Source organism: Apus apus, chromosome 2, assembly GCF_020740795.1.
Source record: "Apus apus isolate bApuApu2 chromosome 2, bApuApu2.pri.cur, whole genome shotgun sequence".
Lineage (NCBI taxonomy): Eukaryota > Metazoa > Chordata > Aves > Apodiformes > Apodidae > Apus > Apus apus.
In genome coordinates this window covers 107,975,442-108,046,812 of record NC_067283.1, presented here as the reverse complement: position 1 = coordinate 108,046,812, position 71,371 = coordinate 107,975,442, and the positions used below count along the sequence as shown (strand labels likewise).

Below are 71,371 nucleotides of genomic sequence, written 5' to 3'. Positions count from 1 at the left end.
TGGAAGCGGCAGTGGGATTTTTCAAAGCACGAAAGTAGCTTAGCAACACATATTTATTTCCTGTTTTAGAAAAGGTGCTATGGAGGCATGAATTCCTAGGAGATGAATCATGTATAAAAGATATGCATTGTTTAGCTTTGAAATTGCACTCAGAATACCAGTGAGATAATTCAGCATATGCTCTCCTCCATTCATAAAGACTTTGTATGCTGATTGCCCAGCACGTGTGTATCCAAACACAGTATGGACTTGGAAAATCCTTGTGAAAGAGCATTTAATGTCTTTCCCATCACTTTTCCATTAGTGGCTAAATAAGTAGCAGGTGTAAATACATCTTAAAGAAAAGTAAGACCTGTCTGAGAGATTATACTGGTACATGTGAAAAATGAACTTAGAAAGTTCCTCTGTGTTCCTAGCTGAATAAGTATTAATGTAATAACTTATTACAGGAGTGCAAAATCTAAAGAAAATGCTTGTTGCCATGTTGTTTCTGTTTGGCAAAGTGTAAAGCTCAATGAGTGAGGAATTATGTTTCAGTGAAATAAAAAGAAAATCAAACTTTACTAAAACAATTGCCAGTTTTTGCTTTGCCTGAAAACCATTCTACTTTCACAGTGACCTTCAATTTTCAAAGCTGGCAATGCTGCTTCTGAAAAAAATCAAGTGTGAGTGGGCATGGTTTTACAGATTGCATTGATGACATTTATTGTTCAGCTAGAAGTCTGAGATCTTTAATGGTCTTGAGCAAGCTAAACTCTATAGCTCTGCCCATAACCATACAAATATTGTTCCGCCTGTGTTGAAAGATATTTATTGACGCTCAGCAATTTACATGAGGTCATCAACCTTTCAAACAGGTCTCTAGTTGAAAATTTTATTGCCATGTTACATTGCTTGACTAAAAATAATTAACTTTCTACAACATTATTTAATGACACTGCCAAATTATGTGAAACAGAAATGTGAGCCGTCAGAAAACCCTACCTCCTGCTCACTGAGCTTTTTTTAAAAACAAAACAAAACAATACAACAGGCAAGCAAAAAAAAAGCACCATTTTTTTTTTAATCCATGAAGGTATAAAAATATCCTAGTTCTGTTCCTCGGGGATTTGTATGGTCCAGTAACCTCAGTATCCACACTGCCTCCTAATCTTTTATATATTTGTCCCCACAACACCTTTGTGAGAGAGTGAAAGGACTATTTTTCTTTCAATTGATGGATATCTAAGCAATGGAATAAATAGGAATGGACAAGGTATGGTCATGGACTGAGTCTTGAGATGCTGCAGGCAGTATCAGTATAGATAAGCAGGAAAATGTCCTTGGGGCTAAATGCCTGGGTGTGTAACAAGTTTTTTCTCCCCGTGGGCTATACTCAAAGCAGCTCTTGGTAATTACTCATTGCTAAGAGGCTTGCTTGCCCTGTTGTGAAGATTATTTTTAAAATGTGTCTATCTGCCCCTGCAGCTCTCTGTACCTGGAGGTGCCTGGGCACACCCTTAGTCCTCTCACATTTGCTGTCTATAGCATCACCATGGGAAAACTGCTGGAGCTTTGCTGAAAGAACCAAGTGCTCCTTATGGATAAATTCTGAAGAAAGGAGGCACAGCCAAGTAATAAGACTACACTCAGGAATTTTAGCAGTTGATAAAGAATAAACAATGTAGCTTACAGCTGAGTGAGGGTGTGGAATAATGCTCATTTCAAGATCTCCCAGATGGCTCAGCTTCATTAGCTGTCTTGAAATACATGAGAAAATGGGATCTCTTCAGGTTCTCCCATTCTGCATAGTTTACTTTGATAAACCTGTACTTTAAATGAAAATAGTGATTTATCTTGTCTTTCATATTTACCTTCTCACTCACAAAATTAATAGCCTGGGCTTGGTAACAAAGATTTATCCCTCCCCAACACTTTCAGTCTCCCTGTGCCCAGCAGAAGGTGGGAGATGGTTCAACCCAGGAAGAACCTCAATCAACAGCTCAGGAAAGAGGACTGACTGCTTCTCTTGTGTCTTTCCTTGCCTCAGGGCCCACACCAGCCAACTGTGTGTCCGTGACTCTGTATCCAGTCCGAGAGCTCAGCAGCCATTTAAAAAAACAATTGCCAGGGTTTCTGGCTTGCTCAGTTTTCTGCAAGTTACCATGCACACAATTTCACAGCTGATTCCAACACAAGCCACTAATTATGGTAATAAGAAGCAAGATGAACAGGACAGATTAGATCTATGACAATATGAGATTAAATTCTGCTTTCACTTGTATCAGCCTTATTCAAGAATCCTCAGAATTGGTGCCCATGTACTACTGATTTACATCTTTACCAATTTGTTGTCAATACAAATGTATACACCAAGAAATCAAATACCTATGCATGTATATAATAGACCTTGTTATTTTCAAAAACAGAGTTTGCCTTGCTCTTGAAGAAAATGGGAACTGATTGCTCAGTTTGCACGTGTCCCAGAAGCATGTCCCTTCGCTTGGGAGGCATTCCTCATTCTGGCCACTTCCCACTCTGCCTCTGCTGATCACCTGGAGAGCTCTTGCAAAGCAAAAGTTACTCTTTTTGGCTGAGTTTAAAGGGAAACAAACTCAAATGGAGGCTTTGCACATGTTCACAGGAGATGGACTGCATTGGTCTGCCTGTAAAGCATAATCTGAGTGAAGGAGAAGGCAGCATGAGTGCATTGTAGTAGGTGTTAGAACTGACTTTTGGGTATTCTGGAGACACTCTGTGCCTCCTTACCTTGCCTGCCTGTGCCAGGAGTCCTTTGTCTGTGACTAGACACCCTCTACTGAATAAGAATTGCAGAGACCCCAAAGAATGTGTGTCTCATTACTGACATGGGAAACGGAAACAAGAACAACTGCATGTTAACTTCAGGGCTGGTGGGATTTTGCCTGAACATTACAGGGACAGAAGTCACAGAGGTAAAAACATGCAACATGTATAACATGTTGATGGCAGTATTTCACACATTCAGGTGATGGGATTGCATTTTGAAGGAGATGGCTAGTTTTACAGACTTCAAAGATGTTGATAGCTGTGCAAATGGAGTCAAGGACATACCCACTCAGGTGTTAGGAAAGCCCTGCAGAGTGCCTAATACCTATGTACATTGTAAGAGAGTCACATCCTAGACTCACAGGGCTGCCCAAGCTGGAAGGGAGCCCTGGAGGCTGCCTGGCCCACCCTCCTGCCCAAAGCAGGGCTACTGAAGCATGGAGCTGTAGGTAAGCATGAAGATTTGACAGACCAGTACCTTATTCCACTGGGGGTCCTAGAGTATTAATAGAAGTGGCAACTACAGCATGATAATAAATTTTATTATTTGAGTAATTTAAATTATTCTAAATCCATTAAAGTTGGGAATTACTGAGCTTTATCAGGCTGAAAAGTAAATGGAACAGTAAGCCTAGCTGTTGCATGAAGAGGTATTCTGTACAGTAGGGTTGCAAATACTGTATGCCTCTCCACACCAGCATCCTGCCCAGGTCTGAATCTCCACTGCCTCTGAAAAAAAACATGAAAGATTAAAATCCCCAAGAAAGTGCCCAGTGTAACTGTTGCAGCAGTCTGCATGGCAACGAGTGGCAGCAATTGCTTTCAGATAACTGGCTGTCTCATCTAAATGTAAGACAGAGCACCATCAAGCTGCTTTAACATTCAAGACCATGTATTACTTGAAAGACTGTCACAGAAAAAAGTGAGGCTCCTGCAGTGAAAGTTTTTATTAATTCAAATGTATTTAACTTAGAGGAAGAAAAGCTAGAAATTGTACAACTTTTTTTTTTCTTAATTTTTACCACTTATTTGATATGGTATATGCACAGATTTGTAATACTGAATCCAAGAGCACATTGTGTCATTTGTGCCCAGGATATGAATCCTGTGAAGTCCTATGCTGAATACAGACTAGGTAAAATTTTTGCAGCTCAAGAAAAAAAAAAACAAACAACTGTGAGGCTGATTGCTTAGAAGACTAAATGTTTTGTTCCCCTTCCTTCAGCACACGCTGATCTAGCCAAGAATATTAACCCAAGTAACAAAAGGTAAGGCTGAAGGGGAAGTGCAAGATGAGGTTTAACATCCTCCGGGCCTGAACCTAAAGCACTTTCTGCAGCTGAAGCTGCTATTGTTGCTAAAGAGCCTGTTGTCAGTTCAGGGACACGGGAGCAAGCCTGCCTATATTGCTTGAAATGCAAGGAGAATAAATTACTGGAGCTGCAGTGTGAAAACAGTGTTTTGTCACCTGAGAAGAAGCAGAAAACAGTCTCACACACATATTTATGAAGGTCTGTATTTTCCTAGATTTTAAGGATTTGCTCCTTAACAGTAAGTGTCCTCTGAAAGCCCAGAAAGTGTCTGAAGTTCATTCAGTCAGGCCATTAGGCAGCTGTGCTCTCTGGAGGAGAGTGAAGGAGCAGAGTGGCCACCCTCCCTGGCTTGGGGTGCCTGGGGCAGCTGAGCCTTGGCAGACATCAGAGCAAAGAGATTGTCTCAGTTGCACACTCCTCCATCCCCCCGGCACAAGTGCATCTTTCCATTTCCCATGGCTAACCTCAGAGCCTTTGCTCAGGCCCAGTTACAGCTTCATCAGCATTAGTCAAAGTACCAAACCAGTCATTAGCTGAAGTTGTTGCCCCGTGTAATTGCCCTGGCATTGGACCACATGGGTGTTTGTCCTGGGGTGCACCCATGGTGGGCAGGCAGGGGCCTGCTGGCACCCTGGCTGCCATGCTAAATGCTTCTGGGGCTGCTTATGGACCTGCTGCAATAGGAAGAATGGTGACTCGTGGAAAGAACAGCTGGCCCTCTGCTCAGAAAGGCATGGTGGTTACCGCACATGAACCTAGTACCTGTACTTTTTGTTTTTCTGCTCCCCCTGCCCATGCATCGAATAAGTGATTTAAGGCTCAGAGAGCATTTCCCACAAAGGCAGAGGGCAGTGGGTTAGTGGCTTCCTTCCTTCCCAGGCCACAGGGCTCCCTCAGCCATGACGTAGCAGGGGACAATGACAGAAGGAAGCGGATAACACAACACACCAGCGTCCTGCACACCCTGGGGGGTGGGGGCAGAGGAAGAGTTAGAAGTTGTGAGCTGTGAGTATCCGGGTTGGAGGATAAAAGCCAGGTGATACTGATCTCCAGATGGGGCCCAAGCTCTACCCCAGCACCACTGCCAGGTCTATGGGAACTGCTCAGCAGCTGAAACCTTCTTGGGACTGTGAGGCAGTGCCTGCTGTCCTGCCGTCCTGCTGTCCTGCTTCTGACCCAAGCCATGGGGACAGGCCATTTGGGCTGGGCAAAACAGCATGGAGAGTCCAGCCTAGGCTTTAGCATACCCCTGGATGCAGTGAGGCCTTCAATGTTGGGGCTGGAACAACTTCAGCAGAAGACAGAGGGAGAAATTTTGACACTAACATATTAGCCAAAAGATGCTCCCCCCAAAAAAAACCCCTCCAGGATTCTGGTCCTATCCACATCGTTTTTCACTCTATCTATGGTTATATACTTATTATCTATCTTAAAAACAAGTAGCATTGCCAGGCCAATGTATCATTTATTATCTTCTGTATGTAACCTTGCTTCTTTCTTCAGCCTTACTGTTAAATGAACAAGGAAGCAGCAACAGTCACTGGTTTTGGTGGGAAGCCTAGAGGTTCCCAATATTACATCTCATATTTTAAGTAATACAGAGAACAGGACAGAACATAATACCCATGAAAACTGCAGTGAAAATTACAACCAAAGTATTATTCCAGTATCAAATTACATTGAAGTCAGAAGGAAATGAGATAACATCTGGGTCAGGTGAATTCATCTGCAAGACTCTCATTCACTCTGCTGGCAGGTCTTTCCCAAAAAACATATCAGATGAGCTGAAGGTACATGTTAAAAGAAAGGATAAGGAAGAAAAGGAAGTGAGTAAAAGTGGTAGCAAATAAGCAAAAAAAGGAAAGCTGATAAGGTCTTGTGATTCACAGAGCCTTCCACCAGGCCACAGCTTGGTATGAGAGAGACCAAGAATACTTTCTTTTTTTTCTTTTTTTTCTTTTTTTTCTTTTTTTTCTTTTTTTTTAATTCATGTGGCTCAAAGATGAAACACTGGGAACATCTGTGCTCTGCTCTTCCCTATTTAAATCACTTCAGGACAAATACAGTCCTCTTGTAAGTGGGTGTAACTCTTTTAAAGCTAGTAGAGTTGCACCTGCTTACACTAAGGCGAAATTTGGCTCAGTTTGGATCCAAATTAACTCAACATTTGGAAATAAAAATGAGAAGCTTAGCCTATTCCAACATTTCATCTGGAATCTCATAACACCTGAGATTAGTTTATCTGGTAGATTTACAGCTTGAAAAACATTTCCTTCTGCTATCAACTCAGTCCAAAAATCTCCCTATTCCCTTCATCCTTCCTCCCTCCTCTCCCCAGGCAGAAGAATCAATCCTGCCCTGGCCCATGTTTGCCTGCTGCAACCAGTGGGGAGCACAGCTAACAACAGCACATCCTTTTTGATCTCCAAAGGGCTCCACAGAAGACAGATAGATTGTTCCTGTTGGTAAGGCTGGCCCTCCTGCACTCGTCCGCCAGCTTCTCCTCAGACCATAAGGATATAAGTGTCTGAGGATGAGGGACACTTCCTGCACTGGCACTGCCAGGGGCCAGGACAGCAACATCTGGCATCACCAGGAAGGAGGAAGTCTGGTTTCCGCCCTTAATTGCTTAAAGAACTGGTACAGAGGCTCTTGTGGGGTAGAGAATAATTTCTCTTTTTTTTTTCTGTGTGTATTTTTAAAAATTATTATGATTATTTTTGCAGCTTTGTAAATCAACCACATTTCTTTAGGAGTCATAAGGGACAAGTAGTTAAGCCTGGAAACTGGCAAGCATTTAGATGGGTGCCTCTCAAAGAAATTAAAACACAAGGAAATGTTGAAGATCCTCCACACCAAACCCACCCATTCAGAAAAAGCCTGAGTAAATAGATAGCCCATGCAATGTGTTGGGAAAGTCAACAAACTCAGGTTCTCTCACACAAAGAGGGAAGTGAATTCCTGAATCAAGGATTCTTCTGAGGAGACCCTGGGAAGTACAGAATTGCAGCCTGTTAATGCAGTTTCTTCCTTAGCCCTCCAAAAAGAGTAGTCCAAGAAAGCACCCTGGACCCTAAGAATATCTAGCTCAACAGAGCAGAACTGCTTGCATTACTCTTGGAAACAAACTGGAGGACAGATTTGTCTTTGCATTAGACGTTTGTTATGTTTGAGCATTGTTACATGTGCATAGGTTTGCACATGATATCCCAGCCTTCAGGGAGCACTCCGTCAAGATCTAGGAAGGGCTGTAAACCCACCAGTAACATTTGCAAAATTGGTAGGTGGCAGGAAACGCTCCTTGGAGAAGAGGAAAAACACATATGGCTCAGCTTGGAAGGTTGGAAGAGACCTCTGGAGGCCACCTGGTCCAAATCCCCTGCTCAAGCAGGGCCACCCCTAGAGCAGGCTTCCCAGGACCATGCCTGGACTTTTGGTATCTCCAAGATAGGGGGCTCTGCAACCTCTCTGGGCAACCTGTACCGATGCTTAGTCAATACTGCCCTAGTAGAACCACACAGCCCAGCATCTCTCCATCTTTCAGTCACAGGATTGCCATTTCAGCCTCATCTCTGCCTGGCAAAGGAACTAAGCTGCTGCCCTGCCTGTGTGGGACAACAGGTGGGTCGCCTGAAAGGTCAGCAAGGTGATGATGTCAACACAGGGCACACTGTCCCACTGCTTCCTTTTTCAGCTTCACATTCACATGAATAGGCAGGTTATACCCATCCAGAGCCCAACCCAAATCACACAACTGAAATATTAATAATTCAAATTTTCTCCAAGTGGCAAGAAAGAGGCAACTTGAATGGAGCTTCATCCAGCTTTTATTAATAAACATGCACCTGTCACCTCAGGCTTCAGAGCAGCATCTCCTACTGGGTAGATGCTGGTAGATGTTTGAGAATAGGCATTCCCATCACACCATCATCTCTTACAGGAGGAAAACAAGTGCATGCTACAACAACACTCCTCATCTACCCCTAATCTCCAGCCAAATGCAAGTTGGTCAAATTATCTACCTTGTCTTATCTTGTACGCTGCTTATGTCACTCTCCGTTTTTCTCACAAAGACTGTTTCATTAAGCCTTTTTTATCAAGTTGCAGACAGAAGCTTGATGATACTGTCCGTGTCAAGATAAGATGGAACACATTATTTGTAAAATGGTGAGGGTTGGCTTTTCTGAAAGGAACTGTCAACAGTTGCCACAAAAGCTGTTTGCAAGAAATTGCTGTTTGCCTCTAACGATATAATCGGCAACGAAGAACCTACCTTCAAGCCACAAGTAGCAATCAGCTCACCTTCCATTCCTTCTTGAGTTTTCCTATTTAAAGCACACTGGATTATTTTCTAGCAGCCTGCAAATAACAGAGCTTGGATCAACAATGAGCTAATGAAGAGCAGAAGGAAACAGGGGACCACACCACCCAGTCAAGTGCAGCAAGAACCAAGAAACCTTTTATTAAAGCAGATGTAAATCCTGTTTATTGAAAATCAGTGGGAATTTTGCCATTCACTTCAAACTGCTATCATCTGATCCACGAAAATTTGAATATAAACACCAAAAATATAGCACTGACACTTTGGACACCAAGAAGAACAAGATAAATTAGTCGTTCAGCAGAAATGAGATAATAAATTTTTTTGGCTCTGTTTGGAACATTTTGGGGCTGAGAACTTTTGTAAGTATACTTAACAGTTGTATTTTACTTCACACAGGAAACAAGCTAGTTTTTAATTTAGCCTTCAAATTCTCAGAAGTGATTTTTGCACTCAGTAAGTCTGCATTAAGAAGGGATGAAAAGTCAAGTCTGCTGTGGTGTGCCTTGAACAGAAGATTAGCAAGGATCAGCAAAAAGGCTTTTAAAGAACATCATCAGATTGTTAGTTCCATGATAATTCATAACTGGGAGCTAACTCATGCCATCAAAAAAGACAAGAAGTACTTCATATTTCAAATTACTGTAGTATCTCTGACTTTTCTCCCTGGTCACATGGACTGCTGGCAAGATCCAGCCAGTGAAACTTGTAACAGTGATGACTTGTGTCACACTTCTTTACCAATATGTAAAATCTAGAAAAGAATTTGTTCAACTTGGCTTCTGGTGACGCTTGTGTCCATCATGTAATCTAACTTGAATTTAGAGGGGGTTTTTTAGTATTTCATCAAGGTGAGAAATAGATCCACCAAATTTCTCCTGTCATTGGAGTCCAGGTTCCATTAAAACCACATATTTTTAAGTCTGGAATTTACCCAGAAATCAGGAGTATTTTTGTCTTTCTTGCAGACATCTGTGGGATAAGCCTGTCAATCTGTGCAGATGCTTGTGATTCCACATGCTTGTAAAAATTCTCATAGCAGTTCTCATAGCTGCCTGTGGTAGTTACTTGCTTTGTTTTGACTTTCTCGATTACTTATTTCCTTTTGTCTCCCAGTCAGAGAAAAATGAAATTGCTGATAAACAGGACTACTGTGTGATATGGAGTATTTGGAATTGTGAACAAAAAAAGCTGAAGAGGAGAAGAAGGGGGAAAGAGCGGAGGGTATTTTAACATATCTCTCCGACCTGAAGCAGTAATAACTGTGAAGTCTGTATGATCGTGGGTGATGTTTTTATATACGTATCATATTTTAGATTAGTTTGGGAGAGAAACACATAAAATTGATTGACTGGTGATGTGGCAGTAATTATGCAAATAGAGCAACTTGACCATAAAACATTTGAAAGGGGAGAAGGTAGCTCAGAAGCAAGTAAGCATTAAAAATGTGGTTATTGTAACCATCCTAATGCCCTGACATCTCTCCTGCCAAAGCATGAAAGGAATGAATGTTGTGTAACAAAATTAAAACTTTATAAATTGTCAGATGAAGGTCATAAATAACTTGTCCATATAACAAGCATGTCTTTAATTGTTGGCTGTGTGTTTCTTACCATTCTGTTCAGTCTTGGGCAAAGTTCAGTTTTATGAGACCAACCTTGTGCAGCAAACACACCTTTGCTCTGCTGCTTTACTGCAGTGTTAATGGTTCATTTGCCTTTGGGGGCAGGGGAAGGTAAGTGCTGCTGTTCCAAACTACCTTGGCTGCTCAGATGAGAACCAGGAGGTAATATTAGTTCATGAAATCATTCCATGAATTATTCTCAGCTGCTGTGGTAGCAACTAACAGCAGAGTGTGTCTCCCATGCCCACGCCAGTCCCTGTATTTTGGCAGCTACATGAATCATAAGTCATGCAAAATGGTGGATGCTTGTGAAGGGGAAAAGGAATGATGCACATTTTCATCCTGATCCCAAACAAAGCCAGAATAAGAGTACTGTCCATTTTTTTCTTCCTTGCCACCCTCTTCCTTGTGTCCAAGATGTTTTGACCCCCCCCCCCCCCAGGCCAGGTATGTCTCTATATATGAAATGGTTTAGTGGTGGATTTGGCAGCACTAGGTTAATGGTTGGACTTGATGATCTTAAAGGTCTTTTCTAACCAAAACGATGCTGTGATTTTACATGTCATCATGACCCCAGATGAGCTCCACCCTGGTCTGTGGTGCACGCAGCAAAACCTCGTGGCCCTTCCGGCCTTCCTCAGCATTAGCCATGTGCCAGTTGCACTTTCTGTGGGGTGGAAGCTTTAGCCAGCAGCCACCCCTCCAGCAAGTCCCTGGCTGAGTCATACAAATACCTGCAGTCAAACTCTTCCTCCATTTCTATGGGCTTATTTGTGTTTGCCTCAGTCCAACAGGTCAGGCAGCTGGTCAGAGCTTGAGGCACCTCTACCCTTTAGCAAAGAACCCAGACAATCTTTGAGAGGAAACCAGCAGGCAGGGGTGGAATAACGCTCACCTTGAGCACAGATTTGGGCTTCATTTGGCCTTAATTTTGTCTAAATTTGGGTTGTGAGTGAAGAACTCTCCAATACCTGGGAAATGAAAGATGTCAGTCCAGAGGCAGCCATAGCATTAATTTTAGCAAAGCAAAAATTGCCCACAAGGACACACTTGTGAGCAATAACTAACCAAGGAGACCTACAAGCGTGCAACACAAGTCGAATGGGGGTGTTTTTCTTGTGGCAGGTGCTAGATCTGTGCTGTTTCTTGTCAAAGGACCCTGTGAATGCACACAGTTTACATGGGCTGAGAGGGGAACGGTACAAGCCCTGGACAAGAGATCCATTGCAAGATACTATGTAAATAAACTGCCATGCCTAGGAAAGTCCAAAATGTTCTGAGCTGAAAATGGTCAGAGTGATCAAGGGAGCTAAAGGAAAACATTATATATACTTGCCCTGTTCTCACGCTCCCCAAAAGTGTAGCCAGTTCTTTGTAACCAGTTTTAGAGAGAGTATTGGGTTAGAAGGATCCTTGGTCTGAACCAGTATGTTTGAGTGAATATTTTCCCTACAATTAGACTGCTAGATAATTTTTGCCATCTAAGTAGGACATAATAGATAAAATGAAATGAAATTGAATGAAATAAAATGAAATTAAATGAAAGGAAAAAATAAAATAAAATGAAATAAAATAGGAATTAGATCTTGAACCTCTCTTGAACAGAAGGTCACTCCCACTCCCATTATTTCACAATGAGCTATGGAGACCAGCTGAAATCAAGACTGAAAAGGTGAAGGTGAGTAATCTCATAATCATGCTAGAAATAGACATGAGTGTATAGTCTAATAGTCAACATGAAATCAACAGATGTTGATTTCTCCCATGTATGGAAACAGTGATTTTCATACTGTATGACAAGATCAGTAGGTCATCAAGCAGAAAACATCATGTCATGACATGTGAAAGTCTGTCTGCTCTGGGAAATTGGGAGCTCCTTCTTGTATGGCTTTCATGATGACTGTACACATACTTTTTTATTATTATTTGGTTATTGTGCAGGTTTCTGGAGCCCTTCTCAGGCATGAAGTCTCTCAGCCAGATAGACAGCCACAATGGTTAAAACTTCCATGGCTCCAGTACAGTACCTTAGTGCTAGCTGGTGAGAGGGGTAGGACTTGATAAGGCCATGCTTTTTAGCCCTGATGTCATCTGCATTTTGTCCAGTGTCCAGCTGGACTAACACAGATTAGCTAGAGATAGGAAAGATGATTTATTCTCTAACACCAACAGTCCTTCAACACAGGACACATCAGACACCAAAGAAAAGGCAACATATCAGCTCATGTCCTGCAGCTAGTCCAAACACAGAATCATAATTCCTGCTGGGGTCACTTAGCACTTAAAGGTAACTAGTAGGCAAGTGAGAAAAAAAAAAAAAAAAAAAAGTCCATCTCTGATTTAAAAGCAGTGCTTGAACCTGGTGCAGCAGAAACAATAGGCTGTTTCCCAAGTGGAGATCGAGTATGTTTATTTTGCTGAAATATATGGGTTTGTGACAATCAAAAGCAGATGTTCATTAACAGGCAGAGACGTAGGTAGGTTTCCAAGGCATAAAGCATGAGGAGGGCAAAGAGGCAAAACATTCAGTCTCTTGCCCTGCACCTGAATCTGCCCAGCCCCTTAAATCAGTTTTCAACAATGCTTTTTGGTTTTCATATAGGAGATGCTGCTCCTTCTAGCCTTACAGAACAAGCACTTCAGAGATAATTTTGATTCCTATTTCAGGATATTTCCCCTTTGTTTGCCTTTAACTTGACCTGGGATCTGGAACTAGATTCAAAATCTGATGTCTGAAGAGGTGCAGAGCTGAGGGACTTCTTTTATAAACCCTCTGCAACCTTCAGTCTGGAGCTGAGTTCCTTCAGAGCCTGCATGTTCTCAGATCCCATGTTCAGTACAGAGGGATCCCTGTGGACGTGTTACTCCTTATATAGCTCTTCTGTGTCTCCTAACAGTTTGAAGCTCCCTTGCTGGAGGTGAGTGATGTTGCACCTGACCAGGGCAAACTTACTTCAAGCAGGAACTGTCAGCAGAATCAGTGCAAGGTCAGCCGCCCTGGTTGTTCCTTTCAGGAAACTACTCCTCCAGACACCCTTATGCTAAACAAACCCCCTTAAATACATGTGCTGCAGCATTCCTGCATTCGCTGGCGTCATGAAGGCTGGCAAAAAATGCCATGGCAGCAAAGTTAGCAGGCTGCCAGACCAAATCAAGCCCCATTTTCCCTTGTACAAGGACAACTCCAAGATAACTTAACAGTTGGCTGAGTTTTTCTTTCCAAACAGCACAGCGGAGTATCAGCAAAAGAAAGTCTCAGGAGTGTTTCTGCCAGGGAAATTGAGTGATGGGACCTGTAACTGGATTCAACACCCTGGCAAAGGAATTATTTTTATCAGCCAACCCTGACCCTGCCTATAAGACCATGGTTTTTAATTTTTGTCTATAAGTGTATCTGAACTGCAGTTCCAAACCAAACTGAAGTCCACACGTTTCAGACCAGTCACTTGAGTGCTTTAAAAATGAAAAGCAGACAAAAGAAACAAGGTGCATTTTGACTGATGAAAATTCCCCAAATGGCACTCTGCGTTCACTTTCCTTCATCAAAAAGCCTGAGACGTCTCTGTCTACCCACCCATGTGGTTTATGTTCCCAGAACACATGTGCTCTCAGACCAAGATGGTTGGTGGTCCACTAGGCTATGTGGTCTACACATTATCCTCAGTGGAAAGGCTCATGAACCCACCTTGTAAAACAGCTCTGAAGGAGAGGGGACCCAGCTCGTCAGATGCTGCCTTGCAGGGATAATGGCCACAGTAGCAGAATCCTAGTCCTAACTCCTGCAAAAAAACCGTCCAGCTATGCAATTATACAACATATGGTACCTCTGACATAGAAGGTAATAACATTAGCTATCTGAAGTTGTAATAACTAATTAAAGGTTCAAGGCTGAGTCCTTGTTCTCATCAGCAGAGACTTCTGGGTCCCTGCTACCCTGAGAGGGAGGTGGTAGAAAGGAGCTTGAGGACGGCCTAGAGAAGGACTTCAGGGACACTTGTGGGCAAAGGAGCTCCTCACAGTTCCCCTACATATAGTGCAGAGAAGTATTTTGGCAAGGTCAGAAGAGCAATGGGCATGTAGGTGTGTTTGTCCACACCTGGCACAGATCTGGAGGCCATGTGAGTGGTAAATAGGTCTTTTGTCCACATCCACAAGAGGTCCAGGAGCTGAAGTCTGAGCTGCAGAGATGTCTCTGCATCCCCTGTCTCTGCTCTACTTCCATTGCCTAATCCCTGAGCTGCAGACCATGGAAAGGGGATAACAAAGTTAAAACAGGTATTTGACAGCACAAACCTTATTTCACCGTGTTATGAAAAGTCACACAGGGCAGTCTTTATTTTCCAGGCTCAGCATTCAGAGCAAACACGCTGCTGTAATCTTTAGCAAATACATTTTTGCTTGCACAATAAATCTGTTCAGAAATCACACATTTCCATTCAAACTAGTCACTAAAGAGTCACGTGTTGGGGCCTATCTCTGCTTTGTGCTGACACTGCATAGGCAAAGAATCACGTGCTTGCATGAAAAAATATCCGAAGTCTTAAGGCAGGACTTGGCTCCGGGTCATGTAAGACTCATCCACATTTCATATTGTGTTTCCTCTTCTTTCTTCACCAACGAGTCTTGAAGTATGTCATCTCAGTGCAAGCAGACCAACACACACCACAGATACACACCAAGTGGCTGTATCTATGCTGGGAAATAAATTGGGCCACAGAACAAAGGAGGAGTATTGCAAAGCACAGCCTATGTCCCTCCAGCTAAACTCTCTTACTCTCCAAAGCAGGGGTGCAGTGATCCAAACCAGGAGCCATCCCTGTTCCAGCTGCTCTTCCCTAACCATTGGCAGCAGCTGGGAAAGTGCTAGGTGGTCCTGATCAAAACCATGCCAAAAAGTCACCAGTATGAGCTGTCACACACCATTGCCCATGTCTTGGAGCTGATGGGATACTGCCAGAGTCCACCGGCTGGGACATCACCTGGGACCTGGTAGATACTCAGTAAATGCCTTCTCTATTAATTACTCCTGTGAAATTTTGGGAAAACTATAGAGGCTTTCTCACCCCTGTTGATCCATAAAATAGGGACAATAAGCTCCATCATATATGTCAGCAGTGGAGGGAAGGCAGAGAATTTTCCAACTTGGATAGTACTGGGAAAGGACATTGAGTACCCTGGCTGTACAACTGGGTTTATCCCATTATGTTTGATAATTCTCATTCAAACAGAGACTAAATACTGATGTAAGTAGGTCTGATTCATAATCAGAACAGAATTTTGGCTACTGCTTTAAATTACAAGTGAATCCAGTCATCTGCATTGAAAACTCAGTTTTGGGTCCAGTCTTGTTCAATATCTTTATTAATGACCTAGATGAGGGGGCTGTGTGCTTCCTAAGTAAGTTTGCAGATGACACTAAGCTGGGAGGAAGTGTTGATCTGCTTGAGGGTAGGAAGGCTCTGCAGAGACCTGGACAGACTGGATCAATGGGCTGAGGCCAGTTGTATGAGGTTTAACAAGGCCAAGTGCTGGGTCCTGCACTTCGGTCACAACAACCCCATGCAAAGCTACAGGCTTGGGGATGAGTCATTGGAAAGCTCCATGCTGGAAAAGGACCTGGGGGTGCTGGCTGACAGCTGACTTACATGAGCTAGCAGTGTGCCCAGGTGGCCAAGAAGGCCAACAGCATCCTGGCCTGCATCAGGAATAGTGTGGCCAGCCAGAATAGAGAGGTGATTGTGCCCCTGCACTTGGTATTGGTGAGGCCACACTTCAAGTACTGTGTCCAGCTCTGGGCCCCTCACTACAAGAAGGATGTAGAGTTGCTGGAACATGTCCAGAGGAGAGCTACCAAGCTAGTGACAGGTCTGGAGAATAAGTCCTAAGAGGAGAGGCTGAGGGAACTGGGATTGTTTAGTTTTAAGAAGAGGAGGCTGAGGGGAGACCTCATTGCTCTTACAACTACCTGAAAGGAGGCTGTAGGGAGGTAGGAGTTGGCCTCTTCTCCCAAGTGAATAATGACAGGACAAGATTAAATGGTCTGAAGCTGCACCAGGGGAGGTTTAGACTGGATATTAGAAATAATTTCTTTACCGAAAGAGTGGTTGGACAGTGGAACAGGCTGCCCAGGGAGGTGGTGGCGTCACCATCCCTGGAACTGCTTAGAAGACATACAGATGTCGTGCTTAGGGACATGATTTAAGCACTGAATGGGTAAATTAGGTTATGATAGAGGAATACGTTATGGTTGGACTTGATGATCTTCAAGGTCCCTTCCAACAAGGGTGATTCTATGATTCTATGAAACAGGCATATTTGAGATAAACAGCAAAATATACCTTTATATTATTAAAAATACTTTGCCATATTTTGAAATGATGTTTTGCATTTTATTTCCTATTAGTATATATCTTTTTTTTCATTAATTTATGTGAGTGAAAGATGAATATCCATTCTATTTTTATTACCTACTTATTGCTGTTATATCTGGAATGATACCACTACCTGAACTTCAGTAAAGAGAAGCTACCACTTCCTTATATTGAGGAAACTAATAAATGGGGTGACAAAAAATAATCAGGAAGTATTTTTATTCAGTCCTGTGGATTTAAAGATTTTTCCAATTCCTGAATTGTCCAGAAAAATATATCAGGCAACTCTGTAGCTGGGGAAAACAACAACAACAACAACATATCATTCACAGCATGAAACAGAGGAGAAAGGGAGAAAAAGAGAAAAAGCAAAGGAGAGGAAGAAGGAAGGAGGGAAAGTGAGCAAAAAGGAGCAACCACCTGAGCAGATGTTCCCTTGCTCACTCACTCACCCACCCATGTGCCACTACAGCATTTGCAAGCCTGCAGCTCTGCTGGATACAAAGCAGCACTCATTCAGACTTCACTGCTGAAGATCCTCCACATTTTGCAGCTCATATGTTGAGCTACATAGAGATAATATGCTTGAAATGCATAGTTTAGCTGCAGTTCTTCTGACCTACCTGGCCTTCCTTTTATACTTACATTAGAACCCTGTTTAGAACCTGAAAAGTATAAACTATCTATGTTTTCCAGCCAGGGGCTGTATTTCTGCCTTCAGGTGTAAGTGTGAGGGACGTGTGATGGAAAGCTGTTGTTTTCTGAAGAGTTCACCACCCCCAGCAGGGCGTTACCTCTGGGTCATGTAGGTTATAGGGGTGTAGGCTCTGCTTTGAAACTCATGCATGAGATCGTTCTGCAAAACAGGCTGCTGCTCAGCAGAGAGGTTTTTGCAAAGACTGGTGGATGAAAGACTGTCAAATGCATATACTTCATGGTCATGGGAAGCCATAAATGCAAGACTACATCCTCTGCTGCTGTGGGATCAAAAAGCTGCAGTGATGCTGGTGGATGGAGAACACTTGACACCAGGTGAGGGTCAGCTGCAAAATGTCTGTTTTTCCATGTGGAAGAGTTAACTGCAAAGATGGTTAAAGAACAATATTCCATGACGTCAGTGGTGTTTATGACATGCCCTTTAATTACCCTTACCAGTAAATCCGCCCGTGCACTTTAGTACCGCAGAGTAGGGCATACTTCAAAGAAAATAATAGCTCTGTTGATTATCTAATGAATATACTATCAGAGAACTCAAGGAGCCTTTTCAGTATTGCTCACTTTAAATAATAATGCTAATTAAAAACATACTGCATGCCTTGGGTTAACTGCACAACTTCTGAAACCATGAAACTCTCACATTCATTCTTTCAATTATCTGTTCTGTATAAACAGAAGGATGCTGTCCTGTCCCCTGGCTACATCTTTAACTCAGAGGAGCACAGTAGTACACACAGAACAAAGGAGTGAATCCAGTGTTATCTTTGGCTGGAAGGTGAACCTCCCTTTTCCATAGGGCTGGGGAAGCCCTCTCCACACCTGCTCTCTCCAAGCCTGCTGCCTGAGACACAGTCTTGATGTTCATGTGAGATGTTGTTCTACAGCTGAGGGTGACAGTGTAGAAATAGAGTTGGCAGCTTCCTCTTTCCCCATTCACCTTCTGATACGGCTGAAGACAGCACATCAAGGGTTTAAGGGAGCTCAAATAGTCACTACTGTCTCTCCTCAAAGCTTTTTCCTCATCTGTTTCCACGGTGGAGTTCCCTTCTCTGCTCAGAGCAATTTTACCTAAAAGATCCATTTAATCTGGACTCTTTTTCCTCTACACACCCCTAAGCTCACATAGACTTTATAGGCCAGGATCTGCCCTTCCAGAGGACTCCTTGGGACCAGCTGTCTTTGGGACAGCATGCAGCCACAGTGGCTGTGTGTGCCTGTAAGGATTCTCTGATGCAAGCAGAACAAATGTAGACCATGCCAAAATTGCTAAAAATTACTGCAACAAGAAGTCTGGCAAATTAGAAATTTCCCTTAGCTCCACTAAGAAGTTTGCCATAGGAAAACATACAGTGCAAGATATAAAAAGAATTCTAGTGCATTTTCTTAACCAAGGAAGTTCTGCAAAACATTTGTAATCCTATAAAAGGAGACTGATTGTGATGATTTATATATTTTTTTCAAAAACAAGTACTTGCAACTCATGAAATGAGAACAAACAGAATCAATTCAAAAACCTCTGTTGAAAAGAGTTAATCTTCTCAGCACGCTACAGCTTCTGGTTCATCCTGCTTTTCTCCTGTGCTGCACCTGTCCTTAACCTTAAGCCTTCCCCCTAAAAATTTATATCCCCTCTGCCTTCTGTTGCAATGCTTTTTATTAGCAGAGCTCCACCCAGCTGTTAGTACCCTGCTTCCCTCCCACCCATACTGAGTAGGTAGCACACAATCCTTTCTTTTTTATTTTTTTTTAACCACAAGGAATATTCAATCTTCTTTAAATAGGGTGTTTTTTCTCAAGGCAGAATTTCTGGGCTCAAAGTGCAAGCTCCCTCAGCAGCATCCCAGGTGGGCGCTGCCCTCCTGCACTACCACTTAGGTGGTGGAGGTGGGAGCTTGATGCCCAATACCCCACCAGCAAGGGGCTGATGTGCTCTCCCCCAGGTACAGGTGGCAGCCTGGCTGTCTGACAGCCAAGATTGACTGATAGCTCTGGCACCTGGCAAGCCTCTGAACCACAGACTACCCTGCTCAAACTGCTTGGGAAAGCTAGCTGAATCCTGTCCTGAATTCCTCTGGCTTTTACGAGGCTGCTCCCAATGGCTGGGGCTTGATCTAGGTGGCTGCCTTGTGGTAGTCTCATTAATTACAAAGGTGTCAAACACATACTCCTTGCCTTTCTACCAAACACAGCTTTTACATCTAACCAGACAGCTTGCTGCTTCCCATATGCTTGCCTGCTTTTTAGCCAGCCGTAATTTAGGGCTGGGCTCATCTCTTTAAAAGGTCCTTATAAATCAGAGTTCACCTCTGCCACTGAGCTGCAAGGAGTTTTGCTCCTGGCTGCAAGGGAAGTAAGAATCTCTCTCTGGTAGAGAGATGGAAGATCTTAGTGTAAATCTGCATGGAGAGAGAGGAAAGGTTAACATTTCTCAGAACTATGTATGGCTGAAACCTCAGAGTTAACGTTTCACTCACATAAGTTTCCTCATCAAGAGTGAAGCATCTTGACCAGCTTTTAGGTTGCCTGGAGTAGGGAAATCAGCATGTACATCACTATCATAGTGCCTTGGTACATAACAGGTGTGAAATATGAGTTTCTTTCAGCTTTTCCCTGTGTTTTTGATACATGGCTCATTTCAGAAGTGCTAATCCTTTGCTTTAGATAAGAAAGGGTTTCACAGTGTGACAGGTTTGACCCTGTCACACAATCCTGAAGCAAGCATTCCAGCTCACACCCGTGGGTACTTGCACAAGGGAGAACTGCACACACCACTAAAGGCAGTGGGATCAGGACTGGTTTACTCTGGAGAAGAGGTATGGCACACAGCTGCAGTGCCTGTCCACATCTCCCCTGATGAACCCAGCCACATAGAATTTGTAAGATATGGTCTTGTTTACAAAGCCCAAGTCTGCTGGGATCTGTGCTTGAAGTTTCTTATTTTTGCTGAAAACTGATCATGGAGACTTAGAAAGGCAAGCTGTTTTACCTGAATTTCCTGCTTATACAAAGCTTTCATTTAATCCCAGGAATTTTATCACTACTCTGAGTAAAGCATAAGAGTGGGTCATAAATAGGGAGCTCTAACTTTAAAGACACCACTGGCCTTCTTCTGCCTAGTCTGCAGTTAATCCTAACAATACTTTGAGAGAAGTTGCCTTTCTTAATTTTCTGAGAGTTGTCAAATTGCACAGAGTATGTTTTTCTCCATGTCTTTTCTGAGTGTAGCCACAGTGCTTCCATAAACCTTGAAGCAATCACTTGGTAGTTGCAATGAATAAGCATTTTGTCATTTAAACTTTTAAGCAACACAATTTTTTTCCCCGTTAGATAAAATAGCAATGGTATTTTCCAGGCTCTCACCTTGATCTGAAAACAAAACAAAACAAAAAAGCAAGTTACTGGAAACTACATCATCTTGTTGTGTGGAAGGGAGTATTGTTGCCTTTGGGAGCCTGTTCCAGGCCAAAATGTTTAAAATAAAATAAAATTAAATTAACATTGTGACATACTGAATTTATTCTGTGAAGAACAGAGGGTATGGCTCATTTCTTGTCCAGACTATGGAAACACCAAGAGGTGCCCATACCCTGTGCTGGGACAGGTGGGCCTGCCCAGACCTCACAGGTTCTGCTCCTCAGCTCTGTCACTGATCCAGAGATGGTCCTTCAATCAACCCAGTGCTTCTTTTTTTTAATATATTTTTATTCAGGCAAAATTAAACAACTGTGGGTTATGGTAGAAGGAGAGAAGAGTAAAATAACTGTTCTTTAAAACTGAAGGCACATGTACACACACACACACAGCAAGAAGGGCACAAAAAGTGCCAAGACAAAAGCTTTTTTGTTGTTGTTGTTATTTATTCCCGTGAAAAGAACAAGCAGGGTTTGGATCACGGTCAAGATCACAGTTGGTTGCAGTGCAGAATCCTGCCATTGCCCTCCCTTTTTTATAAACACCACGTTTACAAGATGCTCCACATGCCTCCGTGCGTTCTTCAGGCTGTCATCTTGACAGGTCATAGACTGAAGACCTGCAGACTGCAGGTCCTTCCTGTTTCTCCAAGAGCAGCAAGATGCTTAGCAGGCCCTGCCGATGCACCATGCCCTGAGACAGATTTTCAAGTTTTGTTTGTTCAACTTTGAAACACGGCCTTTTCTTCTGTGGAACTCAGGATGTATTTTGACAGGAAGCAATAAAGATGTAGGGCAGTTTTGGAGAGCAAGTAGGGCATTTTAGGTAGGCAAAAAATAATTACTTCTGTTGAAACTGGGTCAAGACACCACAGTGTTTACCACCACTCTCAAGAAGAGTGCTGTGGGGCTTTTAATAATGACAAAAATTCAAGATCTCAGCATTGGGTCTTATCCCAAGAAGTAACATGGTTTCAGGCCAAATGGAAACTCATCCAGCCTATAAATCATGATGGAGCAAATGTAACCCGCAGTCCTGATCCCAGTCACTTTTGGTTGGCTAAAGCCAGCTTTGTTGTGAAGGCAGCAAGAAACTGAGCACTCATCTTCTTCCCTTGCCATTGCTCCCATAGTTAATTATGCTCATTGTTTTGGCTGAAGCTAACTTCTCATTTGTAATAATCTGGCATCAGCATCATCTCTCAGCTACTAGATCTTGTTATGTCTTTCTCACTACACTAGTCACCTGAGTCTTTGGGTACTCTAAGCAGACTGTGGTCTTTAAATTTGTCAAGGCCAGATGTTTTCCCCAGGTCTTAAATCGCTGCTTGTTATTTCTCTACCCTCACCTGTTTTTCAACATCCTTTTCAGGTGTGGATATCAGCTCTGGATGTAGCATCCCAAAGTAAAATTACCTACTTAGTCCTACTCAGTATTTTCCTATATATTTGCTGAAGTAGTACCTTTGCAATTTTCCGATGACTCTTGTTTCAGTGCTTGTCCACCCAGACACCTAAATCCTGTTCCACTCCCTTATATATTATATCTAATTCCATCAGTTATCTTTAAAGAAAGACAGCAAGAAACAATTCCAAAACACATTTAAAGCACATAATGAGGACCTCAGGCCTTTTGCAACATGTAGAGCAGATGGCACTTGAAACTGCTCCTCAAGCCCTCAGCTTCCTTCTCCTTGCCCCACTGCAATAACCCTTGCCCTATATTTTAATACTGAATTCAGTGCGTTTGACAGAACCCTGGAATGTCCAATGTATACAGATTTAGGAACTGGAGGATCTGTGAGGAATGAAGTTCAGGACAGCTGGATAAGGAAGATGTGGAGCTGCAAGCACACAGGAAGAGTTGAAGTCCTCCTGGGGTTTCTGCAGCCTGCACTCAGCTGAGGCTCATGGTAACAGGGACAGGGTGTAATCCCTTCTTCTCTTGGAAAGGAGCAGAAGTGATATTATTTTTATCCATGAAGAGACAGTAAATTACCCCAAGTTCTTATAGCAAATGTTACAGGGCTGGCACATAGCTCTGCCTAGTTTAGCAGCAAGAAAACCAAAACAAATCAACTACTTCAGCTCCTCACTTCTCACTTCACACCGAGATCCTTGCCTTCTGGTCATCCACATCTGAACAAAGCCCACTTGTGCTTCTGGAAACAGCCAGGCACCTCTCTTCCCCTTTAGGCAACCTGTCCAAGGCTGGTTCTCTTACCCAGGTCACCAACACAAGCCCAGCAGCTGTTGCACCCTCACACATCTCCACAGCACTCATGTACCACACCATTATACACCCTCAATGCCTTGCTGAAAAATACTGCTCTGGACCATGGTAGAGGTCTCAACTTATTTCAAGCACTTTGAACAGAAAACTGTAATTACAGGTGAGGGTGAGGACCACTGCCAAGACAAAACCTAGGACCTAAGGAAGACTGGAGCCCAGGGTAACAAATCTGGCCAGGAGGAGTCTGCTCTTGAGGGGCTACCCAAGCCCATGTGACCTCTCTTCTTCTAGTATTGCTTGGTGGAGGAGCCTGAAGCAGATGCCTTGAGTCACTGGCTATTTAATTCCATTTGTTTCCAGAAAAAAGGTGCTAAGGTGACAAGTAACCATATGCTTCAAACCACACCTCCCCCTGCTCAAAATGTCAACTCTGAAGCTTCATTCTGGTTCTTTATCAGCCCATCTCAGGGGCTGTCACTGAGAAACAGGGATAAGTGAAGAAAGTGTTTGGCCAAGCCATCCATCAGTATCAGTGCTATTGATGATGTATGAGCCAGAGCAAAGTCCAGCTTGCACAGCCAGAGCTGTACTGACTCAGCAGGACTGAAAGACAAAATTTAAAAAAAAAATAAAAAAAATAAAAAAATTGAACCTTTATTTTGTCAAGTGGCAGCTGCTGCAGCAATCCATACACTTGGAGAGCAGTTTTGGTGAGCCAGGAGGTACTGTTCTTACTCTTCCTGGCTTTGAGCTCCTCAGCATCTATACAGTAAACCAACATGGTGCTGCACTCCCCCTGCCTCTTGCAGAGGGATAAAAATCTGATTTAGTCTGGCTTCTGGTCCAAGGAGGCAAAGTATTTAATTCTTGATGTTTTTGCTGATAAGTAATAATGGGAAACCTGGGAAATCCTTCACTAGGAAATATTATTTCTATTTCCTCCCCCCCTTTTTTTTTTCTTGGTAGTATCTAAAAGAGCATTTTCAGCCTCAGATCCAAGGGAAGTCTTTTCACACAAGGCATCTTTCTATTTATGTCCCTGCAACACTTGTTATCTGCAGGAGCAACCCTGGGTTAAGGTGGTGCTGAAAGGGGAGCAGGATCTCCTGGGAGCCCTCGTACATTGTGCCACAGGATTTCAAGGTAACATGGCCTTCCACAGCCTGCCAGCAAGAGCATCAGCAGCCACCTGACATTTTCTGATGGACCAGCAGCCCAAAACTGGGACACACTGGTCTAAACCTCGTTTTATAACTTCAAGAGACACAGCTCTGACATACCTTGCAGTGAGTTCTGAGCTAGGCTTTTCAGAAGCAGCACATCAAGCTTCACCCCTGGCAAGAAAAAAAAAAAAGGGGGGGGGGGGAAAGGATGCCAACCCCAGCAGAACACTCTTCAAAGCGAGCTAGCAACAACTGTTTTTTATCCATTTAAATGTCAACACTGGAAAATCACAAGAAGAGCATTTTAGCCAACAAATGTTTCAAAAAGGAATATATTTACCCTCTCCTCCACACCTTTTGCTTTTTAAACTCAGTTTTTCTCTACACGACTCACTTTGGGCTTAGATAGGCATTAATTTTTTGAAATCATGAAATCTAAGCCCATGTGGCCCAAGGCTAGCAGGACTGGGGTACCTGACCACATCTCCCCCCATGGAACAAGGACATGAATTGTCCCAGCAACCAGCCTGGCATGATGCCCCCCCCCCAAGACGAGTGGCAAGTCCCCACTTCTGACTGGCCAGAGCAGCCCAAACGCCAGGCTAAGCTTGGCCTTACCCCTTTTTGCTACAAGCTTTATTTCTCTGAAGGCTGTGCTGCAGCCTTTGGTCCTTACTACACCCCCAGGGACAAGGATACAACCTCGACTGCCTGAGCTGGAAAAATCAAGCGACAGATTCTCAGCTGGTGCATAATCAGCAAGCCTTCACTGGAGGCCAAGGTCTGATCCCAGTTCACCCTGAATGAGATTCTGGCTTAGAGAGGCAACGAAACACATTGCAGCCAGTCTGTGCGTGGACAGCAGCGCAGGGCATGGATGTTGGGCATCCCAGCTTCCTAGTTCAACAGCACTGCTGACACAGCTGGAAATCAAACGTGGTGTTGTCTTGCTCCAATCAGTCGAGCAATGCAGAGGACCAGTACTCAGAGCCAAACAAAGGTTTTCCACTCCACTCAGTAGCTAAAATTCACTGTCTTCTCTTCTCAGCAGCAACGCCTTCAGTTTTTGCTCCCCTACTTTTTCGGGGGCCGGGGGATGCCAGCAGGCACACGTTGGCTCTGCCACCCAGTTAACTTTACCCAGTTACATCTACAGAGGGTGACAAGCAGATATTTTCATACACAGGGAACCTGGGTGAGACCCTTTTGCTACGGTGTGAAGGCCAAGCCGAACCATGACAGTCCTCTCAGGCATGGGATTGGTTCCACAGTGTGGGGCCTGTGTTTTTAGGAGCAAGGCCCTGGTTTTATGTATCATCAGAAGGTGCAGCGAGGAAGAAGAGCCATACGCAATGTAGACTGAACTAGACAGAGCAGGCACTTTAGCTGGAGACCTTTCTTGCAGCCATCAGACACACCACCTGTGTCAGGTACATTTCCATAGCTTTTAATGTAGCTTAACAATTGCATTGGAGACAAAGGAGAAGGCACAGTGTACAGGAAAAAAAAAAAAAAAAGTCCCAAAATGATACCCTTTTATTTGTAAAGCTCTGATGAAACAACTTTTCAAATGACATCCCACTTAAAAGCCAATGGAAACCAACCTAACTATGTGTCAGTCACACTATACAGATTGCATCCTACATTTTCAAGATGCCTAAATATCTTATGGAGTATTTACATATGTATCAGTTAGGTAGTAAAGTTTCATTGAGATTTGTTTCTTTCCAGCACATACTTATTCAATGGCAAAAAAAACCAAAACACCCTGGGGATGCATTTGCATTTTTGTACAACACTTCCGAGCAAACTGCTAGGACAATTTCCTGAGAGAAGGCTTGTTCTTTCAAACTCTTGCTGTAACAACCGGAAACACAGAAAGTGGATGGGATTTTGTTGCGCTAAAAAGCCTAAGGATGCCTAGTTAAGTTTTTCTTTTAAATTATTTACGTACCATTAAGTTAAAATGTTTACATTCATTCATTCGTATAAAAACCGTTGTTAAATCTTATGCAAATGATTTAACACTGATTGCTGCAACGCAAATTGCACTTCTTTAAAAAAATTATTGTGTATATGGAAGAAAAATATCTGATTGCTACCCTGTTTACAAATTTCGACTGACTCTATACAGTTCAGCCAGAAAATAGGAACTTTCATAAACCTCAGTCACAGTGTACTTTAAAAGTTATATCGCAGTCTTGCAAAGTGAGTAAATATTTTAAACCAAAAAAAAAAGCAACCCAAAATCTCCTTAACCAGCTGGACCTTGTGAGACTTGTACCAAATGTTGTGATTTCTTCCAGGGACATAGCTGGGCTCTGAAGACCAGAGCAAGATACTCTGAAGATGGAGGGTGCAGGAGGAGAGGAACAACGGTGTGAAGACATCAAATGTTTGGTGCGAGGCATCCACACCGACTCAAGCAGTAGGCACTTCTGATGCTCGTTCAAAAGGATCTTACTGTCTCTAGTAATTAAAGCTGTTGGTACTCCCTCTGTGGCATTGACGACTTCCACCAAATTCTCAGGGTGAGAAGGTGATGAGAGAGTGAAAATAACTATACAATCTGAACGGCAGCGCTGCTGGGGTAAGTCGAGGATTTATTTCTGGAATCTATCAATAGGTCTAGGCTTATCTCTTCTTCTTCTTCTTCTTCTTCTTCTTTTTCTTCAATTTTCTTTCTTTTTTTTTTCTTTGTTTTTTTTTTTCCTTTTTTTTTCTTTTTCTTTTTTTTTTGAGAGTGTCAGGCTGCATTCGCTATCCCCAGTGGGCATTTGTTTTCCTTATATTTTTCTTGCATAGATGAGGAACTGGATGCTTTGGCAGAGCCTCTTTCAGAGGCTGAAAAACACCTCTGCCACCAAGGCACGGAAACAATTTCAGAGGGATGGTCTTTGCCAGCACTCTCGCTGCCGCCGCGACTGCTCCGCAGAAGAAACCGTGCACGGATGTCTAGGGGCTGCAGCCCAGCGCCGGGATCCAGCTTCCCTCAGGCCAGGTCATGCCAGAGCCAGGGCACACCAGGGATCCTGTCTCACGGACGCCGTCACTTCGGCCGTGGAGGTCAGGCTGACTCCTGTGTACAGCCCATCTTGACCTGAATACTTAAGGTTGCTGCTTTCAGGACTGGTGCTTTCCCCTGGGCCAGACATCACCGATGAGCTCGCCTGGAGAGGGAGGGAAGAGCAAAGAGATATTACACTGAGCAGGTGAGCTTTGCACGCACCAGGGTGTGAGTGGGAGCTTGGCAGGCTCAGGGAACAGCTGCTATCCTAGGATTTCTGTGGAAAAGCAAGGCTCGCCCTCTGCTTGGCCCTGTGCCTCAGAACCCTGAAACTGAAAAAAATGTCTCAGGGTCAGCCCGCTCATTCAGTCCAGCTGATGGGAGTGATCTGAGTTTGGAGATCAGCACATGGCTATCTTCATGGCAAGGTAGAAAAGGAAGTGTGTGATGTGCAGCAAAAAAATGGAAATCAAACCATGATGAGGAAGGTAACGCGTATGTGTCCCGCTGCCCCCTACTGAAGGGACACAAAAGCCAACACCAAAAATGTGATCCAGAATTTGTGGCACCTACAGTTTTGCTTTCCTGGTGGGAGAAACCAAGCACGTGCCAATTCTCCAGCAGCAGATGCGGAACACGTCCTGGAAATCAGCCTTCTTTGGGTCCCTCGGGACCCAAAAGGTTTCCCTTGAAATGCCTAGAATCATTCCTCACCCTTCGAAACTAGCCACAGCCACTTCATCCCTGTTGGACAGGCCACTACGGCAGAAGCTCTTTCAATCTCCGGTGGAGAAACACTCTGCCTCTGAACCAAGAGCTTTTTTGTTCTGCCACCTACCCACACAAGACAACATGCAAGGGAGCCCTGATAGGCACAAAGAGGAACCTCTGAACTGCACTGGAACCAGTCCATTTATTTGAACAGAGAAACAGAGAGTTACAAAGACAAAGGAACAATCATTTTTTCCATGAGCCTGAGCAGATCTGCTAAAGAGGAAAAATTTGCAGTGCCAGACAGAGAAGGGGCAACAATTTCACCTGATAAAGGAAATGTTTAAGAGCTGACTTCATGCAAAATTAACTCTTGGATATGTCAACTTTAAAACCTTAATTTACTTGTTAATGGATAGTCTTCGGACAAGATTCCTTAACAAGAAAAAGAAAAACAAAACAAAACCTACCCTAAACTGCGGCTGCAGAGGCTTCCTGCCTGCTGTTTAAGTGAAAAGTATACATATTTAATCATTTTACAAGAGTAGAGCTCTTGGCTCTCCTGGAGCCATGCCAAGCTAGCAGTCCTGACATAGGAAAAGTGAGGCTTCACTTACTCAAAGGCAATTTCCAAACGGTTCTGTGCACTGTAATCCTTAACCCAAAGAAAACTTCACCTTCTGAAGGAGGTACTCCTTGCCAGTCATCACTTTTGTCTGAAATAACCCAGACTCCAATATTTTCCTTAGCTTTTATTAAAATGGTTAATTGCCACTATCCTTCCACCCAGCCATCAACTGGGATCCCATTCCATCAGTCACTACCCAGAAATGTAGAGATGGAAGGAACAACTGCTTGGCCCTAAAAAAACCAGACAAAATAGCTCTAATCCTAAGAAATATGTTTTATTACTCTCTCAAATACACAAGTGCCAGTCAGTGACAACAAGTCTCTGTATCCTCTTTTCCTGTGACTACGCTTGGAGAATTCAATGAGGCAAGTTTTACGCTAACCTTTCAGTCCAGTTTTGGTCTTGCATCAGCCTAATTTTTTCAAAAAAAGGCTTTTATGAATTTAAGACATCAAAGCGACTCCTGTTAGCACAGAAGACATGATTTTTAACAGCTTGAGTCTCCCAACAGTGGAAGAAGGATTTAAATTGAATTTAAAATACTAGGAGCTGTTTTGAAAGGTTCCCGTTTGCCCATATTTGCCACTGTTGTTCCGGGAGGCAAATATCTTATCGCCACCTGTTTTTTCCGGGCTTGGAAAATCTAATTCACCCTTTTCCTGATTCAGCCCTACAAAGGTGGGGCATGGGGACCTGCAGTTTCCATGCAGGGTTATCAGCTACCCCTCCCTCGAGCACCCAGAAGGGAGGACATGGTGGCACGTCCTGTTTGAAGACTGCCCACCCACCCCTGCCCGACCGAGGCCAGATCCTGGCTCCATTGAGCTGAGGCAGGCAGGACCTGGGCAGGACTGCCAGCCCTGGAAACCCCACCCTGGTAATGTCATGACAAATCGAGGCAGCTCCCAAAGTGAGACATGGAAAACAAACTTTAGCCCATGAAAAGGATGTGTCTGAATCACAGCCCTGCTCCTGAGCCTGCCTGCCTCTGCTGTTCCCTCTCCAGCTCTAAGGGATGAAAGATGACAGAAGCTACAGTAAATTATTAGAGGACATTTGTCAGCTGGAATAAATGAGTCGAATAATGCTGCTGAAGTTAACCAGCTCTTTTAAGTGACAGCAGCTGGCTTTATGAATAAAAAGATAACTGATTTCTTTTTATTGCTGAAATCTGATAATAGGATAGATAACCACCTGAAGCTCAGCTTCCTGAGGAAAAAAAAATTAATGAAGCCTGTTGGGAAGAGCTTGCATCCCAAACAAGCAGAGGAAATTTGCATTTGTATCTGCAAAGATAGTTTAAGGATCCCTTCTGTTTATTCAAACCAGAAGGAGCTGGTCGTGGAGTAGCCCCCAGGCAGGCTGTGTGGATCAGAGGTGGCCTTCCTATAGACAACCTGCCCACCACGCTCAGAAGGAGATCTCAGCCAGAGCCACAGAGACACTCAGGCACCTACATCCTACCCAGCCCTGTTGGCAGCACCGCAGAGCCAAATTCACAGAATCACAAATTCACCCCCACTAGAGCTGGCCCAGATCAAAACCAGGCTGTGCAAATTGTGCTGGCCAGCATTTGGGGAACAGCACAGCATCTCTGGCTGAAGGACCCCCGGTTTCTTCTACCCACTCCTTCCTGCACTGTCTGCTCACCACGGAGAGTGGGGAGAGGGGAGGGACAACCCCTGGCCTCCCCCCACACCTCTGCAACCGAGAGGCAAAAGCTCTGAGCAAGGAGTTGTACTACCAGCTGGAGGGGGTGGTGAAGGGCCTCAATCTAGACCTTTGCTCTGTCATGACCTTTGCTCCATCTGCTTCACAGGTTCAAAATACTCCATGAATTTTGGACATTACACTAGGTCTGTAGTAATCTGAGTTTCAGACATACTCTTCAGTTAGTATAGCTCTGTTTTGCTATGCTTAAATGACAACGATATTCAGCTGAAACACACTCGCACAATCTTCTTTTGCATATAACATGTTGTGGCAAACTGTGGTGGACTCCTTTATTTTCCAGCCTCAGCCTCCCTGCAGTGACTGCAGTTCCCATCAAGAGCATTTTCTACTAGTACAGTCACTCCCTGGTTTCTGAAGAGCAAGTCTCGCCACTGCAAAGCCACAGCTTTTTTTCTGATTTAGTGGCCCTCTTAATATGCAAAGTTGTCATTTCTTGCTAGTCCAATTGATCCTTTGGTTTATATTGCAGACATCTAAGTTTACATATCTTCTAATCTCTCCTTTGTATTACAGCAACATAAATCTGTGGTTAATACTTCATTAATTTCCTCAGGGAGGCAACTTCCAACGTGGCTTGGGAAAGCTGATGACTCCACTGCTGTCAAGGACTGTATGAGTAACTGTCTTTATTGCTTTGGCAATAAAACAAAACCAAGAAAAATATGTGTGTCCATACACATACAGAAGTTTTGAGTAGAACCAAAACCACTCTTTTTCCTTGCTTCTCCCCACTGAAACAAACAAACAAAAAAACTGGATTGCTTTTTTCTGTTTGATATGAAATGAAATGCTCTCTTTAGGGTACCTGTACATGGAGCAAAGAAAGTTAATGACTGAATATAGGAAAGTCAGCAGGGAGAAGAAAGAAGCATCCTATGTCATCCAGCAGCAAGGACTAACACAGAAGAGGTAGGAGACCAAGAAAAGATTTAAACTGAGGTATCAGATCTCCCGGCATAGTGCCCTGACTACCATGCCATTTGGTATTTTAAGTTGCCATGTTCCCCATGCCTCCTTTTAATCTTATTCCACCTGGTTTAGATAAATATTTACTCATACCAGGACTGAGGCGCAGTGTCCCCATTTTCCAGGTGAAAGTCCTAACAACCATGCTAGTGAGTCTTTCTCATGAAAACACTGTCCCGACAGCAATGAAATCATTCTATACCAAATGAAATCTTATCATGAGAGAGTCTGAAGGACCCTCAGCCATTCAACTTTCCAGCACCCAGGTGACTAGAAGACTTTTTAAGGAGGTTGAGTCTCTGAGTTCATTCAGACTCTGGGAGATTTTGTACTGAGTCTGATTCCCTGTTGCGTGCATGAATATCCTGCCAATCTACTGCCTAAGAAGTAGTGAGGATGACCACCTCAAACCATCTCAGGAACTCTCTTCTGAAAACAAAAGCAAACAAATCCAGGAGAAGCTATTCAAACAATTCAGCCCAGGCCCTTTCGGAACAGTTAAGAACTGCATTTTCCTACTAGCTCACCACCTGCCGAGGCCATTTCAGTCAGCTGTCCCACCTCCCAGCCTACAACACTAAAGAGCCAGTTCAGAACCCCTTCTCAAGGTAAACTCCCGAGGTAAGTAAGCACTAGTTTTACCAGCAAGACAACTGTCCTCTAAGTTGTGCTTTGGTGTGTGACTACAGTCCTTCTGAGAAAGCTCCAAACTGGAGGCAAAGGGCGCAGTAGTGTCTTCTGAAAGAAGAGCTCCCCTGGTGCTGCTGAGCCCCTACTGACATCAGCCCTGGCTCGTGGAGCCTCCATGTCCTGCCATAAAAAGCAGATTTTACAGCAGTTTTCTTACTGCCCTTTATCCTAATAAGGGAATAAAGTCCTTCTGGTAATCACACCAGTTGGAGCCCCTGCATGGAAATGCATGGGTGTGCTACAGACCGTGCCCCCTGTTTAGCAATTTTTTCTGCATAGCTTTTCTCTGTACAGTTTCATCAGCATCAAAGGGATAGCAGGTATAGATGCAGATGCAGCCTGTCTGAAACCTTCAAATCTTCTTTTTATGGGGATGTAAGGCAACTTCATATATCATGCAGCTGGACCTTTTCCATATTAGTAACACAGGACACCCAGTACTTACACTGCTTAGGAAAACAGAAATAGGCCTAAATCCTAGATCCAGATGTGAATTTGGCAAATAGCCCCTTTACAATGGGACAACAAAATATCTCCGATCCAAACACTTCTACATTTTGGGATGTTTGAAATCAACCTTACACCCACAGCAATTCATTAATCATATCTTTTAAATGTTTAAACTTCAGCTAAAACATAAAATCAACATTTTAGGTTCTTGCTAATTTGTCTCAAAATTGGCATAATTTAAGATTCCCTTCATGAAATGGATAGTCTCAAAGACACTTCCAAGAGTAATTGCTGCCCTTCTCTTTTTCTGCCCTCCCCTCTTTATTTTACTCCAAAAGAGATAAAGAAAGGTAGGGCAAAAAGTGAATATTACTGACACAAATGAATTATGCTGAATTTCATTTCCATTAGCTTTCTACATAACTGGGAACTCTTTTGGCAGCCTCCCATAAAAGGCATAATAAATTGCTCTTGTACCAGTGGAGGAATTCATTTTCTCTGTTTCATTTAGCAACAACATCGCTGTGAATTTCAGACAACAGTTTCTAAAACGTCATCAAATTTCTCTGCCTAATGTCAATTTGGCATTTTTCCCCTCTCCACAGAATAAGGGCTGGAGAAGTAAAAACAGAGCAAAACACAAACAAGTTGCCATGCCAGTTGTGTAACGCGTGGGGAACGAGCCAGTTTTGCTCTTCCAGCAGGTGCCCGTGTTTTGGCAACGTCACCGGCACCGCTGGCAGGAATCGATTCCATTCTCGATAAAGTGACCAAAGATTACAGAGCCTGGATTCATCCATCTGACGGTTGTTGTTTTTTGTTTGGTTTTTTTTCCGTCCTGAAATGGCCTGGAGAAGTTTATGCTCCTTGTGTAAAGCCATCGCCTGTTCTAAGAATAAATACAAACCTTCGGGCTACCAATGGGTCAACTCAAATTGAGAAAGAAAAAAATAACCAAGGAAAACAGAAGTCTAGTGAAGTGTCTTTGCTTCAGCATGTGATCAGTTTACAGGCTGTCTTGCTCTAAAATGCCAGCATCCCTTCACTCCCAACAACTTCAATGGGCCTTAGGAGCACTCAGCCCCTCCCATGGGATTTAGGCCTATAAGAAATCATTTCATCTCCTTCACAGATAGTGATAATGTTCCTAAATGATGTCTGGGGCAACAGGAGTCAGTCTTAACAGCCACCACATTCTACTTTCAACCTCCAGTCTCCCCTGTCCTCATCCCATTGAGTTGCAGGTGCTTGGGCAAAGCCAGGAGCCCAAGGGAAGTATGTGGCAATGTGGCCATACCCATGACATGTCCTGACAACTGCTCCCCTGCAAATTCCACCTTCGTTTACACACATATGAGGATAGGGTACAGGGGTGGGAGATAACTAGCCCTTCATGTAGGGCAGGGGGCAGTCAGGAGGATGCCCATATGTCTGGCCACTGCTTCAACCTCCCTGCTTCTGCACATTTCTCAGCCTCTCCGCATCACTTCCTTTCACTGAAATTTTTCAAGAGAGGTAGTTTGCAAGTGCTTTGCATATGCAGGGCACATCTGAGCAAATCGTTGTGGGGAAAAGGCTGTACAGATGTTCCCGTGCTGCCTGCTGAATACAAAGGGACAGATTTCCCCAGGTGTCCTCTCCCAACCTGATGTACCATGTCAGGGATGGAGGATGCCGTTGGGTAATTAAGAGCAGCCTCAGGGTCCCTGGGAATTGCTCTTGGTTGCTAACAGCTCTCCACGAGCCTTTTGGCTCACAAACTGTGCCCCCACCACAGTCTCCTCTGTTACCCCCACAACTCCACCCGGCAAATCTATGTTACAAATGGTGCTATCAAAATTATAATGTAAAGATTATTAACAATAGGTTTGATACGCTCGCTTAGGGAGAAGGGCTACAGAGAGGAAGGCAGGTTTTAGCAGACAAAAAGGCAACAGCACAGGGGAAATGGGATCTCACTACATTCCTCAGGATGACTAGTCCTGCTTAAGACAATCTAAGGGAAATTTAGGAAAAAATTGGCTGCATATTTTCCTTTGCAAATATTAGGGGAGAGCCTAAAACAGTGCACAGTAGTTCACTGGGGGAAGCCTGAAACCCAGTAACAGTGACTTTTTTGGTTAGTGCTTCTCTTTTTCTGATGTGATCTGTTTATTTTATTGGACTGACGGGGTTTTCTCATGTCAAAGACAAACCCTTTTATTAATATCCTTGTCTGGCAGCATCCGAACCAAAAACCCAGTGCCTCTGAGACTGGGTGGCCCTGTCAGTCCACGAACAATCGCATTTGCTGAAAATGTTTTTTTTTCTTCCCCTTGTACAATGAAACTTTGTACGTCAGGAATTAAACTATTGAAAGGAATTTGGATGCGGGAATGCCAAGACATATTGAAAAATACTTATTATAAACAATGTCTTCTTTTTATTAATAAAGGAGTAGAGAAAGCCGCATTAGGAAAGCTTTTCAAAGAAATGGTGTGGCAGATTAAATGATACAGAAGGCCTGAAGAGTGAGTGTGGATACAGATATGTATAGCCAAGAGGTTAGAAATTAATCTACATTAAACTTCACAGTTTTAGTGGCAGTTATTTGTTAAGGCACATGCTAACTGAGTGAAGAAAGGAAGTTTGAGTATACTATGTAAAATAAGGATCAAAACTAAAGCAAGAGATGATCAGCACTCCTCTGGAGCTCCTCTGGAGCTCAGTGCTGCCAGATACTGAGCATGTGGCCTCCGAAGAGCAGAGGGCTGATTCCTTACACACTGCAAACAGCAGGTCTCCCCGGCCTCGTTTCAGCTGGGTCTGGATCAGGGTTTAAGTGCACCTCTTATTTTAAAACAAAATCTTTTATATTTCCTTCCGTACAGCAGAACAACCTTTTACTGGGGTTTGCCAATCATTTTGGATCATGCATAAAAATGGATATATATATGCCCCAAATTATAAATTCTCATAAGATCATTTCATTAAAAAAAAGGAATAGATGCACAAATGTTTCCTGAAAAGATCAGTTGGGCATGATGCATTGTCTTTGCTCCAAAAGGAAACCTTTGAAATGAAAGAACCTGACCATTTCTAAACAAAATGTCTGAGGTTAAGCCATGGTAAATTTAATAATAAAAATTATATAGATCTTAATTAAGAGGTTTGTAAAGTACTCCAGCTTGTCGTTCTGTTTACAGCTATATGTAATATCCTCCAAAAATCTTGTTCCAGTATCAGCTAACAAAACTGGAAAGTTTGTTTAGATTATTGTTCTGCTAGATAAGATAAAAGCTGTGATAACACTGCACAGTGATCAGCCTGCTTACAGATAGGGAGGCGGCGTGAGGCTTACCCCAGAGGCTGCAGTCTGTGTGCTGGGAGAGGCGGTTTTGCTACAGTCATCTGAGTTAGTAGAAGACGTGGATGTTGGAGTCATAGGAACGGCAGTAGTACTGTTACCTGAAAAATCAGGAACTGGTATCAAAAACAAATATTTTCCAGCCAGGGACAAAAATCTCTTGCAGCCCAATGTCTTGTCTTTTTTTATTTACCAGAGCACGCCTTTGACTTATTTATGTTCTTAGGTTTTCGCTTCCTGGTCTGAATTCCTTCTTTTTTCATAGCAAGAGGTCGGGGAACCTGAAAAAATCAAATTTCCACACCAATCATAGAGCTGTATATATTCTCTAATACCAAAAATCAAAATACACCACAAGATCAAACAGTGATGTTGAAAATGCCTGTCGAAGTAATGTATAGCAAGTCATTTTTTTTTCCTGTGTCATGACAACGATTTCAAAAAAACCTTTGCATTTTATTTGGGCAAAGCAATTAATTGTTCCAAGAGGAGTTTTGTCTGAATGAAGAAATCAGGGAAGCCTTTTTCTTGATGTGGCTTAAACAATATTACCAACGCCTCGGTCAGTCTATGGATAAAAAGCATGCTTTTAGGGAAAACCAGCATTGTTTGGCCATAGGTCATATGAAATTAAACTGGGTGGGGTGTATCTAATTCCTGACTCCTTATTCCAGTCCATCAGTTAGGAATTATCTTCAGTGGCTGATTCTGGAGAGCAAGAATGCATATGGGAGGAAAAGTCTCCTTCCTGTGGAGCAGCTACACAAACCAGATCATCGCCAGCAATTGTCTTAGGACATAAGCTGTAGGCCATAATCAGTTTAACATTTGTTCTTATATGCAATACAGCTTGAGATACACCTTTACAGTACCCAAATTTATATTTATAGGGAAAATGTGCTCAAAAATCATCTTTGCGTACTGTATCATCACAATGCTCATCATTATACAGAAAACATTGATGTAAGATATATTTTAACATAATGATTACGGGAGTTTGGGGAAAGACAATTCAGGCATATGTTTGCTGTAATTATAATGTTTAAACCTGTGATATAATTTACTTTTTTTCAAGTCTAAATTAAGTTCCAATTGCTTCTAATGCCCTCACTCTTCAAACACTTGTGCTCAACTGTGACTTAATCTACAGGGGAATAACAGGCTTCAAGTCTCACCCAAAACATATTACAGCACATTCATGATAGAGCTATTTTCTTCTCCTATTATTCCCTAGCAAAGACTGGAATGACATTTAAAGTTTTGCTGGCATAGCTGTGACTTAAATTATATTTAAATGTTTGCTGGCATAGCTATGTCTGTCCATGAAAATACTACCGTATTAAAGGTATAGGGTTTTCTTTTTCCCCAGTGAAGAGCTGGTTTAAATCCCAGTGACAAAAAAAAAAGACCTCTGCCACTAAGCCAGAGGTGGTTTCTTCATACAAATCTACGAGTGGCAAACACATAACTTGTCAAAACCATAACTTACTAAAGTGGTGTAACCATTTACATTTTGGGGGCATTTGATAGGGGTTTGTTTTTTTTTTTAACTCAGTGGTCCAAACCATGAGCCAAGACCATTAGCATCAATAGAAACATTGCCACAACTTGAGGAAGCCCGATGCCACCCCCAGAAGCCACCAAGATCCTGCCAGGGGGAAGACCAGCCATTCCCCGAAGAGACAGCATGGAATGTCCCATGGCAAAGCAGGCACTTACCCCGTGGAGCTTCATGTAGAGGCCACAGGCATTGCAGACAGGCTCACCCTCGGCATTCCTGCGCCACAGGGTGGTGGTCGTGGTGTGGCAGTTGGCACAGGACAAGCCCAGCCGCCGGGACGAGGGCTGGAGGCAAGCACAGGCAAACACAGGCGTAAACAGGCGGGCACAGTTATTTATGTCTTTATGGCTTACAAAAAGTACTTTAACACGCAGCAGGGATGGTAGGAGTGTTTTTTTATAGCATCTACCACTGAATTAAAACAAGATTATCTTCATTTCAGAGACTGGAAAGCTGACGTGAAGAAGTACTGTGCATCTGCAACACATGGCAGACCCAAAATTCACATTTCAGGAGCTGCAGACCCAGGCACCTCTGTTCACACCACTAGGCACTGACTCTTCCTCTAGCAGGACAGGTAGGAAACATCTCCACTGTAGCTCCATCCAGCTGAGCAGAAGGCACATCATTCCCGTGCCACCTCTCCACCTGGTTCAACGCCCTCTCCCCTCGCCAGTGGGCAAAGGGGGGAGCTCCAAACCTGCCACTGATACTCCCAACTCACTGGAAAAATCAGTCGCACTAATCACCTTCCCTCAGGGGCACCACGTCGGGGCGAAATAAACTCTGCTGGGTGCCAGAGTGTAACACCTATAACAGCAGCACCTTTATAAAAAGGTAATTTTGTCCTTGCCCATTTTATCCTCATGCAAAAAACACTGTGCCTCTGGAGCGTGTTTTACAGAACAGAGCTCCCTCTCAGCCAGCAGAAAAGCTGGTGGGTGACAACAGGGTCCCCACTGCAAACCAGCCGTTTATGACACTCTTCCGTGGAGTTTGGAGCCAAGATGAAGCAACCTTGTATCAGAAATAACCGTATAACCCAGAGCTTTATGGCTTCAGGCTGTATATCATAAGTGAAGGCAGTCCTCATAAACATGTGAAATGAAGGTGAATGGGTTATAAAAGTCCCTGTAATAAGTGATCTCTTTTACGTTCATCACAAGCAAAGAATTCCAGCTACATCATAAATCTAGTTTTTTTCAAAGTATTGCATTGTCAAAAAAAAATATATAAAAAAATCTGTGCCTAGCTCTGTGTCTGGCAGCTGAACAAGTTTACATGCAAAAGTCAGTTTTAGAGGATTGCATTAATCTCATTCTGACTATAAAGCACCCATAACCGAAATTACTAACTTCAGGGTACAATGCCCTTCCTCTTGAATCATTTACTGCTGGGTTGTTAGACGTAACTCGGTCACCTTTGATACTGCAAAGCTGCCTCGCACTTGGGAAACAGATAAAAACGTTTTGAGAATGAAGAATATGCCAGAGTAATAACTGGGTTTCTTGACGTTTATCTGTTTAAGTTTCTTTAGCAGTTAAGTCTGACACTGCAGCTCAGAAAGGACTCCAGATTAAATACGAATTTTGTAACTTTGAATCAGTAGTTCATTATTAATTGCACAGCAAAACAAAAATGGTAACAGCAACAAAAAACCTAATAGCCAAGTGTAATATAGGCTGAAGTACACGCATGTATTTTTAATCTTAAAAATTCAGGTTTTATGAAAACAGTTTTTGACCTTGATACTAAGTACATATGTACACAGTGTCCAAATTGCACTCCTTGATTTAATATGAGATTTACGTGGTGGGGGTAAAAAAAAGCTGGTCTCAACACATATTCTTCGTTTTCTTTCTTTGCCAGTGAAATGCTGTCAGAGATTTTACTCTATTAAATCTTTCTCTCTCTTGTACACAGTCTGGTATAAATCTTCATATATTTTATTTCAATAGCTTTTGCTCATTCCCATATCTAAACAAAAGGGAGGTTTTTTGGCATGTTTTGAAGCTAAAACGACTTTTCTGCTGCAGGAATTTTATCAGAAACTTTGGGGCAATCTAAACATGTTTAGCATTTTCAAAACATTTTCCCTTCTCACCTATATATTTCCAACTGTGTGAACAGAGTCATGGCTGATTTATAGTTATGGCCAACGTACTCGGTAGGGATTGTTTCACAGAGCTATTTCACAGTTATTTTGCCGAGGTGTCAGGCTGAAATCGGGCTGCAGATTGACTCTCTTTTAGTCTCCTCACCCCCACCAATCCTTCACAAAAGAGGAAAGAAACACAGAAATGCCAAAGCCGGGTATCAGCTACTTGAAATCTACATTGGGCCGGGGTGCCACGGCTACTCAAGCTCTGACACTTCAGACAAGCGGCAGATCTGCCCCATCTGCTGCGTTTGCCTCCAGTAACGAGATAACACCTTGTGTCATGAAATTTTGTGGGCGACCAGCAAGAAAAAACGGGCACCCAGTGGTAATCAACCTCTGTCTTCAAGTTAAATTAACTCTTTGGCTTAAAGGAAGGTCTTTCAGCAGAGGTGGGGTTGGTTCATGATTATTTTCTGCTGTGAACATTGTGCATTTTCTTTTTGTTCCCTCCCTCCTCTCCTGCAAGGACATTAAATCCAAACGGTTGTGAAATAAAGACCGGGATGTTTTAACACTAGGAAAACAGGCATGGAGCAAAGCAGCTGCGTGATTGAATGGGGCTTGAAAGGCTGATGGGTTTGATACACTGTCTCCACACACAAGGGTCCAAACATCAGCTAGGATTATACCCGCATGATTTATTGTGGCTCGCTCAGTAACAGCCATTACTGAAGAGCATATTCTTTCTCTCTTCTGACCTCCACCCAGATTTGCTAAACATAATGTGCAGTTCCCACTTGTTAAATTTTCCCTTGCCTATTCAGTGCCAGCCTGAGTTATAAACAGGGGTTCTGGTTTGTACTATTTATTTCCCCCCCCTAGTTTTAGGAGTATATTTTTAGAAAAAATGCTGCTTATTTCTTAGGAGTAAAACAAAACAAAGGCTATTATCGTTGTTTAAACAATTGGTTTTCTTTGAATTATATACAAAACTTGCTTACATTCCCAAGGATCGAGCTCTCAGCAAACAAAGCAGGTCTGGAGAAATTCCTAGCCCTCTGAACAAACACTTTCCAACCTTGATTTTTATTTTGTATATATATATTATTTTTTAAATTTTTTTTCCTGTTGGAAATGTCCAACATCAGCAGCACAAATTTCTTCCCCCTTACCGACGGGGTCCACCAGCTCAGAAGGCCAGGCTGGTCGGTGCCCCGGTGTGCAGCTCACCGAGGGCAGAGGGAGATTTTGCCAGCGTAGGTCCCGATGATGGGGCCGAGGAGAAGCTCAGAGGGCTACCAGCCCTGTCGCCTATGCCATGACCACTTTGGCCTGCAAACCTGCTCAGGAGCCCCACTTGGGTTCTGCAGCCGGCGGGATCGCCGGGCTAACACGTTCTGAATTCTCTCCCCCAGCCTTGCCCCCGCTTTCCCCGTGGCAAGCGCTGCCTGCTGATCCCTCGGGGCGCAGCTCCTCTGCCCCCCTCCTCCCTTTCATCCCCACTCACCACTCTCTTCTGGGGCTTGATGAGGGGCCGGCTGAGGCCGTTCATTTTGGTGTAGAGCCCACAGGCGTTGCACAGGTAGTTGCCGGTGCCATCCCTCCTCCACAGCGGGGTCTGGATGGAGCCGCAGTTGACGCATTCCCGGCTCTCGGACAGGTCCTCCAGCAGCTCTGGGGGGAGCGGGAGCAGAGGGGAGAGGCGATGGGGCACGGCCGCTTGCAGGCGCGGAGCCCCGCGGAGCGCTGCCCCGGTCCCACCGCGCCGGGAGACGGGCTCCGGGAGGAGCTTTCCCTCAGGAAAGCAATTCCCAGGCAGTGGCCGCGGCCATGCGGTGGTTTATTGCTTAAAAATAAAAATCGTCCTTTTCAATAAATTATTGCGCCGGTCTCGGCGCAACCTCAGCTTTACAAAGCGGAGCCGGAGCTCCTCGGGACGGGCTGGGAGGCACCGGGCAGAGACCCCCGCTCACATCGGGGTTGGGTCCTTTGGAAATCTGGCTGGAGCGGCGCGGGTGCCCCTCGAAGGGTGAAAGCCCCGTCGTGGTGCTCAGTGGGAGGAGACGGGGGTGCACTTGGCTTTTTAGGGGGCCAAGGGGGAGTTAGGTGCCCGTCACCACAGCCAGCTTCCAGAGCTCGCCCTGGATAGAAGGAGCGGTGGTTTTCCCCAGAATTTTCCCCGGGTCGAGGCTGGGCAAGGAGGTTTTACCCCGACTCTCATTTTAAATGACTCGCAACTAGTAAAAACTTCAAAGTTAAGAGACAGCCTTTGAGACTCTAGTGAGCCAAGATAGCGACAGGGAGCGGTCAGTTCGCCTCGGTTATTTGGGCAAATTCGAGCTGGTTGGTAGGAAACGGAGGAAATGGAAAAATATGCCGTGTTTTGCCTCCTGCTCTCATAGCTATTGAACACTGGGTGGGGGGGAGGGTCTAAATTCACGACGAAAAAAAAATATTTAAAAAAGAGAACCCAACTGTAAGAGCATTAATTCCTATGGATTCTTATATTCTTGTTCTGACTCACTTCTCTATATTTCGGGTGTAAAAAAATAATACGGATTTTATGTATACCGTGCAGAAATAGCAAAAGGGGGTGTTTGGATTTCTGCAGCAGCTTTCGAGACGAGGCTGGGAAAGTCTGCTTCAGACTCATAGCTCCATAATTAATTTTTTAAATGTTTTGTTTTGTTTCTCCATCCCCTCCTCTACCTGCCTTAATTCGTCCCTGGTTTATTTTCTTAGGTTTCGCTTAACAGCTTTGCATTGTAAAGCGAAAGGGAGCTTGTACACGCCGGGCAGCTTTGGAGAGAGGACTGCGATGACACGGCGGGCATTGAGCTGAGAAAGAAGCGGCCTTTTGGCCCGCACCCACCAAAATACATTTCTCTCCTCCCTTCTTTTGCAAATTATTAGGAGCTAAACAGGAACGGGCACACGGCAGAGTCCAGAGAGCACAGTTCAACCTACGTTGTCAGCTTGTAGCTCTTAGTACATCGCTAAGATTTATTAATCTTTGCACTAAAAGCCCCATTGAAGACTGTAATCAGGAAAATGCTTAAGGCTCCAAGGACGCTGGAAGTTAAACAGTTATTTGTCTCAGCTATTTACTTTATAACATTACCTTCGTGCCTGCAGAAAGAAATTCTGCCTTGACAGTGTTTCTCGGGCATTTAAAAACATTCCTTCCTCTTAGTGGGTCAGAAATATATTATCTCCAAGGAAAGCAAACTAAAGGTTTAATTTCAGACATCATTTTAGTAACCCTACGAGTAACGTTAAGAGAGCTGTATCAAACTGTGTAATATTTAGCCGTAAAAATACATTTCACCTACAAGACTTCTGACCACTGAAGGCGATTGTTTGAGATGGGAGCACGGGTGGCTTCGGCATTTTGTCTCCCAGAAGCAGAAAGACCGTGTCCCAGGGCCCCCATTCCACCGGTTCCCAGCACCGAGGGCCGCAGGCACCGTCCAGGGAAACTCGAGGAAGGAGCCCCAGCGCTTCGGCTGCCCCCGGCCCGCCTTGCCCGCGCCTTTCCAGCCGGGCCGGGGCTCAGCGGCCCCGCGGGGAGCGAGCAGGAACGGCTTCCAAGACCCAAGGACGGGCGAGAGACCCCGGGAGACGGGGAAGCTGCCGCGCCCTCCTCGGCTGGCTGGGCACTACTGCCCTGGCTCCTTCCCTACTCTGCTCTTCTCCCCCACCCCTCTCCTCTCCCTTTTCTCTCCAGAAAAGGCAAAACCAGGATTTATTGTCATTTTCATCCACCACCTAGTTTTACACTGCAGCTTTTGGAAATTTATTTTAAAACCTCAACTTCCGTGTCATCTCAAGACGCGGCTTCTCGTCTTTGCTCTGACCTTCTCCTACCAACATTGCAACTGAGTCTCCTTCCCTATGTCATGTTAGTAAACACTACGTGGAAGGCTTAAAATGCCTAAATCTACCGAGTACCATCGAGAGAGAGGAGGAGCACCGTGTGTACCCCTATAGAGAGATGGGAAGCCTACCGATTATTTTTCTGCAACACTGCACTGGAAGAGAAAACCACAGTGCATATAAAATGCACCTACCTGATGGGTAGGTTATGATTAAAGCAAATGCCGATCAAATGTGTGTATGTGTGTATATACATACACATATATACATAAATATATGCAAATATATATATAAAATAAATCTATAATATATATAGACGTATATACACACATACACTCTCTATACTTCTGTATTTATATACATATATACACACATGTATTATAAAGCTGAAGAGACTGCAATAATCGTTAATCTTTCTATATCTGACTATATCATCGCAACTCAGCCTCCAATTCTACGAATAATTTGATGACATCGAGAATTTCCTGAACTAAAAAGAAAAAAAAGAAAGAAAAGAAAAAGAAAAAGAAAAAAAGAAGGGACACCTCGGAAGCGAAAGTAAAATCCCCTCAAGAGGTGCCATATTTTAAGAGCAATTTATAAACATTGTCTCTCCTTCATACAAGAGATTTTCCTTTGCTGCTTTTCTCGTTTAACGAAGCAGCGAAGTGATTTTTACTTGAAATAATCCGAAATGGGTTGAGCGAGCCCCTGATGTTTCCTTTACGCTACACGACAGGTTAAGTCGCAGTGAATTTATCACCTTTTCGTGGCCAGATTGTCGCATTTAGGGAAAGCAGAAAGGTACGGAAACTTAAAAGGGAGGTTTACACCGGGGGGATCCGTTTGGGGAACGGTGGGTTTGCAACCTGGACTGCCATACCTTTGGTTTTTTACTTTTTTTTTTTTACTTTTTTTTTCCCCTCGCTGTGTCTTCCTAACCCAACGCCAACGACGGGAGCCACCTCCACTCCAGAAAAGCCACCGCTGCGGAGCCGCGCCGTGCCGCCCGCTCAGCCAGCCTCGCACCGGGGCAGCCCTGCCGCCGCGTCCCCCCCCGCCCGCCACCCCCGGGGCCCCGAGTGCGGGTATCCCCGGCATGCAGCGGCCGCCTGCCCTGCCCTGCCCACCCTGCCCTGCCCTGCCCGCCCCCCCGCGCCCCCGGCGGCGGGTCCTACCTGCGCTGGGTGCCCGGACAGGGATAGGGGCGGCCCGGCCCTGGAGGCAGTGCAGCATGGAATTCTCGAAGGGCGCCGTGGGCCAGGCGGGGGTGAGCTGCGGCCCCACGTAGGACGTGTAAGGCCCCGGGTAGGAGCCGTTCAGCGGCCGGGCCAAGGGGCTGTATTGGTCCCTGGCCCCCAGGCTGTTGCTGTAGGCGCCGGGCTCCCGGGAGGCCCCGTTGGCCACCGGGGGGCTGGGGGAGTAGGGGAAGCGGCCCGAGGGGTGGGAGCCGCCTCCGGTGCTGTACGAGGGGCTCTCCGCGGCCGGCTGGGACCAGACGGCGTGGCCGCCGCCCGGGTGGCTGGGCTGGGCCGCCCCGCTGCCCTGCAGGTAAGGCAGGGTGGGCAGCATGGAGCCCACGCGGGTGGTGGGCACGTAGACGGGCGAGCTAGGAGTGGAGTGCATGAAGCCGCCCGGAGATCCGTCGTAAGGCGTGGGGCCCTGGGCGGCCGAGATGGCCAGGGTCTGGTACATCTCCTCGGGCTGCTCGGCGCCGAGGGCGCTCAGCTTGGAGCCGCGGCTGGACCAGATCAGCTTGTTGGTTTGGTCTAAATCCGCGAAGAGTAGGATATCGTCCCAGCTGGACAGGCCGGAGGGGTGGGGGGCCCCGAAGTGCACGTAGGGGGCGAGTAGCGACCTGCCCTCGGCGGCGGGGGGTGGCGGCGGGGCCGGCCGGTGGCGGCCGTCGGGCTCCGGCAGAGGAGTCTTGGAAGAGCCGCGTTCGCTCTGGGAGCCGCCGGAGGAAGAGGAGGAGGAGGAAGGCGAAGGAGGAGACTGGCCCGGCTCCCTGGTCGCGAAGGGGCAGGAAGAACCGCCGGCGTTCGCAGCGCACCGCTTCACCGCGCACCAGCCGCCTTCAGCTACGGCCATCCAGGTCCCCTTCTAGCCGCTGGGTGTGGATGGGGAAGGGGGAGGAGGGGAGGAGGAGGAGGAGTGGAGGGGGGGGTCCGCAGGGCAGGGCGGGGAAGGAGGACACAAAAGAGCGGGGAAGGGGGTGGGGGGGTGAGAGAAATAATAATAACAAAGTTAGCAAACAGGACAGCCCGTCTCCCTCCCTTAATGAGATTCATCAGGGCCTTATCTGGACCCTCTGAGCGCTTAATCAGTCATGTCGCCTCGGCGCTGTTGTCCCTCTCCCCGGCGGAATGGGATCAGGAAGCCCAGGTCAACACGGGCCGGGAGCCGCCGGCCGCGCAGCGCCCCGCGGAGCGCCCCGCAGAGCGCGGTCCCGCGGGGGCAGGGCTGCGGGACACGGCGCCGCACCACCGCCAGACCGCTCCCCGCTCCCTCCGCATCTTGGGCCGTGGATTTGCACATAAAGCACCCCGGAGGAGAGGAAGGTGGGCGGGAGGGAGTGGGTAGAGAGAAGGGCGAGGGGGGGAAAGGGGTACTTTTCCCCGTCTGTGCCAAAGCCCCTTCCTTGGCTCTGCTGTTGTTATTATTATGATTATTTCAATGAATGAGTCATTTGACTGCTTTCCACGATCCCTTTAAGGTTACTTCTCCAGAGAGCGATGTTAGCTTTTCCGCGCATCGCCTCGCTTGTCTGCTTATTTCCAGACCAAGGTCACGGAAAGGAGGAGGTGGAGGAGGGAAAAGCACCCGGGAGCCAAGAGATGCGCACGGGCCGGGCCCCGACGTGTGCGCGGCTGCGGCGGGGCCAGGGCAGGGGCCGAGCCGGGTGGGTTCTGCCTGCCGCGAGGGCCGGTGCCAGCCGGCAGCCCTAGCTGGGGGCCTGCTCCGAGCCCGAGCACATCTCTGGGGGATGGCACCAATCCCGCAGCCAGCCTCAGCGCCGGAGTCCCCACCGAGACCGGTCTCATCCCGGAGCTCGCAAGAGTGAGAGAGACCAGAGACAGACAGACATAGACAGAGTTCCCAGTGCCCAGCCTCTGTGAGAAGGGGCAGGAAGAGAAAGGGAACTCAGAGAAGTGACAGCAAGAGAAGCGGGAGGCGAGGCTCCCCTCTCTCAGCCCACCTCGGGGCTCTCCAGATAACCGCAGGCACATGAACACAGGACACACACACACAGAGCCCCTCGTAGATAGGCACCAAATACGTCTCTCCCTCCTGCGAGATAACTGGGAGATAAGGCTCCGGCAGATAAGGGCTCCAGGCACCGGCATCGGATGTTTGCCCACAGTCTCTCCCTGGGGCTCCCTCAGCCGAGCGCGGCGGCCGCAGCGCCGCTTTGCCTCCCGGAGCGGCCGAGAGGCAGGAGCAGAAGAGCGGGGAAGAAAAAGGGAAATAGCAGTGGTGGTGGGAGGGGGTTATGGACACGAGAAGTGAAGGTCCAAACCTGCTGCCGGTGCCCCGCATGGGGCTGGGACGCGGAGCCGCGGCGGGCGGTCAATCCGGAGCGGCAGGGGCGAGCGGCGGCGGCGAGTCCGGCGGCTGCTGCCGGCGGCTCATGTATAAAAAGGAGAGAGGAGGCGCCTCTTGCAGCCCTGCCGGAAAACTGCAGGCAGCCGGCCCTGATTGGGCTCGGCTAGCCCTAAACAAACACGGAGCTCCGCAGGGGTGCCAGTCCCGGCGGACAGCCGGCCCGCAGCGCGGCCGCGCCGGGGGCGGGAGCGGGAGCAGCCGAGGTGGGGGGGGGGGATGGGGTGGTGGAGGGAGGTCCAGGGGGGCACCTCGGGGTGCCCGCAGCGGGGGGGCGCCGGATCCCCTGCTCAAGGAGTGGGGAAAAGCGGAGGGAGACTCGCCCTTCCAGATGGTCTCTTTTTTTTTCTTATCTAAATATATATTTTTTTAATTTTTTTTTTAAACCCATATTAAAGCATACTTTCCCCTTCCCTTTAATAACTTATTTAGGGTAAATATTCATCTTTTTATAAAGTTTTTTTCCCCCGCGTCTCTTCACCTCGCCGCTGGCGGCCCTGGCAGTGGCCCGTGATGATGTGGGTCTGGATCTCGCCCTAAACCTAAACTAGCTAAACCAACCTTTGCCCCCCGCCCCAGTCTCCTTGGGTTTGGTCATTAAAATCAGAGCTATTCGAGGAGAAAAAATGTGGCTCCTCCTTGAGATGCCCTAACCACAGGTGAAGCCAAAGCGTGCTGTAGGATGTGTCCAGCCCAGCTGCAGCAGGCGGTAGGCATTTTCCCTCTCTTTCTTTCTTATTCTTCTCTCCCCTCACCCCTCCCCAAGCCCTCTTATCTCAGCTGTGTACAAACTGATATGGTACTTAGCAGGAAAGTGACTGGAAATTAAAATAACTTCGTTCACCAGAGGTTATCAGCTGGATATCTGTCATCATCAGTTTGTACAGAAAGAGTCATCTGCGGCAAAGGGCTGGACTAGAGCAGAGCCCGGCTCTCGGCAGCCGACAGACATGAGCCCTCCCGACAGAAACCGAGCCCAAACCTGCTGATGCGCGGTGCTGCCGCTCCCGGGGTAGGCACGGCTTTTCTTTCCATCTTTCCAGGCAAGGTGGTCGGGAGGCGAAGAATTCGCAGTGCTGGGGGATAGGGTGAAACTCTGGCTGTAGCCACCCACTCCTGCCAGCGTGGGTGAAGCGGTTGCGACCTCCAAGTTTTATTGTGCTCGTTAATTCTTTGTGGCGTAGCGCGGCAGGGGCTTGATCGGGAAGTAACAACTTGAGCGAGAAACCGTTTCTCTGTTAACCTGTGTAATTAAAGGCAACACTTCTTTCATCTCAGTTCTGTCTAAATAGTGTTGTTCTTTTGGTCGTTCTGCCAAGTTGAAGTGATTTAATTTTTTTGTCTTTCTACTTTTAGATGTATTTTAGTGGATGTAATATTATGTAGAAACTAAGCTTTTGCAAGCGCGGGCAGCAATTCGTTGTCTGTAAACTCCCAGCCCGAATTTGCTAGGTAAAACCTTTCCTTGTGTTTTTGTTTTGTTTTGTTTTGTTTTGTTTTATTTTGTTTTTGCCTACAAAAGCGCGACAAGGGCAGGGCAAGCCACGGCTGACGATGACCACGCCACTTCTCCCCTGCTTGGGTGCTGCCATTGTAGATTTCTGCGCTGAAAAGCGCCGAGCTATCGCCTTTTAGACCCCGTATTTCGTTTAAGTCTTTCGGGTGTCCTTTCTCGAGTTAAACCCGAGGGTATTTCAAAGGTGTAAAGGTGGATTGAATGCGGGAAAAGCCGTGTTGGGTTTTTTTCTTGTTTTGTTTGTTTGTTTTGTTGGGATTTTTTGTTTGTTTGTTTGTTTGTTTTCCAAGAGACAGGCATTGCTTCCTGGGAAGGGGGTATCGGTGTCATGTGCCCCCAGGGTGGGCTGCAGGGAGGTGAGGATGGCTGAAGGGGAGAGCGGCCGCGCTGGCCTGGCAGGCGCCTCTTGCCCTGGCTCCGAAGTGACCCGGTGTTTTACACGTCAGGCGCCTAGGGGTTTTTTTGGTGTTTTTTTGTTGTTTTTTTTTCCGCTGATTAGCCTGTTTACGTTATAGCCAGGCTACAAGTTTCATTTTATTTCCCTCCATAGACTCGATAAGAAATCCCGGATTGAACAGAGGCCGGCGTGGGAAACCATTCCCAATCACCCCTTTCCTCACCACTCCTTTTCGTTAGCAGGTTGCTCCCGAAGCGCTCAAATAATAGAACCTTCGATTCCTAAAACTGTTCATGACGTCACTCTCTTCCCAAATCCCACTCTCCTGACGTAACTTTCGCCCTGGGGCTCCGGGAGCCTTTCGGGTACCTCCTGCCCCGGGGCTGGGGTAGGCACCCGGGCGGTATCTGCGGGGATCTGCAGAGGCATTTTTGCAGAGAAAAGCCGGGCGGGGGGGATGTGCATGCTGGGTGCAGAAAGGCACCGCTAGAGAGGGAGGTGGTACGGTGAGGTAACCATCGCTCCTGCTCTCTGTGGCCAAACACAGAAGGAGGCAGATTGGGGGGGAAAAAAAAAAAAAAGAAGAAAAAAAAAAGGTTTGTATCCAATTAAGGCAAAATCCCTCATGGGCACATCAACCTCCCAAAAAAGGGTTGGGGGAAAGCCGAATACGGGCGCAGTGTGGTTCCTCCTTCAACCTTCAACCCACTCCCAAGACTCTGCAAATCTGACCCCTTACCAGGGGTGCACTCAAGAGAGGCGACAGGCTCCAGTAATGCCACCTCCCCCCCGCAGCCCCTCGGCCCAGGCAGCCCCGGGAGCAGCGGGCATCTCCGGAGGCGATACGAGGGGTCACTTTGGTGACTATCGCAGGATGGAGCGTATTCTTTTCCGAGCCGTGTTTATGTAACTTAATGTACTTTAGAAACTGCTGGGGAGTTTAGGCCGGGCTGATAAGCGTAGCGGTTATTGCAGTCGACGTGCAGCCAGCTCTCCCCCTCTCCTCTGCCGTTCGCTTATCCGCGCTACTTAAAATATACTTTTATCAAGGCCACCCCACGATACGGAGTGTTTCCATTCCCCAGCAGCTGTGACATTGAAGCGGACTTATCGATCGGGGCACGGGCAGCGCCCGGGCGCGCCCAGCCCAGCGGGAGCTGCCGCTCAAGCCCGCGCCGTGGGCACGGAGGCCGAAACCCGCGGGGCAACCTGGGGAAGGGGGGATTTCAGCGGACAGGGGGGCTTGGCCACCGCCCATCACCGTCCTCTCGGACCTGGAGGGACAGCCTCGGGGCCTGGGGTGGACCCCCAAAGCACCAGGGTCATGTACACACCAGACCAAGGGGAGAGGGGGGGGGGAAAGTGGGAACGCCCTTTGCCAACATATCAGATGTGTCCCATGGAGAGGGGGAACCTCCAACTGACAAGAGTGAGGAGGGGGTGTTTTTTCTGTCCCCTAAACTCCTAGCGAAGGACTGCCGGGTGCTCAAGAGGCCGAGCTTGAGTTCCAGCCGCCCTTGCTGGCTGCAGAGAGCAGGCTCCTGGCCCCCCTGGTTGCCTCCGTCCGGGCAGGGCACCCTGCCCTGGCCCCGGGGAGCCTTCCCCGCTCCCGCCCCGGCGGGTCGGTTCTCCCCCAGGTTGCAGCCGTGCCCAGCGGCGGGGAGCGGGGCAGAAGGTTAGTTCCCCTTCAGTAAGCGGCCTCCCCTCCTCTGGTGACCAGCAGCCGCGGTGCTTTTGGGTGATTTCCACGGTGTATTTCAACCTCAGAGGCTGAAAATAAGCAGCGGGCAGCAGAGAGCCCTCACGGACTTTTATGTAATAGGTGCTTGTGAGGAGTGTGGATTTTGTGATTTTTTTTGTTGTTTTTTTAGTTGAGGTTTTTGTTTTGTTTTGTTTGTTTGTTTAGTTGTTGTTTGCTGTTTTGTTTTGTTTTGGTTTGTTTTTAAATAATGACCTGCAGCTTTTTTTTATTTGCCCTCCCTCCAGCCTCCGAAATCCGTCCGGTTAATGATTTCAGCCTAAAAAAAAAAAAAAAAAAAAGGATTAAAATCAACAAAACGCGAGGAGGAGACGCTTCTGTTGCCGCGTAACCTGACTCCAGGAGCCGGCGCCCCGCAAAGTGAGGCGCTGCGGGGCGGGTGGGCTGCCTTCCAGGTCTAGGGGTGACCCGAATCAAGGCAGCTGGCACCCAGGCAGCACCCTAAGAAACACGGTTAGAATTTAGCTGCTTCTATCCAGCAGAAGCAGACGCTCTTTGACTCTTTCAAACACTTACACAGAGCCTTTGAAAACGCAGAGCTAAGGGTTGGGTTTATTCCTACTCGGCTTTAAGGGCTGGTGAGGAAAATGGCCTGATTCTGATGCTTTTATCTAAGGGTACCTTAATGCCCTTGCTGCGAAGCGGCTGGGCTGGGCTTCATGTATTCCTTGCAGTAACGAACAATATCTGTTAACAAATGTTATTTTTAATTGCAGGCTGAGGCCAGAAGGAAAGCTCTCTGAGCTCCGGGGGTCCCTTCACCTCGCCGTGAGGGGCTGGTGGGAGCCGCCGGGGGAGCCCGGAGCCCTCCCCGCCGCCTCAGCTCCCGGGCCGGGGCCGCGGGGCATATTCCGGGGTCCCTGCCCGCTTCTGCCTGGGTGCCGGGGAAGGCTTTCAGGGGTCCCCTCTACACGGAGAGCCCGAGATAACTTTCTTAGGCTTCTCACTACAAGAAGTCGTTGCGAGGGAGCCGCGGGACACGGAGGAGCCAACTTTCTCCTCCCCACAGCTGAAGAGCAGGGCTTCTCATCCTCCTCCTCGTCCCTTGTCACCCAGGTTAGGCAATATCAAATCCGATCTGCAATTAGCTGTTCTGCCTCCGCCCCCATTCCCACAGCAGAGGCTGCAAAGCCTGAGTTATTTTTCACTTAAACAAAAACTCCGCACAGGCAAAATCCTCCAGCACCAACTATTCCCTCGGCCGGTTGTCAGCACTACCGCGCAGAGGGAAGAACATCTCCGTTTTCTGCATCGAAAACTGCCGGAGAAACCCCCTTGCCTTCTTATTTGTCTGCCCAGAGAATAAAATAAACCACCAGAACTGGTCAGAACCTTTCAGCTAAATGTTTCCCAGGTGACAAAATGACCCCGTCCTCCTGGAGGCGTTTTGCGGGGGTAGCTCCGTTTCACGTGTCTCCGGGCAGGGCTCCGGTGGAGCGGCTGCGTGTCTCTTGGCATCGTGGCACTGCCTCTCCCTTCTGAAACCGTTCTCCCTGACATTTACCTGCCTTACCCAAGTGTCTGAGATCAAGTACCACCCCCCCAAAAAGCAAAGCAAAACAAAAAACTCCCCACAAACCAAACGAAATTCGCAACCTTAGCTAAGTGAAACGCTTCCCTTGAATCAAACCAATATGTTTTTCAGTTGCTGCTTTCGTGGGTAATGTCAAAATTTAGGGACTTAGCTCCTGCTTGGAATGAAAGCTGATTTTAAAACGTTAAAATAATATCTTCAGGAGCGAGTCTGACCAGTTCTGTAAATGCAAGCCCTACTGGATTGGAAAAACAAATCAAAACAACCACATCACAGAATTATAGACTTCAGAGTTAACAGCTCGGAGTAATTAGATAGCCTATTAATAGCCTTGCTCCTCGCTGCTATAAAAAGTAGGTGGCTGGTTCCTGCCTGGGAAGGTATGCGCAAGCCTACCACGGGAGGTAGGACAGAGACCGAGGAGATGGGAGGCTTCCCATGAGATGTGTGGGACCCCACCGACAGGCAAAATGTGCCACCCCCCCATTTTGCTTTGCCTCCCCCTCTCCAGATGGCAGCTTTTCCCTTCATGTGATTTATCGAGGGGTTGGAGGCAGGTCTTGGCCAGACGGGTCCCATCCCCACCGGCCCACAGATAAGAGATGCTGCTAATTCACTTCCGAGGAGGCGACGCCTTCCTTCCCTTTCTGCTTTTCTTTTCTTTTCTTTTCTTTTCTTTTCTTTTCTTTTCTTTTCTTTTCTTTTCTTTTCTTTTCTTTTCTTTTCTTTTCTTTTCTTTTCTTTTCTTTTCTTTTCTTTTCTTTTCTTTTCTTTTCTTTTCTTTTCTTTTCTTTTCTTTTCTTTTCTTTTCTTTTCTTTTCTTTTCTTTTCTTTTCCCCTCGGTGTTAATGGCTTCGCGGACACAGCCTTCTATTTGAAGTTAAAAGTATAAATATATCCGTTCGCCTGATGAATACCACAATTTCGTTCCTGTAATCGCTGGCAGTGTTTATCCATTTCGCCTAAGCCTTTAGCACCAAAGAGGCCGTGCAAATAATTCGCACCTTTCGATTCCTTTAGGAAAAGGTGGCTTTCTTCAGGCCGTTATTGCTACTTACGTTGAATTAACAATTAATTATTAAAGGACAGCTGCGTTTTCAAACCATGAAAAGAGCAATTAGAAAGCATATTGTCCCAAAATACGCTTACAACTACGTGGCTATAGTGTATTGTTCCACTGCTGCTATTGTTTAATTTTAAAAGGTTACACATTTACCACAGATACTCTATTTTAACCCCGATTCGATGGCTGTGAGCAAGAAGTGTAGTCTGATATATGTAATTTCTCTTTCACGCTGTAAAGATTTTATTATTTTATATATTTTTTAACATACACACATTTTACCTACATAGCTTGTTGATTTTTCGTCATTGATGGGCATAAGACCATTATGCCAGCATTTAAAGACGTAACACAGCAGTGGCAAAGCAGGCAAATCCCATTATCACTGGGATTTTTTTATTATTATTCATAGTATGGATAGAGTTAGCTGCCTTTTTTTGAAGTAACCAGTCCTCAGAGTAAACCAGTGTAATTGCAGGCTGTACAGTGACTACTGTTACTAAGAAAAGAAAGAAAGAAAGAAAGAAAGAAAGAAAGAAAGAAAGAAAGAAAGAAAGAAAGAAAGAAAGAAAGAAAGAAAGAAAGAAAGAAAGAAAGAAAGAAAGAAAGAAAGAAAGAAAGAAAGAAAGAAAGAAAGAAAGAAAGAAAGAAAGAAAGAAAGAAAGAAAGAAAGAAAGAAAGAAAGAAAGAAAGAAAGAAAGAAAGAAAGAAAGAAAGAAAGATTAATTTTCAATAAACTCAGAACATAACAATGAGAGACTGTGTTACAGGATAACTTCAGGGATTTGCTGCTAGCACCCATCAGTAACCAGAACAGTATCTCGATTGTGCATTTAGCATTTACTGACTACAATCAAACAAAAGTTTAGCCACACAACTGTAATATTCACATGTGAAATAATGCCAGAACAAGGATTACTATAGAATTATGTATATTATTTGCTTGCCTTCAGCCTTACAGTAGTGCTTTTTCTCTGGGCCATTGCTGCAGGTTTTTCTGATAGTGAACCATACACTAAGTCTAGTACATGTGGATTGGTGCTTACAAAGAAGTCCTGCTTCTTTGTCTCTGCTCAGTTATTCAGACCCTAAAATGGTTTAAGGCTACTCATTCAGCTGGAATTTGTCCTCATTCAAAATGACCAAAGCATGAAGAGCCAGTTCCACAGATGTCCATGGAAATACCTATTGAAACCATAAACTTCAATGATGGATCAGTTCTGAGGTTAGTAACAAGAATTGCTACTCAGCCCAGAATTCAAGTCACAGTTGCAGCTTAACCAAGCTGGTTTTAAGCAGATCCTGTCCCTAACCCAGTTGCATATTTGGACAGCTAGTGCAGAGTCTTCTGCTGTCACAGCTTGGAAGCTCTTGTTCTCAAATTCAATCAGCTCTGACCCAACAACTATCATAGGTCATGTAGTGAACTTTACAACAGTGAAGATGTAGATGCAGATGCTCTCTCTGTTTTATGTCAGGCTCTGTCACGTTTAATAACATTTCTTTACCATGCAGATGCCACGCTGCTACATGGATACTAAAGATGGCAGAGCCCAACTCCATGGTCAGCAGAGCCTTATAGACCATTTTGTCCTTACTTCCAGGGACCAGTGACCACAGTAGAAAGGATGACAAGCACAGTTACAGTGGCAGCATCTCATGGCATCACAGTTAAATCCATGAAAGATGGACTATCAGAGCCCTCAGAGTGCTGGGAGATGGAAACTCAGCAGTGCTCAGCTGGTTTGAGAGCTTTTCCCTAGTTACTTTTTGCTTTCCCCAAAATGCCCCTAATGTGACACCCTGTGCAGTACCGCTTCACACAGCCCACCAACCCATCTGTAGTGGCCACAGCTTTAGATAACATTACATAAATCAAACCTTTTCAGCTTCTACACCAAACCAAACTCTCTTCCTCCAAAAAAGCTCACATTGGTGAAAACATTTAATTTTATCCCAAATAAAGGTTTTCCATGCAGTTTTTTAATTACTTAACCCTTTAAATATACCGTTCAACTTGGACACAAGTTAGCAAAAAGGTTCATTTTGTGAGGGTAGACAACATGTTTTGCATTTTCCTTTCTCTTTCAGTTTGGTACTGGGGTCACACCTGAGGTGGTAGGAGAGGTTTGTCACATGTGGACCTCAGCCACAATAAACTACAGCAGAACCTGTTGTTTTCTGTCTGGATAGAAAACCAGCGTACAGGGAAAGAAAGAGCCCCTGACCTCTGTTAAACTGCTGTCTGTGCTTTAGATTTAAAGTTTTAAATGTTTGTTACTGGAAAAGTTAGGAGCTAAAATTAATATGCTCCAAAATGTTTCACCCATGGAACTGGAGGGGGATGTAATTCAGCCTAAAATCAGAATTTAAGCTGTTCTCTAGTTCTAGGAGGTTTTTTACCTATAAGAATAGCTACTGCTCATCTCACTAACCCTGTTTGTGACCTGTGCTAAGTTTTCAAATCTGCCTGGTTTTGCTTTTGATAACTTCAACAGAATTGTTGAATGACATTTCCTTAACAGGAGTTTTCCAAACAATATAACTTCATATTTCTGGAAAAAAACATATTTTGCTTGTGCCTGCTTGGAACTACGTGTGCCTCTGGGGTCCAGAAGGTGACATATCTTCCACAAGTGTTTCCTCTAATAAGCACAGAGAGGAGAAACTAATATTTGTTGGCTGTAGCTACTAGAAGGTTAAAAATATTCTCTTCAGAAATATGCTAACCATAGCTCAGCATTTGGACTTGTGGAATATAGAGGTGATTAGGGTGAATCCAGAGAAAGAATCGTAAAGCAGACAATTAAATCTCAGCTGGAAACAGAGGCCCCCTGCATTTAACAACGTTATATACTTGGACCAAATGAGCAGGGCGAGCCCTAGAAGTGTTTGGCTCAATGCTAAACAAGAGTATTTAGGCTGAATTCTTCACAGGGGCTGCAGATTTTGGATAGAGCCAACATTATTTCAATGAAAACAGAGTAAGTTGACCATTTTGTTATGACTGAGGGTAGAATCGGAGAGAAATGCTAAGCAGATGGGAAGGAAGGGCTGATGCAGACAATCTCGTTCAGGACTCTTGTCTCTCTTTTTAACTGAACAGAAAACACACAAGTTTGGAGTTAGCAAGTTGGCGCAACAAGCCAGAGCTGTGGTGGCAAGGACTGTCCAGGTGCAGTGGAAGGGGAGAAGGACCTACCCACATCCTTGCTTCCTGGAAGATGGGGTCTGCACCACGGCCCCTGCATCACTTCAGGACGGCAGCAGGGCCCCTAGAGTCGTGTTTCTTCCACACAAAGAAGTGCTGCCTCTGGTCCATGCCACCAAACAGGCATGGAGCTATGGCCAGCTACCCCACAGAGTTTCAGAGGCTAGAGCTGACTCACAGGCTGCCTTGAACCCACCCAACTCTGCATAAAAGCAGGATCTAGCACACCTAGATCTACATTTTACTGCAAGGAACGACAACACATATTCCTTTAAGGTATTCAGCGTTACAAGGCTTCCCATTATCTGCCAGCCTGCATGTCAAAAATACAACTTTCAATGAATTAAATTATTTTATTAGTCATCTATTTAGAAAGCAGGAACCTGCTGTGTAAAGCTCAAAAAGTAAATAAAGTCTCATGGTGAAGGAGTTTTGGTCCAGTGGGAGTTTTGCTGGAGAAACGCCTGCACAAGTTGACCTATTTAATGAAAATGTAATAAAATGCAATTTCCTTTACATAATTACACTCTAGTGTTAACCTTGGAATAATAAATTTGTAAAAAGCTGAGCAAAGTGATTAATCTGTGGTTACCTCCTAGTAAAAAAGAAAAAACAAACCACAAAAAACCCCCAAAACAAACAAACAAAAAAACCCCAAAAAAACCAAATACAAAAAAAACCCCAAACCAAACAAAAAAAATCTTTTAAGGAAGTGTGTTAATAATTAAAAATAACTTTTATGGTCTAAATGAAGAGTCCTAACAGTGTTTTAAAGGGAAATTACTTAATTTTTTTGTTTTGTTTTGTTTGTTTATGTCAGTTATTCATTTGTGGGCCATCTATAAACTGGGGTAAATTATTGACTCCAATATAAACTGGATATGTGCCATATTATTCAAGAAAAACAATACACTGTAAAAACAATACAGAGAAGAGGTAATTTGTACAGAGTTCATGAGACAATTATATCATCTAATTACGAAACTGACTCACTATGTCCTTGGCTCTATTTATTAGAAAAGAATTGAAGGACATACTAAACATACTCAGTGTCTAGTAATTTAAATTAAATCCTGCCTGTACACTCAAACATCCAGGAACTGGTGTGATCCAGCACATGGATCAGAAGTCCCAAAGGAGGATGCCTTGATTTGGGACTTAGGATACTACTTCATGTTTCTGTGAGCTGGGAATTAAACTATTGCCCCATTTTGCTGAAAAGTGCTTTGAAACTCAGCACACGTTACAAAAAACATTTAATAACGTTAATAACACACTCACAAAAAAAGTCAGTAATGACTTATTTCAAGACTTGACAGCAGTTGGAAAACTGTCTGTGGTTTACGTGCTGGCACAGCGCCTCACTGGAGTAATCCAGCAGAAGCATTTGGATGTCAGAGGATGTGTTTCGTGTTCAAACAGAAGCAAATCATTGAGGTGTCTGAACCATAAGACATGACCAAGGCTCTGCACATATAACTCACTTGCTCCCAGTGGAGTTCATCGAAGCACAGAAATTACTAAGACCAAAACAAAAGCAAGTTGCTGAATTACCCTCTGAACTGTCAAATCGTAGCTGCACTGCAACCTTTTGAATTCTTTTCAGATGTCTTTCCTTGAACTTTTAATGCTATTTAAGGAATGTACAAATATTTTCTACGTCAATCCTGTAAAGAATTTCATTAAATAAAATAATCTTTTTGCACCTCATGTTTTCCATTCTCAGTTTACTGCGCATTATGTACTTGAATAGATTCTAATGAGTGACATCCAGCCACGCTACAGCAAATTGTGGAGGAGGCTACTACTCAGAGTGATTATAAGGAGTATTTGTTTATAAAACAGGAAAAAACCCTCAGTGTATCTTTATTTGTTTTATTAATAATAATGCTGGCTTGCACACAGTATTTTTTGAAATGAAGATTTGGAGCATCTAGGAGATGGAACAGCAAACAGACAGCCTGGGACACCTGGGGCTGAGCTTGACCCGGGTAGGAAAGTCATAACTCTCCATGTTGGAAGGTGTAATTCTACAGCACATCAGCCTTGGTGCAATCCTGGTGTAAGAAATCCTCTCCCTCTGCCAGAAGGGACTCTTCTGCCTGGAGGAGTCACCCCAGTACCAGTGCCACAATCCACTGCCTTCTCCCAGTTGTGTTAATGAAACTCCTTGTGGGACCACACTGGAAGAAAGGTGTTGAAATGAAGACAAATAGAAGTAGCTCTCCCTCTCCTCCTCCAGGGAATGGTTTATTTTTGACCTCCACCCTTCAGTGCTCTGGTTTAGCCTCTGCTCTTCATGCAGCTGTTTTGGCACAACCGAGGAGGTGACAAACTGCAGGCCAGAGGTGGGAACAAGCATCTGGAGCAGGAGCTGGTTGCAGCAGTTTAGCTGGCAAAAGCTGCACAACATGGGACTATGGTGTGACAGATCATTGTATGAACTTAAACTTTGCCTTTCCCAACTGTTTTTGCGGCTATGGAGCATCTCTACTGCAAATCCTTGGTACAGAGGTACTGGACCAGTGTTGCTTCCCTACCTCAGTCTGGTTGATTCACATTAGAGATTTGCTATCACGTGAGTTATATCATAGTGAAACACAGTGTAGGCAAAGCCTCGGCCAAATAATGAGCCCTATATCCCTAAAGACTTTTAGATGGCTGGGTTCCTGTCAGTGGAAGGCTTAGACAGGGTTAGGAGCAACCATATAGTCAGGGACAATGCCTTGGGCGTAGGGCAACAGCCACCTACGCGCTTCAGCTGTGTTCCCTTGCAGGTCTCTGATCACAACCTTACATGTTTCATTTACATGCTAAGGATCAAGCTGTGTATGTGATTCAGGACTGAGTAAGAACATCTGCTGGGTCATTTTGGACAGGATTTGGGGTTCTTCCATCTCTTCTTAAAGCATAGGCCTTGAGTCACTTGTTGAAATCACTTCTTATCTCTCCAACTTCCTGCTACTTCATGAACCTCAGGCAATGGTGGCCCTTTGATTTCTTCTGTCCTCTGCCTGTGACTTTTGTCTCTTGAGCACTCAAAAGCTGAAACCTAAATTGAGTTTTTGGATACAGCTATGTAAGCACTTGGGCGAAGTTCCTTAGCCTTTAGCATACAGGAAGTCAGATAATATCTGATGTTCTTTCCATTAGGGTAAAAGTGTGTCCCTAACACATCATTAACTATGCATTCTAGAGCAGACAACACAGGACATAATATACCCCATCCCATAGTTAGTTCATTAAAAGTAGTCTTCTAACTTGTTTATATGTGACAGCATCACACTATGGCATCACCCAGAACCCACTGAAGGCAATGGAAGAAATACCAATTCAGGTGGGTTTGGACCTCTCCTTTAGGGCCTCAGGCAACTCACCTTACACATCACAGTCAGGGTTTTAAGCGTCCACCATGTTCATCAGCCATTATTTTTCCTTCCAATCTTGACCTAGACTAGAGGCCCAGAAGATTTTGTTAATTGTGACCAGGACTTTTGGCAGATTTACAACTTTAGTGGTGTCAGACTTTTCAATAAGTTGACCTTGTTTGCTTACACAAGAATATTACTTCTCTTCTGCTCCATGCAAACTGTTCCAGTCTTCCTTGAGGTTAATAGGCCTTCTTGTAAAGAAAATAAACTGAAAATAAGAAAATATCACAATAGCTCTAAAGGAGCCCTTCCATGGGACTCTACTGTATCTTAATGGCATAAACAAAATACCTAATTAAAAGTCACTCTCAAATATCACCCAGCTCACAAAAGTGTGATTTTGTGATGGAATGGGTTGGTCCAAGCTTGGCTGGACCAGGTTGCGTCATGAGGGCTTGGAACCCTTCAAGAACAATATGGAGCCATAGCCCTTCATTCTGTGCAGAAATAGCCCTGGAACCATTTCTTCAAACTACGGTGAGATATGAAATTCCTTATGTGTTCAGCTATTTCATTTTTATCTGCCATTTCTAAACTCCTTCCCATCACAAATGGAGGATGGGCTCTCACTGATTGCAGTGACTTTTCCTGCACTTTCTGTTGGCCCAAGAACCTCATTCGTGCCTTTTTCTATCCTCACTGCCCAGATGTGAAGCAGCAAAATCAACCTATACAGCATATACAGAATCTACACACTTGCTCTGGGGACATCAATATTGGTATGTAAACAATTTTTTTTTTTTTTTTTTTAGTGATGTATTTTCCTAGTAACACTCATCAAGCTGGCAGCTGTTGTAGAAAAGACGCATGCTGCTCATAAAAAGCCCTTACTAAAGTCAGCCATAATTCTAAGAAAAAAAACCAGAAGGGCAGGCAGGTAACTAATCCGTTTTGGAGCTGTCAGGTTGTGACCTGAGACATGCTTTTAGAGGAAAGGCAAAAATCAGATCCTTTCTCAAATGGGGAACAATATGATAGTTTAAATATGGGAGACTAAATGGTGAGCCTGCACAGAAAACATTCCCAAGAAGAGGACTGATCTGACATAGTCATAGTGGATGGTTACAAACTGAGACAGGCAGTACTGGCTCAGAGCTCCCATTCCTCCACTCCCTTTCCTGGCTGTAGCTTACGTAAAAGAGCAGAAAGAAGGAAAACTCATAGAATAATGAAGATAAATGCAATAAATATACCTGAGCCTGTCTACTTGTTTTAGTGGTTAATACCACTAGAGAAACCCTGCAGGGCTTTAAGCAGTTCTTAGTGATGAAGATTTATGAAGCCTTTTAAAAACTTAATTAAAGGGTCAGGGAGATTTAAGTGGCCTCATAAGCTCTGCACTGAGCCAAGAGATTCACTTTGCAGGAACTCAGCCAAAGCAGCGAGGGGAGAGCTGGCCTCTGAGGACTGTGTCACGAGCTCTGCCCTGGGAGGAACGATGCCGAGTACCCTACGGATCTGGGCAGCGCAAGATGCTGACAACAAGAAGCAGGGTTAGAGAGCTGCCTGGCAAAAGCAATTGCTATCAATAGGGTTAAGGTCAGCACACAATGCCAGGGAAACCAAGTCTGCACACACTGCTTGCATCTCTCTCTTCTTCCAGCTTCCCTGTTTCACCAAAATATGGTGTTTTTGCAGTTTGAATGAGACGTGTTTTCCTTCTTCCGACAAGCGCTGCCCAAATCCTTTCAAATCATAACCCAGAATCTTACCTTCGATACTGATACCTCCAAGCAATTTTTTAGGACTGTAATTATTTAGATATAAATAGCAGTGCTCATTAATCTAGCAATCACCTACTCCCAGCTATGAAAATGCAAATTGGGTTGTCTTGTTTGTGTTTTTGAGAGAGAGAGAAGGTGGTGGAGGTAGGTGGGAAGGGGAATGCTGCTGTTATCACTGTGAGCCAGGGACTGTTTCATCTGCACCCTGCAGAGCTTTGCTGGACTCTGTTCCACTGCCACTGAGGTGGGTGTGCATCCTCTGCATCTTGTGAAGGTGCTTCGTGGACTGACGGGTTGGGTCAACCCCATAAAAAAACATCTTCTGTTTTTTTTTGGGGGGTTGGTTTTGTTTTGTTTTGGTTGGTTGGGTTTTGGTTTTTGTTTTTGTGGGTGTGAAGCAAAATAAGTTCTGATAGCTGGCAAAGTCAGCAAGCTTTGACAGAGTGAGAAACGAAGGCAGCTCTGGTAGCGTCACAGCTAAACCTAGCATTCCTTTTGGCTCATTGAAGCTGCCCGACCATCAGGAGGCAGCTATAATGGAGCAGACATCATGAGCTGTTATAAAATTCAGTATAAACCAAAGCAGCAAATCTCCTCCAGAAGCTGTGTTTCAGCTTGCCTGCCCACATGAAGCAAACACCCTTCACTAGATGGCTTATAACCCAATATGTAGTGCTTCAGATGAAGTGTGGGAGGTGTTGCACAGCCACAGTGCCTGGCGAGGAGGTGAAGGCCTCCCCTGGACTTAGAATGAAGGAAGGTGAAAAGAGAAAGACAGCAGAGGATGGAGAAACGAAGAGACCTGACAGATTAGCAGTAAAATCAGAAATGCTGGACTGAGCCCTCAAAGACCTCAGTCACCTTACTGGCCATCCCTGACAGATGCCCTCAGCAGGCACTTACAGAAACCTCCCAAAAAAGGCTGTAAAAGGCAAACTCCCTCCTTTACTTATCCCCAGCATGTTAAATACCTTCAAAACTAAGTGCCCTCAGCATGAATTGAAGTGGGGTCCTGAGTTTTAGCAATGCATTATTGGAAGGAAAATCTCACCACGGTGTCAGTTTATCAATTAATTTTCATTATTTTAAGGGAGCTTGCTCATACCAGCCCTCATTCAAGGACACACGTTTTACATGCACAGGGCTTAAAGCACCTGCTTTACACCAATTAGGAGGGATGGAGGGAACCAGGCTCATGTGAACGGTATTCCTCAATCAGGTTTCATGGCAGAATGGCTCAAGCCTGGGGTAGTCTCCAGTAAGGGTTGAATTTGTGAATGATACAGCAGGCAATGCTCAGTCGCCTCTCTGGTTGACAGCACTATCTGGCACTACTTTAGTATCTTAGAAACTCAGCACTAACTGTAGAGTCTTCAAATTAAGCCATGGCAATGCTTCCCAAACACGTATTCATGAAACGATTCAATATTAATGAATAGTATAAAGAAGTTTATCTACCACTACCTCTATCCTGCAGAGTTTTTTAAAGGAGAAAAGGGCCTTACCTTGTTACCTTCATTTGAATACAATAATTTCTGATGCAACAAAGGCGAGAGGTGTCCTCCCATCTGCTGGAGCAAGAAGAGGTTTGGTAGCCAGCCGATCACTGATTACTGCTGGCAGGAAGGAGAAGCCTCCCTCATGACAGTGAGTCATGAGATTTCATGTTGACAAGGAGAACTACTACAGAAGAGCCAATTGCGTAATATCCCAAAGAAGAGCAATTAAGTGGCTTCATTGAGACGAGTTTTGCATGCGCTACACACTACAAATAGCAACTTCATTCAGGCCATTTCAGTGACACATGCTAGAGATAGGAAGAGCCAAGATAACAGTGTTTTGCCATGGCATTTTGGGAAACTGGGGATCAGGAATTTCTCCAGAGGGGGAAGATGATTTTTCTCACTGAAAACGTTGTTTGGATTTCAAGCACTGCTGACTATGCACAGTTGCCACATTTTTTAGATACCATTTTTATTGGTCCCTGGATGGTAGAGCACAGGGAGATTTCTGCAGCAGACAGAAAGCTCTTCTGAGGCATGTGCTGTAAGAGTGAAACGAATCTGTTCCAGATCTCCCATAAATACAGGGTTAGCTCACTGTATTTAACTGCCTCTGCATCAGGAGCATTACCTTTCCATACCCAGTGGAGACTGGGGATACAGGGTGACAAAAGAAGGGGTGAGTGGCTCAGACATGGGGTGTCTGAGTTCCGGAGTGCCAGTGTCATCTCTGGGTGCTGTTAGTTCCCTCCACAGTCCCAAGGTGTGGCCCTTTGTGTCTTTGATGATCCTGGCTGGCTGTCACTGCAGATGAGATGTTGCAGTGGCTCAGCTAGGAGAGCAAAGCCGTCCTGAAGTCTGCTGTACTCAAGCCCATGCCACTCCAGTAGGCAAAACCCTGAATTGTATGATTTTGGGTAATAACAACTGCAGAGATTAAAAGCACTTGGATGGCTTTATACCAACTCCAGAAAATAAATTCACAGTGAAATGTACCCTGATCCTTAACCTGGAGCCACATACATAGGTTGCCAAAGTAGGAGAAGTCTGAGGTGACAGGAATCTGTGAATCAGGGGCCCATTTGCCACCGTTGTTTGCTTTTTTCTTTTTTTGTTTTCCACATGCAAACAATACAAGTACTCATAAAATGTAGTGATTTGTGCTGCTCTCCAATTAGTGTGCCTAAAACTTCTGCTTGCTTCAGTTTTGTGACTGAAACAAAAGATAAACCAAAGCAGAAGACAGCCCTGTTCTTCCTTGAGCCAGTAGGAATGATGCCAGTTATTTGATTTTTAAATCTGGTCTCCTCAGCTAATTTAGTGATGCAAAATTAGCAGGCTCAAAAGGGAAAGTGCGAGTGTGCTACGCCCCTTATACCCGAAAGTGGGTTACATTTCCCATTAGTTCCCTCAAACAAAACCTCTACAGCTGTGAAGCACCATAAATTTTTCTCTCTCTCTCTGTGGTGAGGCTTTAGCAACAAGTGAGCAGCAATGTTTGTTGCAAACTTTCCTTTTTTGGGCTTTGGGTGCATTCATGGCTCTTACCTGGGGCCTGTCAGCCCAGCTGCCACATCCTCCTTCTGCAGAGGGGTAGGAGAACATTACTCTCTCCTTTCCCTTCCATGTGGTAAGAAGTTGGGGAACCACAGGGCTGTGTCATCCTGAATTGCTGTGATGAGATTTGCCAGGGAGCTCTTCCGACTGGAAAGCAAAATTGTTGCGACTCCTCGTCTGCCCATGCATGAACCCTGGGCTGTTTATAGAAACTGGGGTGGGCAGAACAGCTCCTGCTCAGCACAACACTGTGTGTCCCTCCTGCTGCCCAGCCCTGTACCATCCTGATTCTAGGGGAGCAGGAAGCTCTAGCAGGAGTGGGAGCACCTGACATTGGCAGCCACTGCAAAACTGCCGTGTGGGCTCAGGTCCTACCTGCTGCGTCGTCTGAACTGAAACTGGGTATTTGGGCACTACCAAGTTTGAGGATGGAAAAATTAAGTGGGTCTTCAGATAACAGGTTTCAAATATATAAATGAGGCTGCTGCAAAGAGAGAAAGGAATATTTTTTTCTCTGTTAGCAAATGGAAGCAATGGGGTGCCTGCTTAGCAAAGGTACTGGCAACTTGAAAGGTCCACCAGAGAAGAGTGGAAAACCTTCATTGTCTGTGCTTTTAAGAGCAGGCTAAACACCTTAGGGGAAGGCAAGGCATAGAGAAAAAGAAAAGGACAGGGTAGCTCTCTGAGATCCCTCCCAACAAATACCTCTTTGGCTCTGCATATGGGCCATGATGCACATCTGTTGGTGGACAGTGCAGTCTCAGGGGAGAAAAGTTACATTCCTCAAACAAATGATTCATTGAAAATCAGCAACCAGCTCCAAGAACAATTCACTACCAGTGTTTTGCTTCAAACTTACTAATGAAATCAGGAGGACTTAAAAAAGGAACTGCTCTGGCTGAGCAATAAAATTCCTTCAGCAATTAAACCCCTCTGATAAATACCAGTGAGTGCTGGAACGAACCTTTAGTTCTAGAAATTATTTTAGCTGTGGAAAATATAAACTATGTCTTCCCTGCAGACACAGCCAAAACTAATCAAAATACTCCTCGTAACACAAAGGAAATACCTCTGGGCTGCGATAAGGAATATGAATGTAGTTCTTTTACGTCTCCACTAGCTCGTAACAGTAAGATGGGCTGGTGGCACCATTTTCAGCACGGAGATTAATAGTCAGGGAGAAACTGAGGAGGAGAAAGTACACTTTCAGTTTTCTTTCCGATGGCTAATTAAAAAGCCCATATCTGAGAGGAAATGTTGTGGAAATGAGAGCTATTTGGATGTGCCTTCCCCCACACACTATCATTCTGCTTTGTGAGGAATGCTTTATTAAGGCTAATCTCATCCCTGTGCTTTGACAGAAGTTACGGTTTCCTTCCTTCGCAGCCGCTAAGGCTCACTTCTATTATGGGGTTTGTTTAATGGGAGCTTTATTATTTTACTAAATTACCTCATCTTCTGGGAACAAACTTAACCTTGAACTGCAAAGCTAAATGGCTTTTTAATGATTCAAATCTGCTTGGAAATTATGCTTTGATGACTCTTCGTTTTCTTCATTCTGCATGTTCAATGTGTGCAGTACACACAAAGAAGTGACTCATTTCTGCAGACTTTCCTGATTCACTATTTTCAAATCAATTTGCTACAATGATTAGGGTTAAGAAAAGTGGGAAAAAAACATTCTTAATGATATTCAGACAGCAGTGAGAAGCCACTCACATCACTAGGAAACCCATCTTCAGTAAGCTGGGCAGTCACACAACACTAGCGTTTAAATAATCCCTATCTTTATATGTTCACATTCTAAGATTATTTAAATAGCACTCCTAGGTGCATGGAAGGATGGATCCTTCTTGTGGTGCCATGACACTCCATGAGAAATCATGAGAAACAATGAGAAACTATCATTAACCCAAATGAGATGGTGATGGGATCCGGAGTTTGTAAGTCAGGCAAAATAAATGTGATTTTCTAGAATGACCTGTGAGATGGTGGGTTTTAGTGATCCCAGTGAAACTAGGCTTTTGCTCACATGGTGGTTGTCTGAGAGCAGAGGGTAAAGCACAGTATGGGGCTATTTTGTTAAGATCTGATGTACACTGTCTTGGTTCCTGTTTGATTCCCACCCAAATGCTTGTAAGTTGCAGCAAACCCACACAAAAGACTTCTTGACTTTAGAAAAATGTGTGTCTATGTTTAGGGTGTGTGCAGTTTGGGTACTTCTGAGACTGTATTGCCCAGAGGTCACCTTTGGGCTATGCTGGGGGACTTGTTTTTTGTTTGTGTCAGACTTGGGTGGGAAGAAAATGCATGAAAAATCAGACAGAAATATGCTGTTTGCCAGTGGGGTAGCTACACCGTGATGAGTTATCTATGAAGGAATATTATTAAAGCTTGTGAACTTCTTGCCATGTCTCCACTTACAGCACCCCTGGATCTTCCTGCAGGAGCAGAGGGCTGGGCTCTGCCTCCCCTTCCTCATCAGACCTGCACAGCCTGGGGCAGCCCATCCCATGCTTCCCAGAGGCACTGAGATGCTCCTGAACAGTGTCACTCACACGTCCCTTGCCTGTTGCCTCGGAAAAAAGGTGCAGCCACCTGCAATGATTAGGGAATCAGCATTGGAAAGGTTGATCCTTTCGGGAAGCAGCAATTTCTCTCCAGCAACTATGTCCCTGAGGGAAAGGGGCCCCGAAAGAAATAACAACTGTGGGAAGGTTGCAGCACTGAAATAGCTCATCTGGGGTACCAAGATGTTCCCAGGAGAAGAAGCTGCCAGGGCTGGGAGACAGGCTAAATAAATTGTCCCCAGGGCTCCAGGCAGCCCTTGCCCACATCAGGTTCCAGTTTTGTCTCACACTGCAGAGGAATGAAAAACAGGGTTGTCTTGAGCAGGTCAGTTTTAGCATGTTTTTCATTCTGCCTTCTTCAGGATGAAGCAGTCCTGGCACATCCTGTGAAAACAAGTGTCTCTTATACAGCCTCAGAATTGGCAGCAGTTATTTCATCTGTTGTTAGACACTCAAAAGCAGATAAAAACAATTGAGAAGAGAAACCAACAGTTCTGATACCTCGTTTCCTGGTCCTCAGAAGTTACAAAGCTGCTGTCTGAACTTGCACTGAAATTAAGGGCAGAGCCTCCTTCCCTGCACTCTCATCAGATGACCAACACTTCTACCATACTGCATCCAAATCACTCCGCATCAAATTCTTACTCCTTTTTTGGTGCTGTCCCAGTAAGATCACCTCTCTTTCTCATTCTGTTGCTTCTTATGCAGAAAACTCTGCACTTGCCCCAAGGAATGGTAGTTAGTTGCCCTAAAGAGACCTCCAACACTCAAGTGCCCCCCTCCTCGAAACTTTTTTCCTCCATCACCCCCATTCCTACAGTAGTCCTGGGCTCCCTCATTATTATAAGTCTCTGAAAACTCTTGCCCTACAAAGCAGGTTGGCCAATTCTGCCCGAGGCAAACTTTCATACCTATGTGTCAAAATCTTTTCCAGGCAAAAACTGTAGGACAACCCAATGCCTCTTCCATCAGAGAGCTGAGGGAGGAGTTCTGGCAGAAGTTCATTATTTGGAGATAGCAGCTATTCCACACTACTTTCCTCTGAGGTGGGGATAATCTGGATGTGGATTGGGTTATGAGGTCATTTAGCTGTGTTAATCCCAGTATAGTCTCCCAGTTTTCTTCCCCCACTACCTGGGATTGCCAGTACAGCCCCCAGGAATATCTGAGTTGGCCATGAAAAGAGAACTTCCCTTGCACAAGGGTTCCTTGTGCCTTAAAAACTGCAGCTTGACCACCTCTGCTTTATTCAGTCGTTATTACCTGTAGCATGAAGACAAAATGCTCTGCAAGAAGCCACTGAGAGTGAAAAGTCTGCATTTCCTGCAGATCCTTTACATGCAAAATAATGTAATTTCGTATTTTCTTCCCTCTGATCCTCTGGTTAAGTGTAAGTTCTACCGCCATAAATTTATGACATAGCTTGAAAATTCAGTTGACAGACAAGGTCCTGTTGTGCTACTAAACATAAACATTTCACCTTCTTGTTGTGTTAAGCCTCAGCTGGATCTTATTTTTCCACCAATATTTTTTTTCCGAACGGGAATGCAAGCAGCTGAAGCCCAGCAAGAAAACATTAAAATAGATTTCTAGGAAAGTAACCAAAAAGGCTTTACTAGCAGTACAAGTTGCTTATCGAGAACTATTTTAGGAACGTGAGGAAATGAAACGTTGACAAGAGAGTTCCAAGAGGGAAGATTTACTGAGGAGCTGAGAGTTCAAAGCAGGATGACAACATGGCTATCAGGAAACCTTCTCTGCACCTGTTTCTCCACCAGCTGCCTAACCATACTCCCCCTCCTTTCTGCTGGCAGCTGAATGGCCAAGATCTGCATCCTCTTTTGTACTAATCCGCTCCACCGTCTGTCTGGAAATGTTTGCCAGTCTCCTCATCCCCTCCTCCTTCTAAGCAGAGACATAAGACACAGCTTCTGATTTTAATGCCCAGCTGTGCTCCAGAGACTTTGTATAAATCCATGTCACACTCTCAGAAAACAGGGTCCCAGCATGCCTCAATTTCCCATCTGTACAAGGGAAATACATTACAGCTTTCCTTCCTCCTTGTGTATATTATCTAGTGAAGCTTCAGGCTTCTTTGGCTGGGAGCTGCTTCTTCTGGAGGCTATGTCCAGCATTTAAGGCCAAGGAACCCACTTCAGTTCCAGTTTACAGGTGCTGTTGTGCTTTAAAGATGCCTAAAGCATTTCTGTTATGGCCCATTCATGCAAATTTACTGTAAATCAATGCCCTTTTGTGCAATGGATATGAGGTGTAGCCTTCCCCTCTGCTACTGCTTTGCACATGGGCGTTTTGCACAGATCTCCTTCAAGCTGCACACTTGAACTGCTGGTTTCACAAGCGGGAGTCTCGTCTTCCTCCTACGTGCTCCTCCCCTGGAGAAGTGCCCCAAAATGCTCGATTGCTGCACTAGATCCCAAGATCCAAGAACATTGCGCTTCTGACACTGTGACATGATGAGACAGCAGGAATGGGTGGTGGTGCTGAAATCATAGAATCATATAATGGTTTAGGTTGGAAGGAACTCTAAAGATCATCTAGTTCCACTCCCCCCTACATGGGCAGGAACACCTCCCACCAGACCAGCTTGCTCAAAGTCCTATCAAACCTGGCCTTGAACACTTCCAGGGAAGGGGCATCCTCAGCTCCTCAAACAACTCATGCGTATGTCTCACCAACCTTACAGGAAAGAATGTATTCCTAATATCTCATCTAAATCTACCCTCTTTCAGTTTTAAACCCTTTCCCTTAATCTTATCACCACATGCTCTTGTAAAAAGCCCCTCCTCAGCTTACCTGCAGGCCCCTTCAGGTACTGGAAGGCTGCTATAAAGTCTCCCAGGAGACGTGTCTTCTCCAGGCTGAACAACCCAAACTTTCTCAGCCTGCCTTCATAGGACAGGTGCTCCTGCCCTGTGACAACCTTCATGGACCTCCTCTGGACTTGCTCCAAGAACTCCATGTCCTTCTTACCTTGGTGGCCTCAGAACTGGACACAACACTTCTTGTGGAGCCTCATGAGAGCAGAGCAAAAGGGGAGAATTACCTCCTGTCAGCAGAGCATTATACAATGTCTTGGTTTTACATGTGATTTTGGAGTCAGTCTAGGATGGTGAATCACAGAAACACCAAGACTGGAAAAGACCTTTAAGATCATCAAGTCCAGCCTATGACCTAACATCACCACATCGGCTAGATCATGGCACTACGTGCCACATCCAGCCTTTCCTGAACACATCCAGGGACAGTGCCTTCACCACCTCCCTGGGAAGTCCATTCCAATGTCTAATCACCCTCTCCATGAGGAAGAGCATGAAGCCAGACACTTCAGCACATAGGCACCAAAGGAAACTCACACTCCCTTTTTCACGTCAACAAGAGGTGCTACATGAGAGAAACTGGGAGCACGTTGCACATGAGCCAAGCCCCAGTTCTACCCCAAACTGCACCATTAGCTTGCAGTGGCCACAGCACTGTCCAGCCTTGCCCACTTTCCAGGAAGGGGGGTTTGTGGAGCAAACATGTCCCAAAGGGCTCCTTGCAAACCCAGGGCAGGGTAACAGAGCCTGGTGGCCCCTGGCAAGCAGGTCCAGGGGCACCCTCAGGTGCTTTCCTCGCAGCACCGGCCTGATCTGCAGCACAAGGGCAGATGCGGTTGGCAAGGCCTGGGCTGGTAAAACCTGCTCAGCAGACATGGCTGCGGATCCCGCCCGTGTCCCTCCCGGGGAAGCCGCCTCACACGGGGCGTGCGCTGGGCCAGTGACAGACCCCTGGCAAGGTGAACAGCCCCCTGCGGCCACCGGCTGCCACCTCCTCACGGCTGGGGCTGCAGGAGGGATCTGAACAACTCCCCGGGCAAAGACCAGGTCGGCTGCTGGAAGGCTCTGGTCTGAGTGCGGCGCTTGCTGGCTCCCGGTGCGTTTGTCCGCCTCTGAGGAGGCTGCTGGGTCCCCGCACCAGGGAGGCTGAACTCGGGGCATGGCGCTTGAGAGGGGCATGGTGGGGAAGAGTCACTGGCAGGGAAGGGAGGAGAAAAGGAGGCCAGCCCAGAGGCCCTGATGGGGCATCTACCTCTCAGCCACAAGGCAGGGACACCAGCACATCTCCACTTTAGATGGTGTGAATCTTGTGAAGACCTTTCTTTGAAGCATGGGCCCACTGTTTTCCACCCCCATTGCAGCAGACAGAGACGGTGGATTTGACTCCTCACTAAGCATGGCCCTGGGAATCAAGGAAAAGACTTGAGAGGAGAGAGACTTCTCTCAGAAAAGTGCTATCCTCCCTGAACTTGAACTACACCACCTAATGATGGATTTCAAATAGAGGACAGTCCATTTAGCATGTAACTGAGGAGCCGTATCAGATTTCCAAGCTTCTCCTCCTCCCTGACAATGAGAAAATCAGTTTTAATATATTTTATATATCAAGTTCATGACCTCCTTAAAGTAAATTATTCTCGTTTTACCATCCGTGG

General features: G+C 45.3%; 1 protein-coding gene and 1 long non-coding RNA gene across 4 annotated transcripts; one reads left to right on the top strand and one right to left on the bottom strand.

The window, feature by feature from the left end:
• Positions 1-25,365: 25,365 nt before the first annotated feature.
• Positions 25,366-46,709, bottom strand: GATA6 (GATA binding protein 6). The gene is made up of 7 exons (XM_051610211.1): positions 46,533-46,709; positions 44,191-45,122; positions 40,644-40,810; positions 37,194-37,319; positions 35,668-35,755; positions 35,469-35,575; positions 25,366-27,109 (listed from the first exon to the last, which is right to left on the bottom strand). Exons 2-7 carry the CDS (start codon positions 45,101-45,103, stop codon positions 26,942-26,944), a joined length of 1,569 nt encoding a protein of 522 aa, XP_051466171.1. The 5' UTR covers positions 45,104-45,122; positions 46,533-46,709; the 3' UTR covers positions 25,366-26,941.
• A 287-nt stretch (positions 46,710-46,996) lies between these two features.
• LOC127380744 (uncharacterized) lies at positions 46,997-57,805 on the top strand. 3 transcript variants are annotated; one of them, XR_007888570.1, is made up of 4 exons: positions 46,997-47,324; positions 47,463-47,627; positions 53,970-54,109; positions 55,991-57,805. It is a non-coding gene; the product is annotated as an uncharacterized LOC127380744 (long non-coding RNA). The 3 variants fall into 3 exon arrangements; XR_007888571.1 differs by having other exon boundaries at positions 47,426-47,627; XR_007888569.1 differs by lacking the exons at positions 46,997-47,324; positions 47,463-47,627 and having other exon boundaries at positions 53,512-54,109.
• Positions 57,806-71,371: the final 13,566 nt, after the last annotated feature.

Coding starts and splice junctions, on each gene's coding strand:
- GATA6 (XM_051610211.1), bottom strand. CDS start 45,103: ATGGCCGTAGCTGAAGGCGGCTGGTGCGCGGTGAAGCGGTGCGCTGCG. Junction 37,320..40,643: donor TCAAGCCCCAGAAGAGAGTG/GTGAGTGGGGAT, acceptor GCTTGCCTCCAG/CCCTCGTCCCGGCGGCTGGG. Junction 35,576..35,667: donor TAAGTCAAAGGCGTGCTCTG/GTAAATAAAAAA, acceptor CTGATTTTTCAG/GTAACAGTACTACTGCCGTT.